A 71,069-nucleotide genomic window follows, 5' to 3' on the forward strand; every position below is an offset into this window, starting at 1 on the left:
CCACTGCTATCTCCTGCAGGCCTTTGGCTGGGCATGCTAGCTTGCGGTATCCTGGGCACAGCTGCCTTCATGGTCTACACAGCCCGCATGGACTGGAAGCTGGTTGCTGATGAGGTGAATAGGTCATCCCCTCCCCCAGCTGAAACATCCAGAAAGAGCAAATTGTAGTGTGGTCTGTGGCACAAGTGGGAGATGGAGAGGAACCCTAGCATTGGTTGTCTGCCTGTGGCTGTAATTCAGCCTAGGGTAGTGCCAGGCCAAGAAGCTCTAGAGTATTTCTTTGGAGTGGAGGAAAACACTCTAACGCCTTCCTTAGTCAACACCCACTGCTAAACCCAGAGTGAAGCAAAGAGCTCAAACTAGTTTGAACCTGGGACTCTGCATGAACTAATAAGGCAGCTCAGTCTGTCAGGGCATAGGACATTCATGCCTAGAGCTCAGGAAAGCCACAGGTTCAATCCCTAGCATCATCTTATGCCAGAGCTGAGTCTGCTCTGGTCCTCTTCTTTAAAAAACAAAACAGGGGTGGGGTGGGTTGGAGTGGGAAGTGGTGGCACACCTGGTTGAGTACACACATTACCATGCATTAAGACCTGGGTTTGAGCCCCTGCTCTCCATCTTCAGGGGAACAACTCATGAGCGGTGGAGCAGGTCTGCAGGTGTATCTCTATCTCTTTCCCAATTTCTCTCTGTCCTCTCACTGTAAAATAGAAAAAAAAAAAAAGGAAAGAAAAATATCACCACTGGAATCAGTGGATTAGTAGTGTACACACAGCCCCAACAATAACCCTGGTGACAATTAAAAAAACAAATAACAAAACAAAATTTTTTTTGTCTCCATCAGGGAATGAACCCATGGCCTCATGGATGTGCAATGCCATTGTCAAAAGGCTTCCTCTGGCTGTTTTTCTCATTATTTTGGAGAGAGGAAGAGAGGGGGAGAGAGACCTTTGTACCACTCTGCCATCCATGAAGCTCCTTCTTGGCATCTGCTTCTCTGATACAGAAAAGGCCTCAGCAGCTCAGCCTGAAGCAGGGCACAAAAGGGGGTGTTCTCTCCAAGATCCCCAAGCTCTACAGGGAGACTATGTATATATATGATAGAGACTGAGACCATAGAACAGAAGTTTCCTTCAGTTGGTGGGGGCTAGACTTGAACATGGGTGGAGTGCATGCCAAAGCAGTACACTATCCAAATGAGCTATTTCACTGGCCCACCAGCAGGCTATTGCCTTGGTGTGTGGACCAGGTCATCTAGGCCCCTAAGAAGATGGACACACACAGGTGGGTGTGTGAGTGCTCTGCTCAGGCCCATGGCAGATGGGAAGGCAGAGCCAGGCTTTTTCTTTCTCCATCAGGCTCAGAGACGCACAGGGATGTCTCAGCAGAGCTCCGAGGGCCCAGACAGCTTCAGCACAGCCTCTAGAGCTGCCCCAGAGAAAGCTGTTGTGTCCTCAGGTAATGGCATCCCAGTGGTTCTGGGCACCTCTGCTAAGCACATCATCCCAAGTACCTCAGGACCAGGACAGAGCAGGCCCACCCTTTCACTGTGGGAATGATGATCTAAGGGATCAGAAAGACAGATTTATATCTGTGTCTTATTAGGTCCTGCACCAAGTACTTCATTGTCTAGTCATTTTTAAAAAAGATTTCTTTATGAATTATCAAGAGAGAACCACAACATCACTGGCACATGCGATGCCAAGAATCAAACTCAGTCCCTCATGCTTGAAAGTCTAATGCTTTATCCACTGTGCCATCTCCTGGGATATATACTTCACAGCCCTGTGAGGCAGGAAGCCTCATTATCAGGTGAGAGAAGCCTAGAGTAGATTCTGTCACTCCAGAGTGTGTTCCCACCACTGAGCTCTGTCCCAGACAAGTACCAAGTCTTGGCCAGGCCAGTAGCTGCTGGTATGAAGAGGTTGGCACCTTCCCATCCCCATTTCCACCCCAGTTCTGCTTTCTAGCCAACCTCTGTGCTAAAACCATGGCCCCAGCTCAAGGCCCAGCTCCGTCCTGCTCTGGGGTGGGGTGGGTACCAAGTTGCACGCGCGCACGTGTGTGTGTGTGTGTGTGTGTGTGTGTGTGTGTGTGTGTGTGGTGTATACAGAGCCTGGAGCTCTACCTTAGCTTAGAAACTTCATCCATGCTGGGCTGTGTAAGCCAAGTGACAAACTGGCATCTTAAATTGTCAGTCAGGTGTGAATGATGAAGCATTCATTGTGATCTATGGAGTGGTATGTGAGTTAGTGATGTGTCATTAGTCATCACAAGGATAGGCTCATCTGATAATAGTGGTAATTTTATCGGTACAGCCAGTTTAATCTATGATGCTTTCCAGATGACTCCTGCCTCTGACCCAACGGTTAATGATGCAGCTGTTTTTTTATAGTATGAACAATTTATTGCTACCAGGGTTTATCACTAGGGCTCGATGCCTACATGATGAGTCCCAACACTCTCCCAGTGGTTATTTTCCTCACCCTTTTAAAAATTTTTTATTAGTGATTTAATAATCATTGACAAGACTGTAGGATAAGAGGGGTACAATTCCATACAATTCCCACCACCAGAGTTTCACATTCCATCTCCTCCATTGGAAGCTTTTCTATTCTTTATCGCTCTAGTATTGACCAAAGATCATTATGGGGTGCAGAAGGTGGGAGGTCTGGCTTCTGTCATTGTTTCTCCGCTGGACATGGGTGTTGACAGGTTAAGCCATACTCCCAGCCTGTCTCTATCTTTCCCTAGTGGGGTAAGTTGAAAGGGAAGGAAGCAATCAATAAAGGGAGAAAGAAAGAGATACCTTGAGCACTGCTTCAGTGCTCATGAAACTTCTTCTGCAGGTGAGGATCAGGGGCTTGAAGCTGTGTGCATAGTATGATAACGTGTTAGCTCTAGCCAGTGTGCCACCACCCAGTCCACCTATCCAAGCAATTTCGCTTTATTTTTTAACCAGAGCACTTCTTATCTCTGGCTTATGGTAGTACTGGGGATTGAACTTGGGACTTTGAGCCTCAGGCATGAGTCTTTTTGCATAACCACCATACTGCCTCCCCAGCTTCTAGTCTAAGGCAGAGAGGTGAGTCAAACAGATGTTCTGTGTATCAATTGTAGCTTATTCTAGGCTTCCTGATTCCCAGGTCAAAGCTCTTCTCCCACTTGAGCTGCTGAATCTGCTTCCATTTTCTTCTGCAGTGGCTACAGGCAGCTCCCCTGGAATTACTCTGACAATGTACTCAAGGCCTGAGAGCCACCTTGACCTCCTTGGGACTCCAGAAGCAGCCCATGCACTTGAAGCTCCTGCTAGCAGCAGACTGTCAGCAAAACAGCTGGCCATCCGTCGGGGGGCTGCCCTGGGGGCAGCCTCAGCCACACTGACAGCAGGGGTGCTCATCAGGGTCCTGACCAGTAGGTACTAGCAGAGTGGTTGTGCCCATCTCTGTCTGTCTGTCTGTCTGTCTGTCTCTCTCTCTCACACACACACACACACACACACACACACACACACACACACACACACTGTGCAGGTGGACACTTCAGAACACTCCTGAAAAAAAGACCTTCAAGTTGGTCCATCCTGTGGCAACAGGAACCTGAGTCGCTCAGATAATTGTGTCCTGGCAAAAGTGGCATTTTCCTACCTGGCCTGGGATACTCTGTAGGAGATCTTAGTCAACTAGAAGAGCCAGGGTTATGTCATAACCAACATTATTCAATGCCAAAGTTCAAATTATTTCCAAATCAAAATTAAATGACAAAAAATAAAAGCTGTTAAAAAATCATGTTTCTGTTTTATCTGGATCTGTTCATTTCTGTGAAGTTGGGCAAAGGGGACCCAGTGGTCACAGTCCCCTGGCTATCCCTGCAGACACGCAGAGTGGCTGTCCAGATTCTCCTCACCATTTCCACCTATCACAGACTCTGATAACTTTTATCGATCGCTTTTTCTTTCTTTCTTTCTTGAGAGAAAAATTGAGGGGAGAGACACCTGCAACACTACTTCACTGTTCATGAAGCTTCCCCCTTACAGATGGAGACTGGGGACTGGGGCCTTGGACCTGGTGCAACAATCACCTTTTCTTATAGCAATGACACAATATGAACAAGGGCAATGAAACCCAGATCATTTTGCCACACAGTCTAAAGTTGGAAGTGGTTGCTGATGGGAGTCTGGAATGCCTTTCTTGGACACCTGGGACTGGGGCACATTTGAGGGAGCTCCATGCTGAGTCAGACTGCACAACACCATAACCATCAGAATGGGATGCTAGCCTCTAGCTTCCATAGACACAAACACATCCACAAAATGAACATACTGATCAAGAACAATGGGGAGAAAGGTGCAGAATGAAGCCTTGGAAAGGTCCAAATTCTGTGAATTCAGTTCCCTGTCTTCAATGTGCAGTCTCACTGCAGGTGTCCTGGTGACAGGAAGGCAATGTCTTGGTCATGAGGAACCCTATGTCTTGGTCTGCATGGAATTAGGGTCCCAGAAGTCAGGGCACAGACACATGTTTTGGGTCAGCAGAGGCTACAGACAGGAAGGTCTGTATTAACATGCTACATACGATTCAAGTCAAGACAAAGCTCCACATGTAACAGAAAGAAAAACCAAAAAATAATTTCTGCTAAGAACTGAAAGTGAGAAGACATGACTTAAAGTTAACAAACAATACCAACCCTCTGTACCACTTTAAGCCAAAGCAGAGCCAATAATTTGGATCCACCTTCATATCAGATTTCAGGCTCAAGGGAACAAAGAAAAAGAAAAAAAAAAAAAAAACAACCTAGTATAGCCACAGGCCCTTTGGAATATAACTAAAATATGCCTACTAGCTATCTATAAAATGGAGGACCCCCCTAACTCTTCATCTGCACTATTTCAGCCTTTAGGTCCATGATTGGTCAACAATTTGTTTGGCTTTGTATGTTAACTCTATTTTCAACCACCAGGTTCCAGATGCTAGCATGATGCTGACCAGACTTCCCTGGACAGACAACCCCACCAATGTGTCCTGGAGCTCTGCTTCCCCAGAGCCCTTCCCCACTAGGGAAAGAGACAGGCTGGGAGTATGGATCGACCAGTCAATGCCCATGTTCAGCGGGGAAGCAATTACAGAAGCCAGACCTTCAACCTTCTGCACCCACAGTGACCTTGGGTCCGTACTCCCAGAGGGTTAAAGAATAGGAAAGCTGGGAGTCGGGCTGTAGCGCAGCAGGTTAAGCGCACGTGGCGCAAAGCACAAGGACCGGCATAAGGATCCCGGTTTGAGCCCCCGGCTCCCCACCTGCAGGGGAGTCGCTTCACAGGCGGTGAAGCAGGTCTGCAGGTGTCTATCTTTCTCTCCTCCTCTCTGTCTTCTCCTCCTCTCTCCATTTCTCTGTCCTATCCAACAATGACAACAACAATAATAACTACAACAATAAAACAACAAGGGCAACAAAAGGGAATAAATAAATAAAAATAAAATATTAAAAAAAAAAAGAATAGGAAAGCTATCAGGGGAGGGAATGGGATACAGAGTTTTGGTGGTGGGAATCATGCTGAGTTGTACCCCTCTTATACTATGGTTTAGTCAATGTTTCCTTTTTACAAATAAAAAATAATAATAGTAATAATGGGGCTGGGTGGTAGTGAACCTGGTTGAGTGCACATGTTACAATGTGCAAGGACCTGGGTTCAAGCCCCCAGTCTACACCTGCAGGGGAAAAGCTTTGCAAGTGGTGAAGCAGTGTTGTAGGTGTCTCTCTGTCTCTTTCCCTATCTTCCCCTTCTCTCTAAATTTCTGGCTGTCTCTATCCAATAAATAAAGATAATAAAAATACTTTTAAATAACAGTAACAACAAAAACAAAGAATAGTTTCCAACAGGGTGCTTCTGAGACTAATAATCTCATTAGGATGTATGCCAAATTTTATCAAATATATTTATTTTGAAGCAGATATACTGGTAGGCAAGCAGACAATTTATCTTAGCCAGAAGTTACAATATACATTATACTAAATAAGGATTCTATATTAAAACTTCTAAAATATTTCACACTGTTCAGAAGGAATCATAGCTTAATCAGCCATTTTCTAGTATAATGATCAGTTCTTTTAAAAATATATTTACTTTATTTTTGTTTTAGTTTTTTTGATGAGAGAGAGAAAAAGAAAAAGTGACCACAGCACCGAACTTCCTTCAATGTGCTGGGGGCTGTGTTCAAATCTGGGTCATATATACAGCAAAGCAGCACACTCTCCAGGTGAGCTATTTCACTGGCTCCTGATTAATTATTGACATCTTGTACTGTGAAAAGGACATGACAGACTTTGGACAACATCAATGAAACAAATTAATTGAGCGCAGCAGACTACACATCCTATAAGGTGATTATATCCTCTGACCCAGTGGGCTTGGCAGGAAATTTTCCCATGGGACTGAAGTATCTTGGCCACACACCTCAGGAGGTCCTCTTCCCATATCCTCTATCCCCTTCACTGTGCCAGCTGCTGTAGCCCATGCAGTTCTCCAAATTTCTCCAGCAGATCCATTGTCAGCCCCTCATATGAGGCTCTCCACCTCCAATGCCCTCCATAGTCAAAGTTTCTTGTCCATGACAGGAAAAGTTCTCTCCCTGTTTGGTTCTGTAGGCTTAATTTAACTACAAGGGGAGCTACCTGAGGTTTTAAGCAAGTGCAGTTTCCTTGCCTTGTGCTACAAAAGTAATAAACCTAAAGATTTGCCCTTGTCAGTCCACCAACTCACATCTTTATGCCCCTGAAACAGCATCAGTATTATTATAAGTACAGATATTATAGCACTTGATAAAAGCAAGTTAAGTTTCATACGATTGAAGATTCTGTAATTCCTATGCTGTAAAAATGATAGGTGATAGATGAAATTGGCAAATGTCTTCTAGGAAGCCCTTGGATTTATAGGATACTCTGAGCAACACTAGTCACAAAGATCACTGTGGAGAGTCACAGAGACTGTCACCAACTAAACACAAGTCAAGATGGGCATGGGTAAGGAAGGAGAAAGACTGATGGCCATGAGATGCATCAACTTCTGGAGGTCAGATCCTCAAGTTCCAATGGGTGAGGACAGGATGAACCTACACACTGCCCCAGTCGCTCAAACATCAAGGAGGGCTTGTGAGACTAAACTTCACTTTGTACTACCAAACAGCCTGGGCAGTGCTGAGCCTTTAAAGCCTCAGACAGTGATGGTGCAAACAACAGGGATGGGATGTCCCCTGATCTATGAACTGAATTAATCCTCAAGTGGTTCTAAGACTCCTTTATAGCCCCAAGGGTTGAGGTTTAGCCTTGGGAAGTTTCCTCACCCAGCCTAAAGCTCTAAGATCTGTGGAAGACAGCTGGTCTGAGTATCCTCACTACAGAGGAATGTTAAGAGTGGGTGGTGGTGGCGAATTTTAGTAAAAGTGATTGGTAATGACTTTTCTGTTTGATCATGATGCATTTTTCAGGTTTCCTTGTTATTTGGGTAGCATTTTAAAATTGTTGGTTCATTCACCATTTAATAGAGGCAGAATTCAAGCAAGTAGAAGATTGAACAGGATGATTCTTCAGTTGTAAGCAGCCTGGAGAAAGAACAGAATCCATGTTACTCTGCTGGATTAGTAATGCAGAAACTATAAACTCAGTGACCTACCACAGTGAAGGCCACTGTTTGAACTTTAAAAATGACCCTCAGTCAAATGCTAGGAAAGGGAATCAATAAAATCAAGCCCAAACATCTAACAAAATAACTATGAGCTGTGGAAAAAACAAAGTCTCTGGAGACTATTTGCAACTACAATAAATAAGGAATCTTCAAGTAAACATAGGAAGATAGGCTTAGAGTCATCTAAAATAAACAGGTGACTGAAAATAATAATAGTAATATAAACAACAACAAACATGGAGAACAGAGAAGCAGAAAAGAGGAAAAGACAACCAAATTTTTATCTAGTTAATCCTGAATCCCAAGGCATCTGCCCAGAGTGATGAGTACTGAGAGATCTGAAATTATCTGGGGAAGCACAGCCACCTTCTCAGGAACTGAGAAGAGGTCTCATCCCAGAGTCAGATTCAAGTTTGTTGGGCATTATGCCAGCTCCCCTGCATTGCTTGATACTATGGCCTATTTACATAATCATTGTTTTGCCTGAAAGATCCCCACCCATGCCTTCAGGGTACAAAAATCCCGCCAGCCTTCTACCTTCCCAGAGTGCCTTGTTACCACCCCCTTTCCTAGCCAATCCCGTTCCCGACTTGCCACTTCTGTTTTTACCCTTTAAAGCCCACTGCTGTTCCTGGTTTCACTCTCTTTCTCTTCTGCATCCTGACCTGGAGAAGACCTGGAGAAGGGCTGGCGTGCATAGTGGGAGGCAGCCATTTTGCTAGCTCTGTGTGGCCTAGACCCGCTGTACTCACACCTGACTCTGAGGTGTCCGCATCAATAAAGAACTGTATTACCACGCCACCATGAGTTCCTCGTCTCTCTCCAGCGAAGCTAGCCTGGCACAAGTTAAGTCATAATCTCTTCCTATTGCTCTCACTAGACAGTCTCATAAACTGCTGCTTTCTGAGACCCTCCTAGAGAGAGGCTTGACTGTCAAAACCTTCTGTGAATTCTGGCAACCCAGGCCTGTCCCAACCTGTCTTGGCAGCATGTTGGCAGAGGTGGCAACAGTGAGCATGTACCTCCAAATATTCCAGAAGGTGAGGAAACCCTATCTTAAGCCAGGCTCAGGATCCACATCTTTGGAAGGAGCAAGACAGAGAGAGAGGACATGGATCTCAGGAGTGAAGGCAGAGAGTCCCAGACTGCACATAGGGCTCTGACTCACTGAGCCCGCTACCCTGAATGCCAAAGTCAGACTTTTAAAGGCCTCAATGAAACAAAGAAACATTGACCAAGAGCTTGTTTGAAGATTATTTATGAGTCATGGAATAGTGAATTTGCAGTCTAAGTGGTGGCCACAGGTTTGATTGGTCAGTTAGCATTCCCAACAGGAAAACTGAGCAGGTAGGGCAGATGAAGCAGGTGGACACACAGACTTTTTTTCTAGAAAGATTTACCATCACCTTCATATACTCCTGAGGCTTCAGCAACCCATCCTCAAGCTATAAAATCTGTAGGTGAGGGAGTCGGGCTGTAGCGCAGCGGGTTTAAGCGCAGGTGGCGCTAAGCACAAGGACCCGCATAAGGATCCTGGTTCAAGCCCTGGCTCCCCACCTGCAGGGGTGTCGCTTCACAAGCGGTGAAACAGGTCTGCAGGTGTCTATCTTTCTCTCCCTCTCTCTGTCTTCCCCCTCCCCTCTCCATTTCTCTGTCCTATCCAACAACAATGACAACAATAATAACTACAACAATAAAACAACAAGGGCAACAAAAGAACAAAAGGGAATAAATAAATAAAAATAAATATATACAAAATATTTTTTAAAAAATCTGTAGGTGAGTTTTAACACTTAACACTTAGTGTGGAATTTAACGCTCGAAGTTTTAGTTTTCATACCAGGCCTAGAGTGTGAGACAAGTAAGCTGAACATTCTTCTTTCAACAAACTCTTAAGCTCCAGCTGTAGAAAAACAAATAATTGAACAGATACACACCCCAACCAGCCCTACTTTACACAGGAAAAGAAAACAAGGAGCTCCTACCTGACTCTGGACAGACAGAGCAGGGTCTTGAGGGCTGATGTTCATCACTGTTTACTGGAAGACATAGTCTGAACTGCCCGAAAGAGCACCACAGCCTTTCTCCTTAGCACACCTTGGAAACTTCTGAGGAAACCCAAATGATTTCAAATGCAACTGACATCTCTGGCTCCACCAAAGCTGAGGCAATGTCAGCTGGGTCAACCCCCTTCAAATTTTAAAAGATCAATCAACAAGAAAGAGAAAGAGAGAGAACACTAAAGCATCACTCTGGCACATGAGATACCAGGATCGAACTTGGAACCTCATGCTTGAAAATCCAATGCTTTATCCACTGCACCACCTACTGGACTGTCCCTTTCAAACTGTAAATACAAAGCAGACACTTCTATGAAATGCTTACTTTTCACCTCTCTGCCAAGCCCATTCTTCACTGTCCCATATTTTCCAATGTTGGTTGGCTGAGGGCTCCAACACAATTGTTATCGCCCATTTTCCCCTCCCATCCTTCCTCTTCATCCTCACACCTTCATCTTCACTCCAGAGGTGCACTGACAGCAGGGAAGACGGAGGTCATGGGATTAGCAAACCCAGGTCTCCAGTAATTGAGTACCAAGGACAAACTCTCTTTATGGCCAAATGTTCACATCTCCCTCACCAAAGCTACTGCAACATGACCATGATCAGCCACCACTGACCATGATCAGCCACCACTGATTCTCCTCCACAGCCGCCTCAGGCTGATTTCATGTACATTCAAGAGCATGACTACAACTAAAACACCAGTTGTATAAGGATCAATGGATTAGGTGGTTCCAAACTCTGCAAGTTCTATAGTTTTAAACTGTTCAGTTGATGGTTGGCAAATAAACTGGAATAATCTAGGCTTTGTGGGTCATAGAGTCACTCTTGCAGCTGTTCAATTTGGCAACTGCAGCACACAAGCAGGAAGAGACTAGAAGTGAGGGAGTAGGGTGTGAGTGGACCCCAAGAAACATCTATAAGCACCTGTGCAAGCTCGTAGGTGACAGCCTGTAACTTCAGCCCAGACTCTGACAGTGAGCATAAAGGAAGCACTGATTACAGAGTCAGAGATGCTCCCAGAAGATAAGCCAGGTTCATAGGAGGGGCACCAGGCTCCGTGAGGTGGGAATACCTACCTTGATCAGCACAGCTGCCATGACACCCAGGAAGGCGAGCACCAGGAGGCCAATTTTGCCCTTGTTGAAGCGTTTCAGGATGAAAAACTTAGCCCATTCCACCTTTGACTGAGTGTTAGGAGGGTATCTGAGCTTGTTAGCACTTTCTCTCTTGAGACTCTTGACTAAACAGGGCCGCCGGTGAGAAAATGTGTCGAAGCTGTGTTTCCCATGGTACGCTCCCATCCCACTGGAGCCTGGAAAGAATGAAAACAGACAAAATGGGCTCCACTGCAAGAGACACTTCTCTGTCTAAATGCTTCTGTTCTACGTAGTCTGGGGTGTCACTGGGAAACTTCTTGGCCACTTTGAGTAGGAGTGTATAGGAGATCCAAGCTCTGAGGTGCCAGGTTCAATCCAGCTCTGGTTTATGGTGGTACTGGGGATTAAAGCCTTAAGAATGAAACTCTTTTGCATAAACATTATCCTGTTTCCTTCCTTTCTTCTTTCCTATCACTCCCAGAGAACTATCTCTTCTCTCTCACCTTATCTTAGTAAGTGCATTCTCTAAGTCACAAAAAAAATGAACACTGGGTACTGGCTGAGTAAGTATGCAGCATTTGTATGCTAGAACAGTATGTAGTTATTAAAAATCATACTGTCACATGGGTAATAAGCATTGCAGGAAGACATTCATACATACCTGGGTGCATACATATGCAGGCAAAAGAATTCCAAGGACATATACCAGAAACTGTCATTAAACAGTGGGGTTATGGGAGACCGGCGGTAGCGCATCCGGTTAAGCGCAGGTGGCGCAAAGCAAGGACCCGCATGAGGATCCTGGTTTGAACCCCCGGCTCCCCACCTGCAGGGGAGTCACTTCACAAGTGGTGAAGCATGTCTGCAGGTGTCTATCTTTCTCTCCCCGCCGTCTTCCCCGCCTCTCTCCATTTCTCTCTGTCCTATCCAACAACAACGACATCAATAATAACTACAGCAATAAAAAAACAAGGGCAACAAAAGGGAATAAATAAATATTTAAAAAAATAGTGGGGTTATGGGTAATCTATATTTTTATTCTTTGAATTCTTCTTTTTCATGTCGTCTTTAAAAAGCTTGTATTGCCCAAATAATGTGATGATAACAATAACTACCCATTGTCTTCTTGGACCCTAAGACAGTAGGAACCTCACATTTCCACTATAGAGCCTATATTTTCCCCAGTTCTGGAACCTTATGGTGGGGCGCACTTTCCTGCATGCTTCTCTCAATTCATATCAAATAATATTGCATCCGCTTCTTCTTTTAGCGTTTGCCATTACATCCGCTGATCACAACCTAATCAACGTAACAAGTACCACCGCAGCATGCTTCACTTCAGACTGTGTCCAGAGACTTCACGTGTGGAATGACAACCCTTCAGCTTCATTACTCGGGTGAGACCTTTCCTTTCATAGTATTCTCTAATTCCATTCCAGGTGGTTTACTTCCTAACAAAGTCCCAAAACCTAGATATAGATAGACCATGTCCCCTGAAATAGAGCATATGTTCACACATCTCCATAAACTAGGGCAAACTATATAGCTGAAAGCAACAGTACATAGTAGTCTGCAGTGAGTACCCCCCAACACTTCATCTGCACTATTCCAGTCTTTAGGTCCATAACTGTTCAACAATTTGTTTGGCTTTGTATGTTAACTCTCTTTTCAGCCACCAGGTTCCAGATGCCAGCAGGATGCCGACCAGACTTCCCTGGACTGACGACCCTACCAGTGTGTCCTGGAGCTCTGCTTCCCCAGAGACCCACCCTACTAGGGAAAGAGAGAGACAGGCTGGGAGTATGGATCGACCAGTCAACATCCATGTTCAGCGGGGAAGCAATTACAGAAGCCAGACCGTCAACCTTCTGCACCCACAATGACCTTGGGTCCATGCTCCCAGAGGGATTAAGAATGGGGAAGCTGGGAGTCAGGCTGTAGCGCAGCAGGTTAAGCGCATGTGGCACAAAGCACAAGGACCGGCATAAGAATCCCGGTTCAAACCCCGGCTCCCCACCTGCAGGGGAGTTGCTTCACAGGCGGTGAAGCAGGTCTGCAGGTGTCTATCTTTCTCTTCTCCTCTCTGTCTTCCCCTCCTCTCTCCATTTCTCTCTGTCCTATACAACAACGACTACAACAATAAAACAACAAGGGCAACAAAAGGGAATAAATAAATAAAATAAATATTAAAAAAAAAAAAGAATGGGGAAGCTATCAGGGGAGGGGATGGATATAGAGATCTGGTGGTAGGAATTGTGTGGATTTGTATCCCTCCTATCCTATGGTTTTGTTAATGTCTCCTTTTTCAAATAAATAAGTAAATAAAAAAATTAAAAAATAAAAGCTGTATTGCTTCTCATCAAGGGAAAGGAAAGAAGATTTCTCTGTCTGCCTGTCTCTCTCTCTCTGTACCACATTACTGCTCAGGTCAGGCTTATGGTGGTGCAGAGGACTGAACCTGGGACCTCAGAGCCTCAGGCATGAAAGTCTTATTGCATAACTGCTCATGCCACCCTTGTGGCAGAAAAGAAAGTCAGCTAACAACTATCAGCTGAGCCACTGAGAAGCAGTCTGAAACTAAAACACACAGAGAGAAGCATACCGGAACTGCTTCTAGACCTCAGTGTTAGAGGTTTATTTGGAGACTCCAATCCCTAGGGGCAAAGGAAACTAACACGAGAATAAATAAGTAGAATAACTTAAAATTAAAGGGCTTTTGTACATTGAAAGAACCTTCCACAGTATAAAAAGGCAGTCCGGGGCTGGGTGCTGGCACATCTAGTGAGGTGCACATGTTACCATGTGTGAAGACCTGGGTTCAAGCCCCTGGTCAACACCTGTGTGTGTGTGGGGGCTTCACAAGTGGTTAAGCAGTGCTGCAGGTGTTTCTCTTTCTTCTTCTTCTTTTTTTAAACTACTTTATTTATTTATTTATTTATTTATTTATTTATTTATTTATTTATGAGAGAGGGGGAGAGACAGACCAGAGCACTGCTCAGCTCTGGCTTATGATGGTGCTGGGGACTGAACCTGGGACCACAGAGTCTCAGGCATGACAGTTATAACCATTACGCTATCTCCTCAGCCATCCCTCTTTCTCTTCCCTCCCCCTTTTGCTATTTTTCCTATCAAATTTTTAAAAATTATGGAATAAACATTCAGGTTGGGGGAGATAGTATAATGGTTATGCTATCACCTGAGGCTTCAAAGTCACAGGTTCAATGCCCCACACCACCATAAGCCAGAGCTGAGCAGTGCTCTGGTATTTCTCTGTGTGTGTGTGTGGCTGTCTCTGCCTCTCTCTCAAAGATAAAATAAAATACTAAAACAAAAACAAACAAAAAAACCCATTGAGTAGAATACTATTCTGCAATTAAAAAGGATGTCACATCAACCAGGACTCAATGGATAGAACCGGAGGTGATTATGCTTAGTAAAATGTGAGGTGCGAGACAACTATGGGATGGTGTCACTCGTATGTGATTAACAGAGGGTAGGGTGGGCACAAGAGCATTGTCAGTTCACATATATGCAAGTAAAACTCCATTCTTGAAATCTTACAATTTTATAATCCAATGCTAAATGATCACTAATAAAAAAATACTTAAAAAAATAAAGAATCGAGGAAGTGAAACAATAGTAACTCTAGCCCAAATCCCACACACCATCCATGCTCCTACTTATACCCTCTCTACCCAGCATCTAGTCCATCAGTCTGTTCTGCTGCTTGTTGGCCTTCTCACTACTGAGTACCACCCTGTGCTGGGTAGACCACACTGGAACAGCAGCTATCTGCCTCCAGAATTCTGAACCTGTCATTCACTTTAAAAAAAAAAAGAGGGATAAGGCCAGGTAGTGGTACACTTGGCACAGAGCACATGCCACCATGTGCAAGAACCAAAGCTAGTCTCCACCTGCAGGGGAAAAATTTCACAAGCAGTGAAACAGTACTACAGAAGTCTCTCTCTCCCTATTTCCCCCTTCTCTCTAAATTTCTCTATCAAAAACAAATAAATTAAAATAAAAAGAGGGGTTTCCTAATGAATCTGAGACCTAGTTGTTGGCCAATATATATAGATGTCTTAAGTCTGGGAGAAGTAAATTAACCAGTAGGCCAACAAAAGCAGCCATGGGGACAGGAGAAGGAGACAAATGTGGCACAGGCCCAGGCAGGAGTGGAAGGTGGCTTCAAGGATCACTCCAAGAGAGGACAAGTAAGCAAAGGCCACTAGCCTCAGCAGCTATTCCAACAGCCAAAGATTGCTATCTGCTGTTATGCAGGAAAGACTACTCACCCACTCCTCCAAAGGGCAGGGAAGTTAGTGTGAAGTGCATGATGACATCATTGGCCGTCACGCCACCACTGGACGTTTCATTGATCATCCGCTTGATGAGCTGAGGGATGGAGCAAGATCTCAGGTCAGTGGTGCCAGAGTGAAGGGCTGAGCACTTCACTCTGACAAGAGTGAAGACAAGAGTCTTGACTGTTGGTGCGAACTGTACCCCTCTTATCCTATGGTCTTGTCAGTGTTTCCATTTTATAAACAAATTTTTTTTAAAAGAGTCCTGGCTGCATGTGTGGGCAAGGCTATTGGTTTTCTTTTACTTTATGGGGTAGAGACTTCAAGGGAGATTCACTTAATCACCACCTTGAGTTGGATTACCCTAAAAAGGAACAAAGGAAGGTGCGTGTATGTGTGTGTGTGTGTGTGTGTGTGTGTGTGTGTGTGTGTCTGTGTGTGTGTAGATCAAAGCTCTGAGGTGCCAGGTTCAATCCAGCTCTGGTTTATGGTGGTACTGGGGATTAAAGCCTCAGAAATAAACTCTTTTGCATAAACATTATGCTGTCTCCCCAACCCTGTACCATATTCTTTCTTTACTTTTATTCATTTATTTTTTGCCTCCAGGGTTATTACCATGGCTCAGTGCCTGCACTATGAATCCACTGCTCCTGGCGGCCATTTTTTTCCATTGTCATTTTTGTTGTTGCTGTTACTGGTATTGTTGTTGCTGTTGTTGCTGTTATTGGATAGGACAGAGAGGAGGAATTGAGAGAGGAGGGGAAAATAGGGGGAAAAGAAAGACACTTACAGACTTGCTTCACCGCTTGTGAAGTGACCCCCCTGCAGGTGGAGGGTATCATATTCTTTCAAAAAAATTTAACATTAACTCTACTCTAGATGATAGCAAATACTCAGTAGGTATCATTGAGTCTTTGTGTATGTGTGTGCTTTGTTTTGTGTTTTGTTTTTACCAGAGCACTGCTCAGCTCTGGTTTATGGTGGTTTAGGGGATTGAACCTGGGATTCGGAGCCTCAGGCCTGGTAGTCTCTTTGCATAACCATTATGCTATCTACCCTGGCCCTTCATTGAGCCTTTAGTGTAAATAATATTAAAGATTTCAGAGAACTGCAGCCTGGGAGGTGGTACTGTTGATAAAGTGATGGACTTTCAAGCATGAGGTCCTGTGTTTAATCCCTGCACAACATGTGCAGAATGATGCTCTGGTTCTCTCTATCCTATTTCTCATTAAAAAACAAGCAAGCGGGGGCTGGGTGGTAGCACACTGGGTTAAGTGCACATAATGCGAAGCACAAGGATCCTAGTTCAAGCCCCTGGTTCCCCAACTGCAGAGAGGTCACTTCACGAATGGTGAAGCAGGTCTGCAGGTCTATCTTTCTCTCCCTCCTCTCAATTTCTTTCTGTCCTATCCAGCAACAGCAACAACAACAACAATGGAATAAAGATGGCCTTCAAGAGCAGTGGATTTGTAGTGTAGGCACCAAGGCCCAGTGATAACTCTGGAGGCAAAATCAAACAAACAAACAAAACCCAAGAAAGTAAACAGACAAAAACTGAGTGTCCTTTCCATTTTAGAAGACATAAAGAACTGACCCAAGACCTGAGTAGGCACAGGGACACTTTGTCAGCTGTCCTCTCACCCAGTGGGAGTTCTTTCCAGACTAGACTGCAGCTGCCACAAGGGATCCCCAAAATAGGAAGCAGTAGCTGGGCAGTTACTACAGAAGACTTGAGGCTTCCCTGGCCCTGACACTCTTTCCACGTCACTGAAACAGAGGCCAGTTTGACAGTAGCCCTTTTTTCATTGGGCTCACATACCTGGCCTCACCTGCCCCACAACTTCATGAGCACATGACAACCTGACCTTTCCTATCAGAACCTTTCCAGAAAATGGTTCTGCTTATGTTTCCCCTTAGACCATAAGGGGTGCTATCACAGAGATGTAGAGGGGAAGAGATCGAGTGAAAGAGACCACAGGACAAAAGCTTCCTTCAATGCAGCAGGGGTTGGGTTGTGCACAGGGCAGTTTCACTGTCCACTGGCACCCAGCCTACTTGTCTACCTTAAGACCACTGTCTTTGTGACCATAAATCAGGGCCCTGTGTGAAGCTGCAACTGCTCACCCTGTGGGGCATGGTGGAGGGTGGGCTCAGTGGAGGTAGTTCTACCATTCTAGCAAAAACAAATGTCGCTGGAGAACTGAAGTGCTATTTCCTGGGCAGTGCTAGAGCTCCCTGCCACAAACAGCCTTCACATGAGTGATTGCCACAGCTATCAGTAGGAGGGGTGGCTCTTGCACAAGAAAGCCCTGTGAGCTACCTCAGAAAGGCCTCCTAACAATGGGGCTGGTGAGTTTTCCAATTAGACAATGATATTTGTGAACTAAAAACCTGTGACACCCACCCTGAAGACTCAGCTGTCCTCAGGGAGTATGACAAAGGTTGCAGTGCTAACCCTTGGATCTCATTAGCCAAAATGCCAACAGGAGTACACATGGCTTCACAGAGCTGACTCTGACAATCGTCAGTAAGGGTAAAGAATTCTTGGGATGTGGTTTATGGTGGCAGCTTATGATAAGGAGGTGCTTTCTGCCCAGCTTACCTGACTGTTATGAGAAAACACATAGAGGGCGAGGGGCTTTTCACGTTTATTGATGAATTGTATGGCTTCATCTGCATTCTTTACAGGCACTATGGGAAGAATGGGCCCAAAAATTTCTTCTTGCATCACCTTGGTTTCAGGGTCCACGTCACTAAGTATTGTTGGGGCTGTGGAAGAGAGGAAGAGAGAGGCAAAATGAAAATGCTAATGCAGGAGGTAGAACAACAAAAGCACTCATATCATACTTGTTTTACTAAGTCACTTGTTCATGACTTTCCCACTTCCATCCAATTATTAGCTACTGAAACACATCCTGAATATTTTTTTTTAATATTTATGTATTTATTCCCTTTTTGTTGCTCTTGTTGTTTTATTGTTGTAGTTATTTTTGTTGTAGTTATTGATGCTGTTGTTGTTGGATAGGACAGAGAAATGGAGAGAGGAGGGGAAGACAGAGATGGGGAGAGAAAGACACCTGCAAACCTGCTTCACCGCTTGTGAAGCAATTCCCCTGCAGGTGGGGAGCCAGGGGCTCAAACTGGGACCCTTAAGCTGGTCCTTGCGCTTTGCACCATGTGCATTTAACCTGCTGCACTACTGCCCGACTCCTCCTGAATATTTTTTAAAATTTATAAAAAGGAAATATTGACAAGACCGTAGGATAAGAGAGGTACAACTCCCACCACCAGAACTTCGTATCCCATCCCCTCCCCTGATAGCTTTCCTATTCTTTATCCCTTCGGAAGTATGGACCCAGGGTCATTATGGGATGCAGAAGGTGGAAGGTCTGGCTTCTCTAATTGCTTCTACCCTGAACATGGGCATTTGGCAGGTTGATCCATACTCCCAGCCTGTCTCTCCCTTTCCCTTGTGGGGCAGGGATCTGGGGAGATGGGGCTCCAGGACATATTGGTGAGGTATATCCTGAGTATGTAAATGAACTGCTGTGCCAATTAAATGTCTCCAAGCATGTGGATCAGAGACCCTTGTGGAATAGCAAGATATATACCTGGGTGTGGCCTATTCATACTAAACTCAATTCAAGAGAAATTCTATTTTCACTTAACTGGGTGTACCACTACCCGGCCCCCTCCATTCATAGACATGTTCACATGTAGCAGGTTATGTTTACATCTTGAGATTGATTAATGAGAGAGAGAGAGAGAGAGAGAACCACAGTATCATTCTGGCACATAATGTTCTTGAGTACTGAACTCAGGATCTCATGCTTTCAAGTCTTTCACTTTTCCATTGTACCACCTGTACTGGGCCACAATATCACTGCAAATTCTTGCATATTTTTTCACTGACTTTTACTGTAACTCCATGAAGACAAAGAAAAAAAACCTGCCACTGGATAATTGTGGAACAATTAGTTGTGTTACTAATTGTGGAACAGTGGCTACTTCCTTATGCTGTTTTTACTGTGTGTGTGGAAGTGGGGTGGGGTTGGGGAGGGGGAGGGGCTTGGACTTAACATGATTTGATTGCTGTTCTGGAGTTAATTTTAAAAAACAAAGAAATTCTATCTTTTTCTCCTCCTCTCTGTCTTCCCTTCCTCTCTCCATTTCTCTCTGTCTTATCCAACAACGATGACAACAATAATAACTACAACAATAAAACAACTAGGGCAACAAAAAAGAATCAATAAATAAATATTTAAAAAAAGAGAGAGTATTTTTATTTCAGATAGACAGAGAAGGAAAGAGTGGGAAATAGGGCCAGGCAGTGGCATACTTGGTTAAGTACACACATTACAGTGCACAAGTACCCAGGTTCAAGCCCCTAGCACTCACATGTAGGGGAAAGCTTTGTGAGTGGTAAAGCATGGCTGCAGCTGTCTCTCTGTATCTTTACCTCTCTATATCCCCTTTCCTCTCCTCTTAATTTCTCTCTGTCTCTATCCAATACTAAATAAATAAACAAATGATTAAAAAGAAAAAGAATCCCCCCCAAAAAAAAGAGTGGGAAAAACACTACAGCACTGCTCCACCTGGTGTTCCCAAGTAGTGCCAGGGCTTGAACATGGGGCATCATGCATGGAAAGGCACACGCCCTATGGCACGAGCAATCTTCCAACCTCTGTTTCTACAGTCTTAAACTGGGAATAAATGTAAAGCTCTATTCTGTTTCTCTGAGTTGCAAAGTAGAACAAATAAATAAATAAATAAATTAGACTGTTGGGGAAATAATATAATGGTGACTTTCATCCTTGAACATACAAAGTCCCTCTTTTAATCCCCAGGACCACCATAAGTCAAAGCTGAGCAGTGCTCTGGTGACAAACAAAAATAAACAATCAAAGCAAGCAAACAAACAAAAAAACTAAAGTTCATAAACAAAACAGCTATTGTAACACAACTAGTATCTTTAACATACATATATATACATATATATAAAAATATATATCTTTAAAAGCAGTATACAGGGGCCAGGTGGTGGTGTACCTGGTTGAGCGCACGTTACAATGAGCAAGGACCCACGTTTAAGCCCCCAGTCCCCACCTGCAGGGGGAAAGCTTTGTGAGTGGTGAAGCAGTGTTGCAGGTGTGTCTCTCTGTCTCTCCCTCTCTACCACCCCCTTCCCTCTCAATTATGGGCTGTTTCTATCCATTAAATAAAAACAAAAGAGATAATAAATAAATAAATAAATAAATAAATAAATAATAGAAGCAGTATACTGGGAGGTCGGGTGGTAGCGCAGTGGGTTAAGCGCACATGGCACAAAGCATATAGACCAGCATAAGGATCCCGGCTCGAGCCCGTGAACTGCAGGGGTCACTTTAGAAGCAGTGAAGCAGGTCTGCAGGTGTCTATCTTTCTCTCCCCCCTGTCTTCCCCTTCTCTCTCAATTTTGATTTATCTCTGTCCTACACAACAACAACAAGGGCAACAATATTATTACTAACAATAATAACAACAGTTAAGGGCAACAAAAATGGGGAAAAGTGGCCTCCAGGAACAATGGGTTCATAGTGCAGGCACCAAGCCCCAGTGATCACCCTGCAGGCAAATAACAACAACAACAACAACAACAACAATAATAAAAGCAGTATACTGGAAAAGCATTTCAATTGAAACCCTATAGTGGGGGTTGGGTGGGCAGTGGTAGCACAGCAGGTTGAGTGCACATGGTGTGAAGCAAAAGGACCGCTGTAAGGATCCTGGTTTGAATCCCCAGCTCCCCACCTGAGGGGGGGAGGATCGCTTCACAAGCGATGAAGCAGGTTATCTTTCTCTCCTCCCCCTGTCTTCCCCTCCTCTCTTAATTTCTCTCTATTCTATCCAACAACAACAACAATAACAATAACAGAGGTTACAAAATGGAAAAAATGGCCTCCAGGAGCAGTGGATTCATAGTGCAGGCATCGAGCCCCAGCAATAACTTGGGAGGCCAAAAAAATAAATAAACCCTATAGTGGGTGGGGTGGCACATCCAGTTGAGTTTACACATTACCATGTGCAGGGAGGGACCCAGGTTCAAGCCCTGCTCTCCACTTGCAAATGGTGAAGTAACTCTGCAGGTATCTATCTCCTATTTTCACCCCCTCCCCTCTTAATTTCTCTTTGTTCTATTCTTCTTCTAGCATTTGCCCTTCTTCTGTAGCCAGTCAACAGCATCAGGTTGAGCCTGATGTAAAGTTTCGAGACCTCCTTTGAATCTGGAGAGGTGGCAGTCGTTGACTATGTGGGTCATAGTCTGTCTGTAGCCGCAGGGGCAGTTCGGGTCGTCTCTGGCTCCCCAGCGATGGAACATAGCGGCGCACCGGCCATGGCCTGTTCGATAGCGATTGAGGAGGGCCCAATCATAACGTGCTAGGTCAAAGCCGGGTTGACGCTTGCTTGCAGGGGTCTGTGATGAGGTGTTTGTTCTTTACCTCAGCTGACTGCCAACTCTGTTTCCAAGAGTCTGGAACAGAGAAGTTCAGTGTAGGCGTAGGAGACCAGATTGGGTGACGAGACGTCAAGCGTTGGACAGGGTGGGCGAAGATATCCGCGTATATTGGCAGGTCTGGTCGAGCGTAGACGTGGGAAATGAACTCAGATGATGCCGCATCCCGACGAATATCTGGCGGGGCGATGTTGCTAAGAACTGGCAGCCATGGAACCGGGTGGAACGGATGGTTCCAGAAATTATCCTCATGGAGTAATATAATTTGGAATCGACCAAGTGGACATGGGGGCTACGGAACCATACTGGGGCACAGTATTCTGCAGTGGAATAGCATAATGCCAGAGATGATGATCGTAGTGTGGAAGCGCTCGCGCCCCATGAGGAGCTGGCCAGCCTTGCAATGATGTTATTCCTCGCGCCCACCTTTGCTGCAGTTTTTATGAGATGTTCGTGAAATGACAGAGTGCGATCGAGAGTAATGCCAAGATAGACTGGCTGGGCTTCATGCCGGATTCTCGTATCGCCAAGCTGCACATTAAGCTCACGTGAGGCCGAGGCATGGTGTAGATGGAAAACAGATGATACCGTTTTTTGCAGTGCTAGGGATTAGTCGCCATTTTTTACAGTAATCAGATATCAGAGACATGTCTTTCGTGAGTGTTTCCTCGAGGATGTCGAACTTCGATGCCTGAGTTGCACAGCAGATGTCATCAGCGTAGATGAACTTCCTTGAAGAAGTTTCTGGGAGGTCATTGATGTAAATATTGAATAGCGTAGGAGCCAGAACAGAGCCCTGGGGGAGGCCACTTGAGACAAGTCTCCATCTGCTAGACTTGTCACCCAGATGCACCCGGAATCTTCTGTTTTGGAGAAGAAACGATATAGTGTTGGCCACCCATGGAGGCAGGCATCTTGAGATCTTGACTAGGAGACCACGGTGCCAAACCGTGTCATAGGCTGCTGTGAGATCAACAAAGACAGCACTCGTCTTTAAATTCTTCTGGAATCCATTCTCAATGTAAGTTGAGAGGGCCAGGGCTTGTTCGCAGGTAGATCTTCCTGGGCGGAAACCAGCTTGGGTGGGTGATAGGAATTTCTCTGTAAGATGAGAAATACGTGACAGAAGCAGCCTCTCGAGGAGTTTGTAACACACGGAGAGGAGAGAAATTGGTCTATAGCTGGCGGCCAGTGTTGGGTCTTTCTTTGGTTTCAAAACTGCTATAATCTTCGCGCGAAGCCAAACTTTGGGCATAGACTCAGATTCCAAGATGTGGGACAAGAATGAAGCGAGCTACTTCTTTGCTACGGGACCCAGGTTAAGAATGAGTTCTGGGGTGATGTTATCATAGCCAGCAGCTGTTCCCGGTTTAACCCTCTTCAAAGCATCTTCCAGTTCAGACAGCGTAAAGGGAGAGAGTTTTGGAGATGGACAAGATAACTGGAAGTGGGATGACCACTCATGGGAAATTTCTCTTTTCCAGACTGGGTCAATCTTAGCACGTCCAACTTGAGTTAGGTGACTGGCCACTGAGTTTGGAGATACGGGAGGATGGGAGACGGGAGGGGGTTGGCTACCGGCACCCAGTCTGTGAAGAAGCTTCCAGGCCTTCCTACTTGAGTGGGTGAAGTTCAGACTTTCCGTGAGTTGCTGCCAGCGGGCTTGGTGTGCTGCATCCAGGGAGGCAATGAGATGGTCAGCCACATCTGGATCGCCCGACTCATCATACTGCTTTAGTAGTTGCTCGCATTCAGCATCAAGACAAGGCGTATAGTTAGCACGTCTCCCACGAGGAATGGCTTGGGAAGCTGCTTTGAAGATGGCTTGGCGGAAGTGCCTGTAGGAATCTTCAGAGGGGATAGAGTTAATTGGAATTGCAGGAATAGATTTGTTGGTAAGATCACTGAACAGACGCCAGTTTGCTTTCCGAAAGTTCCATCTTAGTTTCTCTGAGCACAGAATCAGTGGGAGCTGGAGACCAATGTGGATGATAGCTGGGCAGTGATGACTGTGCGGGAAGATCTTGAGAACTTGTCTCGTAAATAAATAAATAGTAGAAAGGGGAGGAGGAAAAAATGGCTGCCAGGAGCAGTGAATTCATTGTGTAGGCATCAAGCCCCAGTGATAATCCTGTCTGTCTATTTGTTAATTGCTGGCAATTAAATAAATAAAAAAACTGTAGCTATTATTATATAATAACAAATAGTTACTGAAAACTATCAACTATCATTGCCCACAATGAAAAGGCGACTCTCCATTACCCACGTAGCGTGTGGCCTCATCGGTCTCCCCACCAAAGGCGATCTTCTGCCCTTCAAGCAAACTCAGTATCCTCTTAAAGTGACGAGGATTGATGATCCTCTCATAGTCAGGAGACTCCTTTACATTCTCACCATAAAATTCCTATGTAAAGCAAGAGTATCTGTCACAAGAGATCCAGGCTTCTATTTCTTGAATTTGTATAAAACCACAAAGGCCTTCAAAGCAATCTGATTTTATACCTTCATGAACTCCAACACCCTACTACCAGTCCTAGATGACAGGGAAGTCATAGAAGGAAAGAAGGAAGGAAGGGAGGAAGGAAGGAGGAAGGGAAGAAAGAAAGGGAAAGAAAGACTGAAATGTACTCTAGGTGAGTTACCCAAGGCAAGAGAACTTCAAGTCATACATCAGTATGGACTCTGTAAAGGAAAGATAAATATGTTCAACTGCCATGTTACTTTTAAACCTTGTGAGAACTCTGAATTTGCTCTCAAATCAAAATGAATCTGGTGGGCTGGGGAGATTGAATAATTGTTAAGAAAGGACTTCCATGCCTGAGATTCCATGCTCTAAGGCTCAATCCTCAGCATAACCCAGAGCTGAGCAACGCTCTGGTAAATAAAAATAAAATAATGCACTGGGCTGGTGAAATAGCTCACTTGAACAGTGTGCTGCTCTGCCATGTGTGCAACCCAATTTCAAACCTGGCTCCCCAGTGTCCTGAAGGAAGTTTTGGCACTGTGGTCTTTTTCATTCTCTCTCTCTCTGCCAGTCTCTACAAAAATAAACAAACAAAAAATATCAAGATGAGTGTTTTCCATTTACTTTCAATACTACCCTCAATTGTAGTGGATAAGACCCAATTAAGTAACCTGTAGAAAGCCAAGTTCCAGGCTGGGGAGACAGCATAATGGTGATGAAAAAAAGATTCCAATGCCTAGGGTGGGAGTAGATAGCACAGTGATTATGCAAAGAGACTCTTATACCTGAGGCTCCAAAATCCAAGTTCAATCCCCCACACCAGCAGAAACCAGAGCTGAGCAGTGCTCTGGTTTAAAAAAAAATCACACACACACACACAAAAAGATTCTCATGCCTAAGGCTTTAAGAGTCCCAGGTTCAATCTCTGGCACCACCATAAACCAGAGAAGAAAGAGGAGGAGGAGCAAAAGGAGGGGTGTGGACAGAGAGGAGGAGAAGAGGAGAAAAATAAGTAAGCAAAAAAAAAAAAATGAAAGAAAGGAAGGAAGGAAGAAGGAAAGAAGGAAGGAAAGAGAGAGAAGAGAAGAGAAGAGAAGAGAAGAGAAGAGAAGAGAAGAGAAGAGAAGAGAAGAGAAAGAAAGACTGGCTGGCTGATTTCTGGATTTCTGGGCCACAGCTCCAGAGTTCCCCATGGCTGTCAATGTGTTTCAGCATGACCTAGGGGCCCAGACTAACCAAATCATTGTATTTGAAGGGTGAGAACTGGAAACTTCTGACAAGGCTCTTCAGGGAAGTGTGGTGGAAAACTACTGTTTTAAGAGCATAAACACTTCAAAGGAAGACAGAAGGGTAGTTAGTCCCCTGAAACTAAGCTCATCAATAAACTCAACTGAGTATTCCCAGGTGAACAACTGCCACGAACAGTGAATTGATTCAGTCACACTGGTGTATCCTATTCCCTTTTCCCAACCAAACCCCCATGTTTTCAAAGTTTGGCTCAGGACACTAGCATGTAGCCTTCCTGTAGTCCTTCACTAGAAAAGTCTACACTGTACGTATGAGAACCTCATCAAATGTCTACCATAGGGCTGGCAAAATAGCTCACTTGGATAGTGCACTGCTTTGCCATATGTATGATCCAGGTTTGAGCACTGCCCCCAACACATGGAAAGAAGCTTCAGTACTGTGGTATCTCTTTCCCTCTATCAAAAAAAAAAAAAAGAAGAAGAAAAGAAAAAAAGGATACTAGGCATTGAATAAAATTATTCCTCCAAGTTACTGATCTTTTTAAGCTCTCCAAATAGCCAAGAAATGATCATCTTAATCAGCAATGGCCACTATAATACAAGGCCTCTAAATTAAGAGTGTCAACATCCTCTCAAAATGGAATGCATGTGCTAATTTTTGAAAAAGCCCAAACTAGCAAACTATTTCACTGAAAAACTAACTAGACAATTGATGTGGGTGGAACACCAACCTAGTCTCGTGCCAGTGGACACTCTGCTAAAGGCATGTAGAGCATCTTAAATTATTAGTAAGTCCAGCCTTGTATGCACCAGGGATTTCCTGAGAAGGAGGGAATTAGGGTTATGGCCTCAAGCAGTCAATAACTCCATCTCTAAGGGACTTGGAGGTGCTGGACACCAACCTTCACTGCTTCCTTGATCTTCTGCACAATCTGATCCTGAAGGGAAGGCTCACAGAGAACATAGTCAGGAGCAATGCAGGTCTGACCACAGTTCATGTACTTGCCCCAAGCTATGCGCCTGGAAGAAAAATCATCAGAGCAGTCATATAATTGAGTTTGCTGTTCACCTGTTGCACGTTTTTGTGTTGTTTGAGTGTTGTGAAGCTAGAATGCAGGTGAATATAGGCTATGGGTAGAGTACAGCACTTGTATATGTGAGCCTCAAGGTTTCGTCCCTGGCTCTACATATGCCAAAACAGTGCTGTTTACTCTCATTGTCATGTTCTCGTTCTCTCTCTCTTTCTCCCTCTCTTTCTTTCTCTCTCTCTCTCTCTTACACACACACACACACACACACACACACACAAAGTTACTGCTTGCTACAGGAAAAGAGATAAACAGTCTCCCAACGCCCTCTTCTTCCTCCAGTTCTATCAGGAGAGCACTCTAGCTAAAAGGTGTTTCATGCAGACCTCGACTCCCCAAGGCAGCAGCTCTAGGGCCTGGCTGGCAGGATACTGAGATCAAAATCAGAATGAGAGGCTGCCACTAAGTGCATCCTCCTTCCTGTGGGCCCTTCCCCCCCTACGTGGCCCTTGAAGTGGTACGGTGGATAAAGCACAGGACTCTCAAGCATGAGGTCTCAAGTTCCCTGAACCAGAGTGATATTCTGGCCTTGGTCTTTCTCTTTAATAATTGAAACTTATTAAAAAAAAAAAAAAAGAAATAGAGAAAAAGAGAAGGGAAGGAGGGCAGGAAGGAATGAAGAAATAAAGGAAAAGGAAAGAAAGAAAACCACCCATATATGGGTCCAAATCCATAATGATCTACATACTCATCAACCAACTTGCAAAGTCGACTGGTCCCTGACCTCACTCTCTAGAACTCCTCCTTTCTCCCACCCCTGAAGGGAAGGAAAAGTGCAAACTCATACTTAGTGTTAGGATTTTGGCTCCTTCCAGGTTCGAGCTCCCAGCTCCCCACCTGCAAGGGAGTTGCTTCACAGGTGGTGCAGGTGTATTTCTCTCCCCCTCTGTCTTCCCCTCCTCTTTCCATTTCTCTCTGTCCTATCTAACAATGACGACAACAATAATAACTACAACAACAATAAAAACAACAAGGGCAACAAAAGGGAAAATAAAATAATTTTTTTTAAAAATATTAAAAAAAAAAAAAGATTTTGGCTTTTGCTGGTAACTAAACCTGTTGGAGTGGAGAGAACCTAAAAATGTGCTTCCTGGCTCTCAGGTGCCAGAAGCTATTTTCAGCTAAAGGGTGGGTAATACTTGTTTTGTCAACAAAAGGAATTCAGAGTAGAGATCAGCAGAATACTTTTCCTGCTGGGGATTTAGGAACTTCATTAAGCAACCACAATAGTCTGTATTATCTCCTTCCTGGACCAGTTGGCAAAAAAACAGTGAGATCTCAGACCCAATCTATAACCTCCAGAACAGAGTTTTCTCACAGCATCTAAGGACAACCATGTGACTGCAAGACTTAGCATTTATGTTTTCAGAGTGGCACCAAGAGATGGCTTGTGAAAGAGTTCTCTTACCCTGAAAGACTAATTATTAAAGCTTCATGAGTCAGAAGGAATTGGGCTTGAGTACAAGAGGACACACCAACATGTTAGGAGAAACCTCCACTGTGCTAGGATCTCCCAACCCCCACAACCAGAAAGTCAGTGTCACCTGCAAGCGACATCCAGGTCACAGTCTCTGTCAACATAACATGGGCTTTTTCCCCCCAGCTCAAGTGTCACTGGCGTCAGGTACTTGGCTGCAGCCTGCATGATGATTTTCCCAACGTTGGTGCTACCCGTGTAGAGAATATGGTCAAAGCGCTGCTTCAGAAGCTCGGTGGTCTCCTGCACGCCACCATTAATTACAGCATACAGCTCCTGGGGAGGAGAACACAAATGTTAGCCTTCTCCTGGTGGTTCACTTGAGCCATTTCTTCAATATAGACATGGGATATTCAGCAGCTGGAGAAACAGCTTAGCTGGCAGAGTGCAGAACTTTCATATCCAAGGTTTCTAGTTCAGTCCCTAGCACTGCACATACCAGTGGGTTCTCTCCCCTGAAACTCACTCTCTAGTTAATATAAGATAAATAAAACAAATATTTTAGAAGAATCATTCTATAGGGCAGGGGAGATAGCATAGAGGTTATGAAAAAGACTTTCATGCCTAACGCTTTGAGGTCCCAGGATCAATCTCCTGTTCCACCATAAGACAGAGCAGGAGGGGAAAGAGGAAGAGGGGGAGTATAATATTTATTAAAAAAACAAAGATGGGCCCCTGTGAGGATGAAAGAGGGAGCTGACCAAGGAGAAATAAAAAAGAAAAAATAAGGTTGCGCAATGGTGCACCTGGTTAAGCACACAGGTTGCCATGTGCAGGACCCGAATTTGAGACCCCACTCCCCACCTGCTGTGGGGGGAAAGCTTCACAAACAGCAAAGCAAGTACTGTAGGTATCTGTCTCTCTCCCTCTCTTATCTCCTACCCTCTCTCAAATTCTCTCTGTCCTATCAAATAAAGAGAGAGAGAGACAAAGGGAGAGAGAAATGAAAAGAACTTGTTAGCAGCTGAGAACCAACGATCCACTATGAAAATGGTCCTGAAACAACATTTCCACCTGAGCTCAGCAGTGGAGAAACAGAAGAGAGAAAATAGTTGCTGGGCTTACGGATGTGTGGAAGGTGAAGGTTTTGGTAAGACAGACCCAAGATTCACATCTGCATTGGGACACCCAACACAGTGAGAGGTTTCACTGATAGAAAGAACTAAATAAGCATTCCCTGGGTGAGTGTGAGTAGGGAGGGACATTTGAGAGCACTGGCTTCTGAAGTCAGCCCTGGAAAAAGCAGGCAGGAACTCACACTCACTAGCTGATGGGGCCTTCAGTACACATATTGCTAAGTCCCCATTCCTGTCTCAGAGCAGAAATCACATGGCATAGATACAACTGGGCCCATCAGGGCCAAGCTACCATTAGCAGTCACTCTGGAAGAGACCTGAGATGGAACAGCTTGAAAAGCAGAGGCAGAGAATTGATGGCAAATAAAGAAGACAGTTTGAGATGCTCGAAAGAATCTCAGATGGTAGCATAAGCAAAAACTGGCATGCAGTCTCGAGATTTCATGTCACCTCCTGCTAGTGTGTTCTCATTCGCTCCTTTACTCAGCTATCTGATGAAGTCACATTTTAGCCTGCATTTTGACTTAAAAGAGAGGAAGAGAGAAAAAGAACCACCACAATATTGTCCTGCTGCTCATGAAGCTCCCCCTGTGCATGGTGCTCTCACGTGGTGTTGGGGCCCATGTTTATTGGACCAAATAACTGTCTCCCAGCACCCTTTGCATTAGGTTTTCATCTACAGAGCTTATGGGACTGGTCCTCAAGAAGTTGAGGGAGGCAGGAGCATTATCCTCTACATACGGACTGATTCAAAGAGTAAAGAATCTATCCTTGGAGCCTGGGAGGAGGGCACTAAACTTGAAAGCATGATGTCCTGAGTTTGAGCCCCAACAGAGAGATACTCTGTGTGCCAGAGAGATACTCTGCTTCTCTCACTCCGTCTATATTGTCTGTTAATAACATCTTTAAAAATAAAATAAAATGAATTTAGCCCTGATGAGAGGTGAAGAAAGACCTCAAACCTCTATCTGCCAATTCCAATGCTCCACAAGCCCTATCTCACTGTCCTCTCTCCTCTTCCTCCTGGGATATAACCTGTTATTAGAGTTATTGCTTTGTGGGCTGCCACTAGAGGCAACAATCAGAAGACAACAACACAGATAATGATATAATTCTAAGGGGCAGAGTTGGCCTCTAGATGATTTTATGTTGGATACAGTTCCACATGATTTTTTAAAGCTGTCTTTCAGTGAAAGCCAAATAAAGACTCCTTTATTATTTTTTTTACCCGTTTTCTTTTTTTAAATTTATTTATTAGTGATTTATAAAACTATAAAATAACAAGGGTAAAATTACACACAATTCGCACACCAGAGTTCTGTGGCCCCAATCCCTCCACTGGAAATTGCAGTGGTTCTCCCAATGGCACAGATGAGTTGACTACTTTATAAATTTGCCCATTTTTTCTATCGTCCTGCCTTCTCTCTCTCTCTCTTTTTTCCTTATTTCTTTTCCCTTTTTTTTGCCCTTGTTGTTTTTCACTGTTGTTGTAATTATTGTTGTTACTGATGTATTGTTGTAGGATAGGACAGAGAGAAATGGAGAGAGGTGGGGAAGACAGAGAGGGGGAGAGAGATAGACACCTGCAGACCTACTTCACCACCTGTGAAGCGACTCCCCTGCAGGTGGGGGGCCGGGGGCTTGAACTGGAATCCTTACGCCGTCCTTGTGCTTTGTGCCATGTGTGCTTAACTCGCTGCGCTACTGCCCGACTCCCCTTCTCTTCCTTTTTAAGTCATACCTACACCTATTAAAACTTCTTTATGTCTTTCCTTTTTCCCCTCTTCTCTCTTTGGGTCCTGACAGAATTAAAGACTCCTTAATGTGGCAATTCTCTGTATAACTAAGTCACCCTGATTCATGGTGGCATCATAAATTTCCTTTCTGGGTGAGCACAAGAACCTCTGATTCAGACAGAGATGAGCTTTATCTTTTAATACAATACCTTTTTCCTCCCTCCCTCCCTCTCTTCCTTCCATCCTTCCTTCCTTTTCCAGGGCTTCACCACTCCAGGCTGAGTTTTCCAGATAGAGACAGAGGATAGAGACAGATAGAGACCATAGTGCCAAAACTTCCTTCAATGCAGCAGGGGCCAGCCTTGAACCTGGGTCTCATGCTTGGCAAACCAGAGCACTACCCAAATGAGCTATTCTGCTAATCCATCTTTGCCTTTTAATATTCTTTTTTTTTTAGTTGAATATTCTTTTTTTAAATTTCTTTATTGGGGGGTTAATGTTTTACATTCTATAGTAAATACAATAGTTTGTACATGCATAACATTTCTCATTTTTCCACATAACAATATAACCCACATTAGGTTCTCTGGCCTTTTAATATTCTTAAACAACAGCATTTTAACTCTACATAGGGCCCAAACTCTGGAGATCATTTTCTTGCTATAGAGTTTTTAGATCACAATCATACCCATTTAAAAGAGCAGAAATGTTATTTTATAACCGTGTCCTACTAGGACAAAAGACCCTATCAGCGCTCAGCATAGCACAGTCCAACTTAAAAAATTTACTGGATAAATGTATCAAAAGTCATGTTAGCTCAAAGAAGGAGTAATCCAAGATCCCAGAGTTGGAGAGGCAGCTTGATAGTATAGCCCCAACCTTATACGCACAAGACCCTGAGTTTGAGACCAAGTGGAACTTCATGGCTGATAGAACAGTATTTTGGTGTGTCTCTGGCACATATTTTTTAAAAAGTTTAGGCTGGGGAGAGAGCATAGTGGTTATTCAAAAGACTTTCATACTTGAGGCTTTGACATCCTGGGGTTCAATCCCCAGCACTACCATAAGCCAGAGCTGAGCAGTGCTCTGGTCTCATTAAAATAAAAAAAATTAAAAAAAAAACACAATGAAAGAAGATATGTAAATTACAGAGGTGCTCATGAAACCACAAGCTTAGAAATATTTGATCACAGTAACTGAGTTTATCTTGGAACATAACGACTGGATTAAGCCAACTGCTAGAAATTTAAGGAGACCACAAACAGCTGCCCAATGGCTAAAGACAGGAACTAGATAGAGGATCAGGTGTGTGTGTGTGTGTGTCCCTTGCAATATACAGGCATGTTGAAGGTGGATCCCAGTGCTCTTACCTGATCTAAATACTGAGGGAGGAGCTCAGCCAGGATCCTAGCTGTGTTTTCACTTAGTTCGGAAGGCTTAATAATCACAGCATTTCCTAAACAAAGCAGATAAGCAGGAAAGTGTTGCACAATGGTTGAGTAACTTCAACAGCTACCAAAGCTGTGTTCATGGGTGTGTGGGAGTGGGGCGAGGTGGGGAGAGGCTGGAAAACCATGGTGGAATGGGGTGGGGGCCGACACAGAGTACTCTGTGTCTACAGCTCTTAATTCTGCTCTTCCTCAGAATAAGCCCAAAAACACATCTCCCTTTTCCTTCTTCTGATCTCTGTCAGCCTTCCTATTCCATCAGCCACCTCTCTCTTTGGAGTCTCCTGACTGCTTGGCAACTCCTGGGCAGGCTAGCTATGAAAACATGAAGCTGCTGGTCTGTTGGCAGATGCTATACAGCCAGAGTTAGATCTACTCCCACAGCCTTCATTTAAATGCAGGAACTGGTCAGACAGAATCCAAATGGTTTTTTTTACAAGCAGAGCTAGCAACTGAACCAGCATTAGAATATGGAGGCCTGACTCCTGGGCCTGATGACTCAGTGCCTCCATATCTTTGCAGGTTCACTCCCTGAGAGTTCCACAAAGTAGGCTCCATACTCTAGAGCCCATTCAAGAAAATAATACTCTGCTGTTGTAAGTGGAAGACACAGCACAGTGGATATGCAAAAGACTCTCATGCCTGAGGTTCCAAGGTCCCTGGTTCAATCCTAAGCACTACCATAAGCCAGAGCTGAGCGGTGCTCTGATAAAAAATAAACAACTCTGCTGGTGTAAACCAAGAGGAAATATACATACTCAGTTACTACCATTAGTTTACAAATAATACAAGGTCCTACTGAGAAGGTAGAAAGATACCAGACCTGCAGCAATGGCTCCAATCAGTGGCTGGATGGTAAGGACCAGCGGGTAGTTCCAAGCTCCAATAATCAGCACAACACCCAGTGGCTCTGGGTAGACATAGGCCTCATCCATCATCGTGAGCAGGTTCTTCTTAGCTGGTTCAGAAGTCACCCACTCAGGAAGCTTCTCCAGCACAGTGTCGATTTCCCCAAGAACAGTGATGGCTTCATGGCTATAGGCGTTGAGTTCACTCTGATTTAAAGAATCACAGTTCAGTGGTGCACATAGTACAAAGTGCAAGGACTGGCACTAGGATCCAAGTTCAAGCCCCTAGTTCCCCACCTGCAGGGGGAGGGGTCTCTTCACCAGCAGTGAAGCAGGTCTGCAGGTATCTATCTTTCTCTCTCACTCCCTATCTCCCTTTCCTCTCTCAGTTTCTCTCTGTTCTATCCAAAAAGTTGAAAAATGGCACAGGAGCAGTAGATTCATAGTGCAGGCATTGAGCCCCAGCAATAACCCTGGAGGCAAAAAAAAAAAAAATCACAATTAATAGATTTGCTATCTTCTATTCAGCTCTGGTTTAGTGGTACTGGGGAATGAACTTGGAGCTTCAGAGCTTTGGACATATATATTTTTTGTGTATGTATGTGTAAGCATATGTTAGCTCACCATCCCTGATCTAGGTAATTTAAAATAAGGTTTAAATGTCACCTTTTCCTGGAAGATATCCCAGGTCAATAAACAATCTGTCTTGATCATAATTTAGAAACCATAGCACTTATTCTTTTGACTTGCATCTTAATCTTTTACTGTTAGTACACTAGCACATTCACATTTTATGTATATTTTGCCAAATTACTCATGGATCTTTCCCTTCCCAATCAAATTTAAAACCTTCAAGGATAAGGAACTTAGTGTAACTTATTTTTATTCACTATATTTCTTTAGTAACCATATTGATGCTTGTATGGTAAAAGACTCAGACTTTTGAAACTTTTTTTTTTTTTTTTGGCCGCCTGGGTTATTAGTGAGGCTTGGTGACTGCATGACAAATCCACCATGCCCATCGGCTTTTTTTCTTCTTCATTTGGTAGAGAAAAATTGAGAGGAGGGGGAAATAGAGAGAGGGAAAAGACAGAGACCTGTAGGTAAACACCACTCCCTTACCCCTCCGTCCATCCCCTGGTGGGGAATGGGAACTTGAACCTGGGTCCTTAAGCATAGATTCTTTAGTATGTGATTAACCAGGCAAGCAACAGCCCTCCCTGACTTTTTGAAATCTTAAGGACCCCATTTGGACATCTGATATTACCACTCTTTCTCCAAAAAAGGAGTATAAAGGCCATTTTATAGTTCCTCTTCCTCCTGCTGTTGCTCTTTCTATTCCCTAAATAATCTTTGATTGGTGAGTATGAGAAGTCACAAACCCAAAGTAAAACCTTATTACCCCTGGAGTAAAGATAAAACAAAAAAAGAAAGTAAAAATAAAATGATCATATCCTTATCAAACATACCATATACACTATGTCAAACATATTTATACCCTAAAACGCTAGCAGCATACCAAGAATCCTATGTTAGAAACTTGGATTCTAGGTGGGAAGTATATGCCAAGAAACTTTCATGCCAGAGCCTCCAAAGTTCCAGGCTCAATCCTCTGCACCACCTGAGCTGAGCAGTGCTTTGGTTAATAAAAGGAGGAGGAGGAAGTGGAGGAAAATCAGAACCACTAGGATTTTCAGGACAACCCCTCTCCCGCCCCCAGTTCTGTTGAAACCTAACCTGCTTTTTGTTTTCACCTTTTTCTGTTTAAATTTTTATTTATAAAAAGGAAACACTGACAAAACCATAGGAGTTTTGAAAAACAAGAGGGGTACAACTCCACACAATTCCCACCACCAGAACTCTGTATCCCATCCCTTTCCCTGATAGCTTTCCCATTCTTTAACCCTCTGGGAGTACGGACCCAGGGTCATTATGGGCTAAATCTTTAACAAGATTCCCTGGTGACTCCCAGGTGCATAGGGAGCACTAGTATAAAAACAGTTACAGAGGGGAAATCTGAGTGCGACAAACATCACCAGGTAGACCTCTCTGTCTGCTGGGGTTATCACAAGCCAGGTTAAGACAAGAAGCTGCCCGGAGACCAATGTTGGCAATACAGTAAGCTGCCAAATTATTGGAACTCAGAATAGAGTTTCCACCGCAGATTCAGAAAGTGAGGCAGTGGATCAACCTTTGGGTAATAGTTCAATCCCGCATGTGCGAGAGTGATGTTTTGGTGCTCGCTCATTCTCTAAGTATGCCTTTACAAAGAAAAATAAATAAATAAATGAAAAGAGGAAGAAAAGAAAAAGCCGACTGATGCAGTCGGAAAATAGGCAAAAGCTAAGCAATTGTCATCAGAAGAACCAGTGACCCACAAAGCGCCAGCACTTGCAAGTGTGGGCAGAGAGCCGCGGAGGGAGGGGGCCCGGGAAGGTGGCGGGACATCTCACTGGCGCCTGCCCCACGGCAGACGCCACACCCGCGGCATCGCTGCCAAAACCCCATTCCTAAGCGGTTGCATAAGCAAAGGCACTGGGCACTGAGGAGCGCGGTCCCGCTCCGGCCCCCCAGGGGCCGCACACCTTGCACAGGTCGGCGCCGATGGCGGCCAGGAGGTCCTTCTCGTGCTCCTGCATCATCCTCTTCAGGGCCTCGAGCTGCTGCAGCCGGAACCGCAGCGGGCGTGACCGGCCAGACTGGAACGCGGTTCGAAGCCGCTGCACTACTTGCTCCATGGCCCAGTCTTCGGTAAAAGCGGCAGTCAGGGCGGCGGGCGCGGTTCTGTCCTCTCCTGACCTTGTGAGCTGCAGCTGCGGGACCGGAACCACCCCCTCTGGCGCTGCCGATGGGCGCAGACTGCGAGCCGGCAGCTGCGGAGAGCTACAAAGCTCTAGCTGCCAGACTGGGCGGACTACACCGAGCCGCGTGCTCATTGGCTGAGTCGCGACACGTGACCGGACACCGCCCCCGCCCACGGCTGGGGTCTGCCCCCAGGCCTGAACCCGCAGACCCGCGGGAATCAGAGATGGCGGTGGCCCTGGGGGAGCGCTCCGCTCAGGGGCTTCCTTCCACCTGCATCCTGTTCCTCTCCTACACTGCCGAACGGGAGGAGGCGGGAGGTTGGATGGGGCTTCCATCGGTCCGTGCCGCCTCCTGCCGCAGGGCCGCTGTATCCCGCTCCGCACTCCGGGCTGTGGGGGCCTGGCGGTGCCTGGGGGTCGAGGGGGCGGCTGCGGGCGGCTTCCCAGGACAGCGGAGGAGTGAGCGCAAAAGCCTTGTTTTGACATGAAAAGCTTATTTCTGTGAAAAAGTTTATGTTCCCTAATTGGTACTCACCTTGGGCCAATTGCACCTGCTGAGGCTTTGGCTCTCGGCCATAAGATCTAGAAACCTAGGTAAAAAGCACTTGTCACTATGTGCAAAGACCCGGGTTCGAGACCCCGCCCCCCACCTACAGGGGGTAAACTTCACAATCTGTAAAGTGGTGCTGCAGATGTATCTCCTTTTGCGGGGGGCCAGCACCAGCAGGTAATTAGGGTAACCTGAAAAAGGAGGAGAGCACGGAATGAGGAGGCAAGTGAGTTGATGCTGAATCAAGCTTAAGCAGACATCTTTGTCATACTTAAGCAGAACTTTATTTTTATAGTCTCATAAGGCTTAGCTCATTAAAACAAAAATCACCAAGGCTTTGATTATTAATTTAAAATCACCAAGGCTTTGACCACTAATACATAAATCACCAAGGCTTTGATTATTAAAACAAAAATCACCAAGTAAGAACAGCACAGGTAGGGAACACCTCCTGCTTTGTGGAACATTCACATTACAGGGCCACTTTTCTCCCTAGAGATCACATCACAGTTTCCTTGTCTTTTGTTATTCCTGTACCTGTGTGCTAGGCAGATGTCCTATTGATTAACATTAATATTCTACCTGTATGTTTATGCCATTCTCTTGCCCCTATGCATCAGAAGCCAATGGTTCATAGAAAATTCAAGCTTGTTATGTTTCTAGGGGCCTTAAATAAATCGAGCAGCCCATTTTTCATAAAATCTGTTGCACCGTTCCTTACTGAGACCCAGCCTCTCCATAAAGTTAAGCTCTCTAGCTGGAGTCTATCTTCTGTGTGTGCTCACTATGTGACCTAAGTTCTTGTGTACTATTCCTGCATAAGGAAGTGGGAGCATAGTGGTGGGTGGTAGATCAAAAGACCCATTGTATCTAGATGGGTACCATAACTTTCCATTTATTAATTATGCTATGTAAGGTGCCCCCCCCCCCCACTGTGGGAAGCACCAATCTTTCCCTATATTTTAAGGGGATTACTAAAGGAAGTGGTGTAGATAAAGGGGAAAGCAATTTTTCCTATTGGAGCCTCCTGAAAAATTCTGCATTACTGATATTGCTTGTTCCATTATGATCAATCTTACAGAGTACAGTGCAGGTTTTGTCATTACTTTTGTGATTGGTCAGGCTCTGAGCCTGGCCATAGGTAAACATTATTAAGACCACACAGAGATTAATCCCAAGCCCTATACATGGCAAAAGGCAAGATGGTTTCAGTTTGGCCTGGAGAGTCCAGCCATGCTAAACCCCCTATGAAGCTGGTATCGTGTCAAGCAGCTCGCATGGCAGTGTCTGTGCCATCCTTTGCTCTGCCTCTCTGCCTTCCCCTCCCCCTCCCCTCTCAGCTGTCTGTCCAAAATGAAGACATAATATTGAAAAGAAAGACTCAGGTTCCTTAACAGGGGGGCCTGCGGGGGGCAGGTCTCCACTCGAGAGTGACGTCACTGCAGCCACCAGCCCCTTGGCTACTGCCCTGCTGGCACCCGCTCATTGCATTTTTATTTCTCTGTAGTGAGAGGATAAAGGCTATTGGTTCTAGCCAGTGTATGGTTCTTGAGTTAAGGCTGAGGATTCTGCTCAAGCAGATCCAGGCACCGGGTGCGTCAGAATGGCGCTGTGGCTTCTCCCTCGCTCTCATGTAAAACTCTTGTCTCATATGAAGTAAATAAAAAGAATTGCTTTCAAGATTATTCCCCCAAGGGCTGGAAGCCAAGACTATGCTAAGCAGATGAACTCCAACAACACCCTTTCCCCCCTTTCTCTCATTCTTATCTTTTTAATTAATTAATTAATTTATTTATTATACCAGAACACTGCTCAGCTTTGGCTTCTGGTGGTGCAGATGATTTCACCTGAGATCTTGAAGCCTCAGGCACAACTCTTTGGATAACCATTATGCTATTCCCCTCCCCCTTTTCTTTCTGTCATATATATATATATATATATATATATATATATATATATATATATATATATATATATAAATTGAGAGGCATGGGGGAGAAAGAAACACCTACTTCACTACTGTTAAAGCCGCCCTGCAGGAGAGGATCAGATGCTTGAACTCTGAGCTCTGTGCATAGCAATGTGAGGTCTACTGGGTGCACCACTATCTTCCCCCTTCTTTCTAAAGCTTTCTCTCTCTCTCTCTTTTTTATTCCCTTTTGTTGTCCATGTTGTTTTATTGTTGTAGTTAATATTGTTGTTATTGTTGTTGGACAGGACAGAGAGAAATGGAGAGAGGAGGGGAAGACAGAGGGGGGGAGAGAAAGATAGACACCTGCAGACCTGCTTCACTGCTTGTGAAGTAACTCCCCTGCAGGTGGGGAGCCAGGGGCTGGAACTGGGATTAAAGCTTTCTCTCTTGATTAGTTGTCACACCCTAGCTACTATTCTCATACTAGTTTGTTGGGGTCTGCTTGGCCCCGATCTAGGCCCAGCAGACATTCTTTAAGCCTGGCTTGAGTTTTGCTGATGGTCACTAACTTCCTCAGAGTGACACAGCATTTCCTGTAGGCCGTGCCTAAATTCACCTCTGCCCTCCAGCTGATGATGCGTTAAGAGTATAGGCCCCACTGATGGTGATGCCACCTCACACCACCTCTAATGTCATCTCACCCTACCTTTCCATCCCTGCCTCTACCCCCTGCCTATAAAAAATGGTCTTTTTCTCAATAAAGCAAGTCACTGCCTTGACAGAACTCCCGACTTGGTGTGGTGTCTTTTCTCAAGTTGTCGACACTCTCCCTCCCGCTCAGCCCCAGAAGGGGGGTTCCGGCTGGTCCAGATCTCCCCTCCTCGCGACTACCTGTCGGGGAGAACCCCGACAGACTGGTGCCCCGTGTGAGGCAGCTCAATGGAAGAACGCTGACAGGCCAATCAGTCTGCTGGTGAGTGTACCCCCATAAATTATGGGGCAGTCCTCTTCTCTTTCTTTCCCTTCTCACTTTGGCAACGCGTGAAAGAATTGAATTTGTCACGACAACTGACGGACTGTGGCCGGGCTACTCTCCGGTGAGTCTTGAAGGTCTGACTTAGGATATTCCAGTAACGGTGGCCGGCCTGGTCGTTGCCCCTGCCTTGACTGAATGATTGCCTCTGTGTGATTGTGTGCGAGCATGTTGTGAGCCTCACGGCCTTCGCGGCTACGGGGCGTGAGTGGGCTCTCTACCTGTGTGTCCGTGGGGTCGTTTCAGCTCAGTGGAGATTCTTGGCCATGCCAAGACCAGGTCGGGGATTATACGACTACTCCTAAGCTAAGACCCCTTAATGTCCCACGAGGGGCCCGGCCAGGCAAGCACAGTTGATTGTCTGTCATCCATCAGATGCCAGTTCTTTTTCACCCTTTTTAAAATTTCTAATCCTATCATGGGTTCCACCTCATCCAGGGAGCAGCCAGATCCCTCCCTTGAATCCTTGCGTATTTTACTTAAGAGTCAAGGCTTGACTCTTTCTGATAATCAAGCCCTTCAGGCCTCGGGGTGCTTACTTAAGTTCACCCCTTGGCTTCCTGTTGCCAACCTCTTCGACTGGGACACCTGGGACAGAGTAGAACAATTGATCACTCGGGCCCAGGTCGACCAAGGAGAGATTCCGCCTCTCGGGGTACTCCCTGCCATCTCAGCTCTAAAAAGCTGCTTTCCACCCAGGCCTCCCAAGGAAACCAAAGAAAGACGGCCACAAAAGGAGACAGAGATTAAGATTGACCCAAAGATAGATGCACCTGATAAATTGCCCCCACCTTCCTCAGAGCCCCTGTACCCCTCTTTAGACCCCTTTGGTTGTGCTCCCTGGCCCAACATTAAGCCATGTTCCTCCAAGTCCCCGACTCCTGAGTCGCTCACTAACCCTTTCCGCACTCCTGGTCCCTTGCCTTAAGGGCCTCCTCCCTATACGGGAGGGGCATTCGGTTTACCCTGTCAATCTTAATCCCGGGGATAACAGACCAGCCACCTGGTATCCCTGGGATCCCAGAGAATTAAAAGAACTAAAAAAGGCTGTGGCCATAGATGGACCCAGCTCACCCTGGGCAGATGCTATTCTTGAGGGCCTAGCCCACCAGGCCTGTGCCACCCAGGATTAGAAAGAATTGGCTAAAGCCGTCCTGCCTGGGCCCACATTTCTTAAATTTCTGGCATATTTTAACAAAGAATGCCAAGCCCAGGGAGAAAGAAACCAAAATGCCCAACCCCCCATCCCTATCACTGTTGACATGCTCTCTGGCACCTCTGACCAATTTGCCATGGGTGCCCAACAGGCAGTTATTCCCCCCCCTTATCAAGATTAAATTAGAGCCATTGGCCTCACAGCCTGGCGAAAGTTTAATGAGGGACCCACTGAATCCCCCATAGCAGACATTAATCAAAAGGCCAGTGAGGACCTCCTCTCCATTATCTATAGGGTCCAGAAGAGCTTGCAAAGAAAATTTCTGGCAGGTGAACTTAGGGACCGCTTTGTCAGATCATTGGTTTGAGACGGCATAAACATTGACCCTAAGCTTGCCTGTGCTGGGCTACACCAGCAGAGTCTTGATCTTTAGATTATTGCCACCAGAGATGTTGGCTCTTCCTCCCACCAGACTAGGGCCTTGGCGGCCGCCCTTAAAAAATCCCATAAAGAAGACATAGCTGTCCTAGTTAATACCCTCCAACAAACTTTAACTAGCAAAGGGCGCACTTGCTTTGGTTGCAGCAGAGAGAGCCACTTTAAGTGAGGGTACCATGACCAGACAAGAAACATTTGAGTCCCTGTGATCTTTCTCTCCTTCTCCATATCCTTACGCTCCAGAGAAACTCGTAGAGTGGACACAGAAAAGGAACCTCAGCAGGTCAGAACCCTGGCCAGGCTCTGAAAAACTGAGTGTCCTTCCCCTGTTTAATCTTAATGAGTCTGACCTAACTTTTTCTCTCCCACTTTTTGCTAAACTTTCACCTAATTTCTGAGTCAAACAGACATTAAAGTGGACCTAGACATTGTCTTAAAACTGCTATTTCCTACCTAAAGGAAAAAAGAAAAAGCTTTATTCCTCTACTCTCAAAAAGCGTTAAACCAATTCTGAGTGAGATCTTATTTGGCTAACAAGCTATTCTTTAAAGAAAAAAATCAAACAAGACATTCTCTCTAACTTAAAAGTTATTAATCAGAGAACCAACACACACTTTTGATAGTAATTTAATGATTTGTTTCTTTAAAAATCTAAAATGTATCTTAGCCCAGAAAAGAACTTCCAAAGATTTTTCTTCGCGTGCAGTGGTAAACTAAGCCGCCTGTTCTGTCCGTGCAGCCAATCACGTCATCGAGCTCCTGCTCCACAGATTGGCAAAGATTTCAGTCAATCATTCCTCTAGCCACACCTGCCCCTCCTGGAGTTGTGGTGGGGGGAGTGGCTGTGAGCCAAAAATCCAAAAACTGCTTTTCAAAGGGAAAATTTTTCTTTTCACCAAGAATGTCTGTTTTTAGTCTGTGTGCTAACCTTGTTTTCACTAATGTGTGTTAACCCTCCAAAATAAATAGTTTGTTTTAAGTTTTAAATAAAATTTAGTTAAGTTAAATGTGATTTTAAAGATCCCGACTTGTAGAGTTGACACACCTTTACCAGACTAAAATATAAGACAGTTTCGTCCTTCTGTTAGCTAATATCAGCATCAGTTCATTAGTTAGAGATTTTCCGAGATCTCTAGGTGTGGTAAGATGCCTCTGCAGTCTCTCTCACTCTTGTAAAAATTCTAAATCTTACTACCCCCCAATACCAACTGCCACTGTTTGTAGCAAATTCCACGTTTAGACTGGCTTTATAATAACCCAGTCTGGGTGGAGCAGTGGCCTTGCCAGGAAAGAAGGGTTAAATATGATATTCCTGGCCTGATAAAAAAATTTTATTCGACAAATGTGATTCAATAAAATTATTTAGTGTAAAATTGTCATCAAAAAAATGTAACAGTAAAAAATTTATTTTTAAACATGTAAGCTATGAGGTTTGTCTTAGCCTTTTAAGTTACCTATCCAAATCAAAGTAAAAGATCAATTAAATTGTGTACCCACCCTTGTTCATAGCTGCCCTAAGGGTGTGCTAAGCTTTGTGATAAACAAAGATCCTAAAAAACTAAGTTTAAAATTGTTTAAGTGATTAAAAAAAAGTAAACATTTTATTATGTCAACACATTAGGTATTGACTTTCTATAACATATTGGTATATTGTAATAAAGAACCTTCTTAAATCATATAAAAAAAACTCAAGCCAATTCTAACCATTAAACTTCTAACTTGGTACACGTTATTTTCTCTCTTAAGTAAATAGGTACAACCTGCACATGAAGAACTGACTGCTCATATGGTAAGATTTAAAACTAAACATTTTTCTTTTTTATTTATGGGTGTGTGATGACTCCTAAAGTCACTCATATCCTAAAATTTTTCTCTCATTTTTTACAAGCGTCTTAAAATTTTGGCGCTTGACCTGCCACAGTGAAAGCACTTTACTGGCTCCTACATTGTTTAATTAAGATCCTGCTGTTTTTTTTTGCCGGGCTGGCTTCACGGGCGGGTAACAGACAACCTGGGACTCATGGCTGGGTTGTACACAGTATCTCTTTATTCATGCAGGACGCAGCGCAATCTATACCAAACTAAGCTAAAACTAAAACTACAATCTTGTCCTTATAAATATACTAGCCCAGTAGGGTGGGAACAGGATGCAACACAGAGAGGGTGGAGAGAAAAGTGACTGGTGAAAATCAGGGTATGACAAGGAGAGGGGGCAGAGCAGGCGAGAATTCCATCACTGAGCCACCAATGCCCTGGAGGGAGGGTGGTGCTTGTTAACAGCGGTTATGTAAATAGAATGAAGTGGTTATGTAAATAGAATAGTGTTAAACTAATGAAACAGAAGGGGTTTTTAGAAGCATACCAACAATTTCCCCTTTCTTTTTAACTAATGGCCATAGTATCAGGATTATGGGGTGAACAGAAACCTATATCATACAGGCGTTTTCAAAAGAACTGGCATAAGACATGGAAAACAAAATAGGTGAGCAGCAATAACCAGTGTGATGCCAAGGGGAATGTTTCTTGCCTCAAAGGGCAAGGCCTAGCAGGCGAAAGGGTATTTCTTGCCTCTGGGAGCGCTTCATGCCTCTGGGGGCATCTCTTGCCTCAAAGGGCGTTTCCTACCTCTGTGGGCATAACCTAATGGGGGGGAGTTTTCTACCTCTGGGGAAAGAGCCTGCAGGTGAGGGGACATGGTCTATAAAGTCTCAAGGCAATTGGCTGAAGTTAGTCTTTGAGAAACACAGCAGCGTGTACCAGTAAGTCCGATGGGATCTGTCAGTCCAAAGTAGCTGACCACAGAAGAAAATGCCAAGGGATGAAACGCTGCATGTCTGTCTCGATGGGGAATGTCGGCCACCAGAATTCTGCTTTTCTGTAGAGAGTGATCTTTGGAGTCTGTGAATCTATTTCTTCAGGTCGTGCCAGGTCACATCATTGGTTTCCGGGGGTGTGTTGTAGTCATTCCATCTTGTGGGCGATGTCAGAGAACAGGGGTCCAAATGGATTTCCAGGAATTCCATTTGAGTAGATGCTTTTTCATGTGAAGACTTGACAGCTGAAATTCACTTACTTGTCAAACAAAACTTGTAGCAGATTAGAAATTTACTATAATTGATAACTCCATTATAATTGGAAGTCCTTTCTAGTATGATTTTAAGGTTTTTTTAAACAGTTTAAACTCAATAAAATGTGGAAAGGTAAACAGAAGAATCACAGTAGAAGCCTCAGGCATGAGAATAATTAACATAATAATTGCATTATCTGCCCCGCCCATAACTCATACTGTTTCAGGATTAAACGTTTAAGATTTATGCCAAGACGTAAAAAAGAAATCAAAGGAGGGAAAAAACAATTTTTTGGATTGTTTCTGGATGTCTCTAGAAATCATGGCTGCGTCCAGCATTTTTTTTTAAAGTCAATGTCAAACAAAAATTCAGTCATTCAAATCACTCTCTTATGAAACAGATCTCACCATGTAGTATCATGAGTCCCCAGAGGGCATCTTAGTCCAAAAAGCTCCTCGAAATTCCATTTGGGGTGCTTCTGACTGTTCCTGCAGGATTGCTTCAGGCACCCATTTTTAAAAGTGTCTTCCCATCAAAGAAAGAATCCAATCAGGAGAGTAGAACTAACCACATGTCTCCATTCTTGGGGACTGCCAGGGTACTCGAGAATGCTCCTCAAATTAGAGTAGTCCTTCTCCATGGGAAACACGTGAGAAGAAGTCCAGAAAGTCCCAGTGGGAATCCCCATGCATATCCCAAGGTCTACGATCATAGTCATAAAGAACCAAATTGTGACCCGGAGCAAAATGCAGTCCTTTTCCTCAGGAAACATGGGAGAGGGAATCCAGAAAGTCCAAGGAGAAATCTCTGTGCATCTCCCAAGCTCTATGATTAGGGTCACAAGAAACCAAAGTTCCCGGTCAGGGAAACAAAGTGTGGCCCAGAGCAAAATGTTCCAGAGACAGAGTAACTGTCTCATGATGAAACAGTAGAGACTTTGGCAAACCTCTTCGTAAGCAGAAGAGAAGACCATAGTGCATAGGTAGGCAAAGTCTTCACTTATCTGGAAGCTGCTCAGGTCCAGTCTCACCAGAGTCACCATATGTTGTTTTCGACGGGCTGGCTTCACGGGTGGGTAACAGACAACCTGGGACTCATGGCTGGGTTGTACGCAGTATCTCTTTATTCATGCAGGACGCAGCGCAATCTATACCAAGCTAAGCTAAAACTAAAACTACAATCTTGTCCTTATAAATATACTAGCCCAGTAGGGTGGGAACAGGATGCTACGCAGAGAGGGTGGAGAGAAAAGTGACTGGTGAAAATCAGGGTATGACAAGGAGAGGGGGCAGAGCAGGCGAGAATTCCATCACTGAGCCACCAATGCCGTGGAGGGAGGGTGGTGCTTGTTAACAGCGGTTATGTAAATAGAATGAAGTGGTTATGTAAATAGAATAGTGTTAAGCAGGGGGGATTAAACTAATAAAACAGAAGGGGTTTTTAGAAGCATACCAACATCCTGCTATTCAGACTTTTAAGATTGATCCCCACTGATAGAGGCCAATACTCTCTGACAGATTGATGCAACTCACCTGCCCATGTTTGGTAAACAAAAATATGTTTGTTTTTTTTTTCTTCTCAATTGGTACTTTTTCTAAATTTATGTGGGCTACAGCTCAAACAAGAAAAACTATAACCCTTAAGCTCAATTAAAAAAAAAAGAAGGGAAATGCACTCCCCAATATTCAGCTGGCTAAAGTGTCAATGAAATAACTATACTAAACTTTTAAAAATATTTACAGACATTCTAATTGTCCATTTACTATATCTCATTGACAAAGCCACCCACTTTTCCAGTCATAGAGAAAAAAAATTTTCTTTTTCTTTTAAACACTGGATATCCATGTTTTGTTTTCCTTTTATTATGGTGGATGCCATTATTGCTCTTGCAAAATCCACAGAGTCCCTGTTGACAAGTCCTTACCATAAAGGACACCATGCCAGTATATACCCAGCTAACCCAATCTACCTTCTCCCCCTGACCAGCTGCACTCTATTTCCACCCATGGAGGTCCAGGTACTCCCCCTTGGTAATCCAGGGATCTGCCTTCACACGTCTTCCCAACCCAACATTTTGCATAGATGTGGGAGAGATCCACCCCTCTTTATGCCATGACAAGATTACCTTAAATCCAGGTGATGGAGGATGCCCTCCAGCAGGAATGGTCTTTACCTGTGGCAATAGACTTGCCCACAGTTTCTTACCAACCAACTGGGCAGGCCGTTGTGCTCTGGCCTTTCTCTTGCCAGACGTTGATATCATCCCTGGGGATGAGCCTCTTCCCATCCCCTCATTTGACCTCATTGGAGGGCGACATAAAAGAGCCATTGTCATGATACCACTGTTAGTTGGTCTTGGTGTGACAGCCAGGGTGGCCACTGGGACCGCAGGTATTGGGATGGCATCCCATTTTTATAAAAAGCTCTCACTCCAGCTGGTAAACGACATGCAACTTATCTCCAGTAACATTCTAGACCTCCAGAGACAGCTTGACTCCCTTGCTGAAGTGGTCCTGCAAAATCGTAGGGGATTAGATGTGCTTACAGCAGAAAAGGGAGGCCTTTGTTTGTTCTTACAGGAAAAAGTACTGTTTCTATGCCAACCTGTCTGGGATCGTCCAAGACAAGATAAAGAAGCTTCAAGATGATCTAGAGAAAAGGAGGAGAGAGTTCCAAGACAACCATGGCCTGCTACTCTATTTCCTCCCCTTTCTAGGCCCCCTCCTTCTCCTTCTCCTTCTCCTTCTCCTTCTCCTTCTCCTTCTCCTTCTCCTTCTCCTTCTCCTTCTCCTTCTCCTTCTCCTTCTCCTCCTCTTAACCATGGGGCCTTGCTTGCTCAATAAAAGCGCACAGTTCATCCAGCAAAGGCCCGAAGAAATACGGCTTCACCAGGTTGAGGTCCACTATAACCAACTTAGGACTCTGGAGCCTGAAGGCTACGAACCCTCCCCAGCACTCCAGTAGACCAATGACGGGTAAGATTTCAGAGACTGGGACAACCTAAGACAGGTTGGTTCATGGAGCCAATATCCAGAAGCCAGCAGAGGCATGGTATCCAATGACAGGTAAGATCACTGGTGTGGTGACAACCTAAGACAGGAGCTATGTGACCTGGCATTACAAAAACAGAAGGGGGATATGTTAGGGTCTGCTTGGCCCCGATCTAGGCCCAGCAGACATTCTGTAAGCCTGGCTCGAGTTTCACTGATGGTCACTAACTTCTTCAGAGTGACACAGCATTTCCTGTAGGCCGTGCCTAAATTCACCTCTGCCCTCCAGCTGATGATGCGTTAAGAGCATAGGCCCCACTGATGGTGACGCCACCTCATACCACCTCTAATGTCATCTCACCCTACCTTTCCATCCCTGCCTCTACCCCCTGCCTATAAAAAATGGTCTTTTTCTCAATAAAGCAAGTCACTGCCTTGACAGAACTCCCGACTTGGTGTGGTGTCTTTTCTCAAGTTGTCGACACTCTCCCTCCCGCTCAGCCCCAGAAGGGGGGGTCCGGCTGGTCCAGATCTCCCCTCCTCGCGACTACCTGTCGGGGAGAACCCCGACACTAGTTTTGTAAAAATCTTCCTTAAGTATATTTTATGTTACTATTTTTATTTTATTTATTTAGGATAGAGAATGAGAAATTGAAGGGGGCAGGAGAGAGAGGAAGAGAGGGAGAGGGACTGTCAATACTACTTTGTCACTAGTGAAGCCTCCTCCTTTGCATGTGGGACCAGGGGCTTGAACGTGGGTCCTTGTGCATTGTAACATATGTGCTCAACCAGGTGTGCCACCATCCAGCTCCTGCCTCACACTATACTGTTCCCCTTTGTAACAATCTCCAAAGAAGGAACCCACTTTAGTCAGATTTCTGTCCCAGTTGCAGAGTCTCTGTCACTGTTTCGTGATTCCCAGCTCTTTGGCACAACTTCATTCAGTGAGGGGCCAAACTTGAACCTGGGTTATGCTTATGACAATGCAGCACACTATCCAATCAAGCTATTTTGTTGGCAACCTCTTTTCAGTCATTCTGTCATATATTCCATTGGACAGTAGTCAGAGACAACTTTAAATTTCATATCTAGGGACCAAGAGATAGCTTATGCATACCTCCTAGGTTTCAAAACCCAGTGTCGGGGAAGCTCCTGTGTTGTCTGTTCCCTCCCACCCCCTCTCAAAAAGAATGGAAGTTAGCCCCAAGAGGTAAAACTGCATGCATGAGACCTCAGAGCTGCAATAAACTGTTAAATAAGTTAATTTCTCACCCTGTTCTTTCCTTTAAACCACAACTGGAATACACACTCTACATGCTAATCATCGGTCTTTGCATTTTTTTTTTTTGGCCTCCAGGGTTATCACTGGGGCTCAGCGCCTGCACTATGAATCCACTGCCCCTGGAGGCCATCTTTTCTCTGTTGTTGTTGCTGCTGCTGCTTTTGTTGGACAGGACAAGAAGAAATGGAGAGAGGAGGGGAAGACAGAGGGGGCGAGAAAGGGAGACACCTACTGATCTGCTTCACTGCTTGTGAAGCTTCCCTGCTGCAGGTGGGGGCTGGGGGCTTGAACCAGGATCCTTGTGCCTCATATTATATGTGCTTAACCCGGTGCGCTGCCAGCTGGGGCCCTGTCTTTGCATTTTTAATAGTCTCCTTAAACTTTTTTGTGTGTAGAAGTCTGTGTTATCCTCTACCAAATAAACACATCACACACCCCTGCTACTTCTGTTTCTCCTTTGCCCTTGGGAGTGGTAGTGATGGAAAAGTGGGAGAAATTTTCCAACACAAGCCATGACCTAAAAAAGATTAAGAAAAAAAAAGTTAGATGGAGGAGACAGCATAATGGTTATTTATGCAAAGAGACTCTCATGCCTAAGACTCCAAAGTCCAAGGTCCAATCATCTGCACCAACTATAAGCCAGGGCTGAGCAGTGCTCTGGCATTCATCTGTCTCTCGTATAAACAAGCTAACAAAAAAATAAATAAGAAAAAAGTAAATAACTGAAAATGTTACCATACTAATTTATAGTAAGAGGTAACCAGTGATTTTTAATCTTAAAATTTATAGCTAAGTATTAATTGTAAAAAAACCAAAACATTTAGATTAGTGCTGAGGAGACAGCATAATGGTTCTGCAAGACTCGTACCTGATGAGAGAGAGCCAGAGCATCACTCTGGCACATGTAATACTGAGAATTGACCTTGGAACCTCATGCTAGTCAGTCAGTTGCTCCGGTCACTGCACTGCCTCCTGGATTATTGTATATTAAGCCTTTTAGCTGACTTTGTAACAGTTGAGAGCTGGCTGCACTGGCTATAATCTAATGTTGTTATCTCACTATCTAGCCTGTGTGGCAATGTTGAAACTAGCCCAAAGTTCACTACAGAGCATATTCAACTATCTGTATTTTTTTTTGTTAACTCTGAGCTTTTTAGCATTATGTAAGGGGGCAAAGTAAATGGTGATCTGAATAATGTTATAGTTTGCCTCAAGCATGATTATCTTTTGCATAACCATTGCACTGTTTCCCCCATCTGGAGATTTTTTAAAAAATATTTTATTTACTTATGTATTGTATAGGGACAGAGGGAAAGTGAGGGAAAAAGGGAAAGAGAGGAGAGACCAAGAGAGACACCTACAGCATTGTTTCACCACATGTGAAGCTTCCCTGCTACAGGTGGGGGCTGGGGGCTTGAACCAAATTATTACTTGAATAGGAGAACAATAATTTTATCTAGGGGAAAAATGAGGGCCTAAAGGACTGACTGAATTCTACTTTATTTTTTATTTTATTTCCCTTCTATTTTATAGAACACAGAGAAATTGAGAGTAGAGGGGGGAGAGAGAGATAGACACCTGCAGCACTGCTTTACCACTGGTGAAACTTCCCCCCCTGCAGGTGGGGACAAGGGGCTTGAACCTGGGTCCTTGCACATGATAATATGTACGCTCAACCAAGTGCACCACCACCCTGCCTACCTTTCTTTTTTTTTAATTTATTTTTTTATTTAAGAAAGGATAAATTAACAAAACCATAGGATAGGAAGGGTACAACTCCACACAATTCCCACCACCCAATCTCCATATCCCATCCCTTCCTCGGATCCTTTCCCATTCTCTATCCCTCTGGGAGCATGGACCCAGGGTCGTTGTGGGTTGCAGAAGGTGGAAGGTCTGGCTTCTGTAATTGCTTCCACGCTGAACATAGATGTTGACTGGTTGGTCCACACTCCCAGTCTGCCTCTCTCTTTTCCTTGTAGGGTGGGTCTCTGGGGAAGCGAAGCTCCAGGACACATTGGTGGGGTCTTCAGTCCAGCGAAGCCTGGCCGGCATCCTGATGGTATCTGGAACCTTGTGGCTGAAAAGAGAGTTAACATACAAAGCCAAACAAACCTACCTTTCTATATTAAGTGTTGACAAAACATCTTTCTTCTCTAACCCATGACCTTTACTGAGTAAGTTGTTTTGAAACTGTCCTAATTTTTTCCTATGATATTTTAATTTTACAGCTGTCATAGATCTTTCTGGTGTACACACACAGACACACACACACAGACACACTTGGTCAGTTTCTTTTTTTAAAAAATTATTTATTTATTTATTTATTAATGAGAAAGATAGGAGGAGAGAGAAAGATAGAACCAGATACCACTCTGGTACATGTGCTGCTGGGGATTGAACTTGGGTCCTCAGGCTTGAGAATCCAATGCTTTATCCATTGCACCACTTCCCAGACCACATTTGGTCAATTTCTTAATTTGGCTTTTTGGAAGTGGTGTCATTTGGTGATTTAATAAATAACTTTTCAATGTCTTCTCTCTTTTTGATAGAATCACAGGATGGGAACTTTTGGACTCTTGAATTAATCTGGAGTTGGACTTTGACATTCTCTACTGGGGACACAGAATGGTGTCTTTATTACTCTCTCTACTAAGCACACTCTAGATTGTAGAGAATTACCACTCTTCCCACTCTGGTCTTAATGAGTTGCTGAGTTTTACAATTCAAATTTATTGTTTAACAAATAAACTCTGTTAAACTCTTTAGTTCCTTTAATATGTCAGATGTCCATCTTTGTTCACAGAAGTGTCTTTTGCTATTATATATACTAGAGCTCAGATTTGTTAAAAATTATTTATCTATTATTTAAGAGAAAGGAGGAAGGAGGGTGAGGAGCAGAGCATTGCTCAGAACATTAGAGTCCAGTGCTTCATCTACTACACCACTTCCGAGAGTCACAGTATAGAAATTGGTTTAAGAGTAACTTACACACAGAAGTTTGGTGGTAGATATGGTGTGGAACTATACACTGTAATTTTACAAACTTGTAATCCACTATTAATCATAAATAAAAAGCAGAAAAAAAATAACTCACATACAAGGAATCCCAAACATTATTTATTTTTAAGATAGAGACAGAGAAGCAGGGAGTGAAAGAGACCACAGCACCAAAGCTTCCTTCAGTATGATAGGGGCTGGACTCAAACCTGAGTCACTCACATGGCAGAGGGCACAACTGTCCAAGTGAGCTATTTCACTGGCTCTGTAGTAGATTTCTTATATCAATTGCCAAAAATATTGCCTGCTTATTATCTGATGATATGTCTGGTAAAGAATGTCAGAGTATGGGGAGTTGTTTAAATTCAGGGCTCCAGCAGGCCGGGCTAGCTTCGCGGCAGTAGACAGAGACTCGAGGACACACAGCTGGGCCGGGAAGCTGTATTTCTTTATTCACGAACCACGATTCATAAACTAACCCAAACTAATCACCACACAGATCTGTCCTGCATCTTTCTTCTCTGGCGGCTGCCAGCAGAACTCTGGCACTACGTAGCGTAGGGGACGGGGAGAAAGTGAGGCACGAAACTAGCAAGGACCAAACCAATTCTTCCAGAGGTGGAGGGAAGGAAACCAAACCAATAGGAAACATACAACAATTCCCCTTTTCTTTTTAACTAAATGACCATAGTATCAGGGGTGTGGGGTGAACTTTTTATATCGTATAGGCATTTTCAAAAAAGAAACTGGCACAAACATGGAGGAACATGTAAGACAAGAACCAGTGTGCTGCCAAGGGAAGGCCTGAGGGGGACCTTTTTTTGCCTCTGGGGGGGTGTTACTTGCCTCGACGGGCATTTTTTTTTTCCTATGAGCATTACCTAGCATGGGGGTGGGGATATGGCCTAGAGTCCCAAGGCAGCTAGCTCTAGTCAGTCTTTGAGAAACCCAGTAGCATAAAGGGAAGCTGCTAGTTTTGTGCAAAGTGTCCAAGAGTTGTACCAGTGAGTCCGATAGAAATGCCAGTCCAAAGCAGATGTCCACGGAAGAATGCCAGGGGGTGGAACGTTGTATGAGGAAGGCCAGCTGCTGGAATTCTGCTTTTTTGTAGAGAGCTTGACAGCTGCAATTTACTTACTATGAAACAAAACTTGTAGCAGGTTAGAAGTTTACCACAATTGATAACTCTATTACAATTGGAAGTCCCTTCCAGCACGATTCCAAGGCTGTTTAAAGTTCAAACAATAGAATGTGGAAAGGCAAACATAAGAATCATGGGGAAAAAAGCCTCAGGCATGAGAATTATTAGCATAACCAAAGCGCAATCTAATGTTTCTAATTGAGAAGGAATTTGAGAGTTTTACATATCAACAAGTCTATTTAACCTTTTGTTACACCCATTCAAGATGGAGACACACCCTAGGTGTGCACAGGTTTTATTTTTTTTTTACTAACTTAGTTAAAATATATTGATTTTTAACTAATTTTTAACTCAGACATTGAATGTAAGTTAATTTTACCTTTATGAGAACTATGTTGAAAACCTTTTTCATTTAACTCTGGTAAGAATATAGCCTTAAAGTTACATTTTTAACCTTAAAGTTAATGTTTACCAAACTTTAAATACACGTAAACATGGTCTTTAATACACAGGAAGAGAAACCTTTGTTACGAAGACATGTCATTTTAAACAGGAATTTAGATCTATACTGTCTTAGTTGTTGGGGGGGTCACCATCCGGAGGTAGCCTCCCGTGCAGCTCCACTTCTAGGAATTGTAGGTTGCGATCTCTGGACGAATCTCTACGTATTCTAGCTCATCTGCCTTCAGACCCAAGTTTGGGATCTCTGCCAGGGGGCCCAGTTTCGGCAGGGAGCCCGCGGTCTCCAGGTGGTCCGGGATCTGTCTTCATAGCAGGAGGGCAGGCAGGCCAGCCGTGCAGAAGGCACGGGCCGAGGTGCTCTGGGGTGGCGGCCATGATGGGCCTTGCCCGCCATGTCTGCTGCCCTGCTCCTGGTGGCCAATCAGCGTGGAGGGAGCCCACGCCCAATGTCCCGCACCACGCGATGGAAAGCCGGCTCATGCAGGCTGGCGTTGGGCTCCTGCGGGCTGGCGTTGGGTGGAAACCACAGAGTGGTCCAGAGATAAATGTTCCAGAAACAGAAACAGTCTTGTGAAGAAAGGGCAGAGGCCTTTGGAGATCTCTTCACAAGCAGAAGAGAAGGCCATAGTGCATGGGTAGCCAAATTGTCTTCACTTATCTGAGAGATGCGCAGGTCAGATCCACATGGGTGCCATTTGTTGTTAGTGTTCGGGGCTCCAGCAGGCCTGGCTAGTTTCACGCTAGTGTCACGCGGTAGACAGAGACAACCAGAGACACACGGCTGGGCAGAGAGGCTTTATTCACAAGCGGGCAAAGATGTGCTCTCCTGTCCTTCTGCTCTGGCGGCAGAGAGAGACCCTTAAACTAATCACCAAACAGATCTGTCCTGCATCCCCTCATGTGGCCGCGCCAAGAACTCTGGAACTACATAGCATAGGGGGCAGGGAGAAAGAGGGGCGCAAAACTAGCAAGGGCCAAACCAATTCTCTCAGAGGTGGGGGGGAAGAAGACCAAACCAATATGAAACATACCAACAGGGAGTCAGGCGGTAGTGCAATGGGTTAAGCACAGGTGGTGTAAAGCAAAGGACCAAGTAAGGATCCCAGTCGAGCCCCCGGCTCCCCACCTGCAGGGGAGTCGCTTCACAGGCGGCAAAGCAGGTCTGTAGGTGTCTGTCTTTCTCTCCCCTCTGCCCTCTGTCTTCCCCTCCTCTTTCCATTTCTCTCTTTCCTATCCAACAATGATGACAACAATAACAACAACAATAATAACTACTACAATAAAAAACAAGGGCAACAAAAGGGAATACACACATATTAAAAAATAAAAGAATGTCAGAGTATGTCATGGCTATCTTTGTTGCAGAAAGATAATTGACTTTGTGATTTCAGGAATGCATTTGTAGTTCTGGGAGCCTCAGGCTGGAGACTATGACAGGTGCTTTGAATACAGGTACTTTGAAGAAATACCGAGTAATACTATGCAGCTGAAAAGGTTATTCCCCCCAGAGTTTAGTGGCCAGCAGTGTGTGGGAAGCCCCAGACATGCAGTGAGTCACCAGTAGCCTGGTTCCCAGGAAAATCACCACTTCATCTCAGTGGGTGTTGACAGTGTTATTGGTGGGTGACAGGCAGTCAGGTGGTATAGACACCCTCCCCTCAGTGGGGTGTGGAGACACAGCTGGCACACCCACACAGCACTGTTACAGTAAGGTGTCTCACACACAGCAATAGAGATGGGGTTTCCACCTAGGCTTCTGAACCCCTCAGGCCCCCCAGATACATGTTTCAGAGAGTCCCCTTGTGTAGGTCTCAGTCCCCCAGGACATGAACTCCATGAGGGCTGGACCTTGTCAGCCTTTCCAGTCACAGGCTTCAGGCCCTTCACCACTCAAAAGAGAAAAAGTCAATAAACAAGTGCTGGCTCTGAGGTGGCTCATGGATAAAGCACTGGACTCTCAAGCATGAGGTCCTCAGTATGAGCCCCAACAACACATATGCCAGACACCCTGCTTCTTTGTCTTTCATTAATAAATAATAAAGTAAATCTTTTTAATATGCTAAATGAGTTAACAGTTTGGAAGGATGTATTTTATTACTTACTGATTGATTACTTTGACATATTGATGGTAAACATGCATCCAATTCTTGCTTCACAAGTTTTTCATTTAATGTGTTACCCTTTTTAAAAATATATATATTATTAGTGATTTAATAATGATTAACAAGATTATGGGATAAGAGGGATACAATTCGCTCCACCAGAGTTCCATTCCCCGCCCCACTCCATTAGAAGTGTCCCTATTCTTTATCTTTCTGGGAATATGGACCAAAGATCTTTATGGGGTGCAGAAGGTGGAGGTTCTGGCTTCTATAATTGCTTCTCTGCTGAACATGGGCATTGGCAGGTAGATTCATACCCCCAGCCTGTTTGTATCTTTCCCTCATGGGGCAGGGCTCTGGGGAGGTGGGGTCCCAGGACACATTGGTGAAGTCATCTGCCCAGGGAAGTCAGGTTGGTGTCATGGTAGCATCTGCAGCTTGGTGTCTGAAAAGCAGTAAGTTGTACAGCAGGACAAATTGTTTAATAATCAGGAACCTAAAGCTAAGAATAGTGCAGATGTAGTTTGGTGTCTCCATTTTCTTGGAAGAAGCTGGGAAGTCTGTTTTAGGTTTACTCCAAGGGGCCCTTGATTTTACAAATTTTTGCCTGAGCCCGACAGCCAACATTTGTTCAGAAAGTTAACTGAAGTTAACTCTGTAGATCCAGTAGTTTAGTAAGGGTTTTAATGATGATGGAACAGAATGCAGGCTAATGTTCACTGTAAAATTCAGTTCACTCTATGTATTAAAGAGAAGTACTTAGTGGTAGAACCATACCCTTTGGGCAGAATGTTCCAATCCTGAGTATATGGGTCTCTATGTTAAATTGTAACGAGTTTTTTTTTTTCACTGTGTTGAGGTCTGAGCATAAATGGAGGGGAGGTTGCCTTAGAGGCAGTGTTACTGATCAGAACCCAGAAAGGATGTGTTTTGAACACAAACTGTGACACCTAAGTTTTGACTACCTTCTAGGTTTCAAATCCATTTGTACTTTTTTCCCTAATTGATGTATTATTTCCTACCTTTAGTTTGATTTTTTAAAATGTATCAATATTTTAGTTTTTATAGAAACAGAAATTGATTGGGAGGGGGAGAGAGGGAGAGAGAGATACACCTGCAACATGGCTTCACAGCTTGTGAAGCTTCCCCCTTGCAGGTGGGCACCAGGGGCTTGATCCCAGGCTCTTGTGCATGGTAATGTGAACACTCAACCAGGTGCACTACTTCCCAACTGCTTCTTCAGTTTGATTTTTTACAGTTACATAGGATGTATTCACTTATATTGGGGCATAAACTGATAGATGATAACACCATTTATCTCTTTAGACTTTATGCCTTCCATCAGCAGTTTAGAACACTTCAGGGCATAAGTGCAAAAACACATTAAATCTAACAGAGTACTGTTTATGAAGTCACAGTTCTAGTTTCTGTTATCCGAGAAGATATTTATTTTTTAAAAAGTTATTTATCTTTCCAAAGTATTGTTCAGCTCTAGCTTCTGGTGATGTGGGAAGGTTGAAAGTGGGCCTTTAGAACCTTCTCAGTGAGTATTTAAACAAGTCTTATTTATTCAAAATAAGATTCTGACTGAAATAGAAGAATTTACACAGGTGACAATCTGGAAATCATAATATATATATTACACACACACATATTACATCACAGGAATAACACAGTCAGACTAGATCACCATTTTAACATGTCACAGGGTAATGAACTGTTTCCACAGAAATAAAAAAAATGTATGCAAGAAAAGGAATAAAGAGAGAAAATAAAATGGAAACAAAACTTCATGCTTTGTTTTATTTATTTATGTTGTCATGTTGTCATCACTGGGGTTTGCCATTCCAGATTGACTTTTACATATAGAGAAAAATGGAAATTACATTTTAAAAGAAAGGGAAAATCAAATTTAGAGCCTTAATGCTGGGTCCTTGAACCCGAGTCCTTGTGTACTTAACCAGGTGTACTTAACCAGGTGTGCCAATGCTTGCCCCCCATTGGCTTACTTTTGCTTTTGTTTTCCCTCCTAAATGGAATTATGTTATCAACGAGTCCCCAGATGAATGTTTGCCCCCTTCCACCATTGGATGATAGAACAAGAAGGCTCTTGCCATGGACCAGGAAACTAGTGCCCTCTACAGGATGTAGCCACACTGGCTCCAGAATTGTGAACAATTCATTTCTATTGTTTATAAGCTATCGTGTGTGTGTGTGTGTGTGTGTGTGTGTGTGTGTGTGTGTGTGTGTGTGTGTGTGTGTTTTCTTATCAGAGCCTTGCTCAGCTCTGGCTTATGGGGATATGGGGATTGAACTTGGGCCATCAGAACTTTAGACATATCCTGTCTCTTCTATGCTGTGTAATAGCAGCCCATAAAAACTAGGAGAGAAAATTTCTATTGATATGTGTTCATACTTACTTACTCATTCTTTCCTTGGTCATTCCTAATGTCTAGAAAAGCCCACCAAAGGTGTTCTTTATGTCTGTTACAGCATTTATTTCTAGCCTTTACTTATGATTCTCTCTTAGAATTGCCACCTCTGGGTAGTATATTCATTTTAATGATGTTAATTCTTCCAATCCATGAACATGGAATATCTTTTCACTTCTTTGTGTCTTTTTCTGTTTCCTTGAATAGTGACTCATAGTTTTCAGTATACAAGTCTTTCACTTCTTTGGTTAGGTTTATTCCTAGATATTTTATTGTTTTGTTGCTATAGTAAAAGGAATTGATTTCTGGATTTCTTCTTCTAACTTAGGGTTTGCATAAAGAAATGCCACTGACTTTTGTTAATTTTGTAGCCTGACATCTTGCTATATTGCCTGATAATTTCCAAAAGCTTCCTGCTATATTCTTTAGGTTTTTCTATGTCATCATGTCATCTGCAAATAGGGAGAGTTTGACTTCTTCTCTTCCAATCTGTATGCCTTGAATTCCTTACTCCTGCCTGATTTTCTATGGCAAGAACTTCCAACACTATGTTGAAAAATAATGGTGATACTGGGCAGCCCTGTCTAGTACCTGATCTGAGGGAAAATGCTTCCAGTTTTTCACCACTGAGTATGATGCTGGTTGTAGGTTTGCTATATATGGACTCCACTATCTTGAGGAATTTTCCATCTATTCCCATTTTTTGTAGCATTTTGATCATGAAGGGATGTTGTATTTTGTCAAAGGCTTTCTCTGTATCTATTAATATAGCCATGTGGTTTTTGGTCTTGCTTTTATTGATGTGGTGGATCATGTTTGTTAATTTACATATACTAAACCAACTTTGTATCCCTGGAATAAACCCCACTTGGTTATGATGAACAATATTTTTAATATACTGCTATATCCAGTTAGCTATAATTTTGTTCAATATTTTACCATCTATATTCATCAGAGATATTGGTCTATAGTTTTCTTTTTTGGTTGTGTCCCTGTCTGCTTTGGGTATCAGGGTGATGTTGGCTTCATAGAAACTGGGAGTATTCCAGTGTCTTCAATATTCTGGAAAAAGTAGAGGTATTAGTTCTTCTTTGAAGGTTTTGTAGAATTCATTTGTAGAACCATCTGATCCAGGACTTTTATTCTTGGGAAGGTTTTTGATAACTTTCAATTTCTTGGGCTGTGATTGGCCTGTTCATATTTTCTAGATCCTCTTTGTTTAATTTTGGAAGTTTGTAGGTATCTAGGGATTTGTCCATTTCTTCCAAGTCATAAACTTCTTTTCTTGTTTCTTTTTCATGTGGAACTGAGGAATGAACTCAGGGACTGGCATACACATGATGGACTCCAGAGCCTGAGCTCTTGGGCCTGATTTTTCATCTTGTTGAAAGGAAATTGAAAGGAATAAAAGAGACCCAGAGATATCATATCACAGCCCCATCACACACAGAACTTCTCCAGTGCTATCTGTGGTGCTCTGCATAGTGCCAGAACCCAGAAACTTGTGGAACCCTAAGACTGGACCCAGGACCCCTTGGAGATTTTTGTTTGCTTTTGGTGGCACCATTCCAGGATAACTTTTTCAGATACAGAGAGAGAGAGAGAGAGAGAGAGACTACTGCCCCCAAACTTCTTTCAGTATGGTGGTGGCCAGGCTTGAACCTCGGTAGCACACATGGCACGGCAGCTCACTATCCAAGTCAGCTATTTTGCCAACCTCCCTGTTGAGATTCTTACTTGCCCCTGTCACACCTCCAGCATGTGTCAATTCACTCTGCTTTTCCCTCCTGGTACTTGGTACAACAGCAGCTATGTCTGTCTCTACAGTTTAGGGGAGAGTGGCCTCAGTCAGTCCTTGGCTAATTCTACTCATTGTCACTGGTATCCAGTTTGCCAACTATTCCCTCTGTGACACAGTGACAGTGACATCCACAGCCCTAGATGTGACAGCAGGTGTGTACCTTGGACATTGGTGAGTGAAGTGTTATGCACTTTCTTACAAGTCCCTTTCCACTTTCCCTAAATGTGTGCTTGTCAGGGGCCCTGGGGAACTTGGTGGGCCCAGATAACTTCAGGCTAACATCAGAGGTAACAGGCCAGAAGCTTGGAACTTTCAGCCAAGCTGGAGGGGAGAGGGTTCAGTCCTCCATGGTCAAAGGTTTACTCACTTAAGACCCATGCAGTGGAGACTCCACAGAAATGCCTAGACAACAGGGCTTGTAGATTTTCTGGGTTGGTTGATAAACACTTGAGGTGTTGGAAGGGGAGCCCACAGAGAGGTGGCAGCTCTTACTCTACTAGCTCTAGACCTTTTTAACAGCCACTGGCTGCTCTTGACTGGATCCTTCCTGATGAGCCAGTAGTGGTACACTGTGGATTGTCTTAGGAAATTATCATATCAGAGAAGGCAGTCATGAGAACTCATTATACCATATTTTATTGTAAAGGGAGATTTACTGGGGCTGGTGGTGGTGCACCTGGTTGAACACATGCTACCATGTTCAAGCACTCAGGTTCAAGCCTCCGATTCCCACCTGCAAGGTGAAGCTTCATGAGTAGTGAAACAGTACTGCAGATATATCTCTCTTTTCTCCTCCATCTCTCCCTCCCCTCTTAATTATTCTCTGTCTCTATCCAATAAACAAAATATTAAAAAATATTTATAAGAAAATTTATTTCTTAATTTATGAGAGCCGCAAGAGAGGCAGGGAACCAGACTACCACTCTGGCATATGCATTGCTAGGGACTAAACTCAGGACCTCATGCTTCAGAGTTCAGTATTTTATCTACCACAACACCTGTCAGGTTACAAGAGAGACTACATTTTTTTTTCTCTTTTCCTCTCTCTCCCTTTCTCTTACTCTTTTCATTGCCACTAGGGTTATTGTTGGGTCTAGGTACCAGCACTACAAATCCATCACTCCTAGTCACCATTCTCTCCCCCCCTTTTTTCCTTCTATTTTATTTGATAAGACACAGAGAAACTGGGAGAAAGAGGGAGAGAGAAAAGACAGGGAGAAAGTGAGAGGAGACAAAAAACAGGGAGAAAAGACAGGGAGGAGGAGAAAGAGGGAGGGAGAGAGAGAGAAAGGGAGAAAGACAGACACTTATAGCTCTGCTTCACCACTCATGAAACATCCCTCCTGTCCTTGAGCATGGTAATATGTGCACTCAACTGGGTCTGCCACTGTCTGGCTCCAAATCTACAATTTTGTATCCAGTCAGTTACTGTGGGTGGCCTGGACTTCAGAAATAGGAGGCAGTCTTGTGGGACTATAAAGCCAGACTAATTTTGGATGGGCAGTGTTAGAACTGAATGACTTAGTTGATATCTAGCTGGCATTGGGGAATTTGGAGAATTAGTTGTTGGAGTAGGACAAAAACCACATATTTGGTGTTGGGTAAGAATAAATCACAGTAGTCTTGTTTTGAGAACAAAGGGTTGGTTTATAAGCTCCTTGCCTATCAGACTGGAAACACAAAGTCTCTTGTTTCTTTTTGAATTTTTGTGTATCCTTCTTCTCTTCTCTTCTCTTCTCTTCTCTTCTCTTCTCTTCTCTTCTCTTCTCTTCTCTTCTCTTCTCTTTTCTCTTTCCTTCCCTTCCCTTCCCTTCCCTTCTCTCTCTCTCTCCCTCCCTCTCTCTCTCTCCCTCCCTCCCTCCCCTTTTCCCTCACTCTCTAACAGAGCACTGCTCAGCTCTGGCTCCTGGTAGTGCTGGGAATTGAACCTAGCACCAAAAAGCCTCAGACATGAAGGGCTTTTTGCAGAACCATTATGCTACTTCCTCAGTCTATAACTTTTTATCTGTAGTATCGCTGGATTCCAAAACTATTTAAAAATTTTTTTCTTGACAATTTGGCAAAATTTTCTAAGAGTCATTTATTTATGGCAGAGGAGGAGAGAGAGAGAACTTTGGCACACATGAAGCTGAGAATTAAAATCAGGACCTCGTGCCTGAAAGTCCAACACCTTACCATTGTGTCACCTCCCAGACTGTGGCAATGGATTCTTAGATATGACAACAAAACCAAAAACAACAAAAAGGAAAAACTGGTAAGCTGGACTTTATAAAAATTAAAAATCCATGGGTGGGGGAGATAGCATAATTGCTATGCAAACAGACTCTCATGCATGAGGCTCCAAAGTCTCAGATTCAATCCCCTATACCACCATAAGCCAGAGCTGAGCAGTGCTCTGGTAAAAAAAAAAAAAAATTAAAAATCCTTTGTGCAACAGAGGATACTCCCTATATAATAAAGGAAAAATACTTGTAAACCATATATCCAGTCAAGTTCCAGTAGCTTAAGCACATTAGAAAAACTCCAATAAAAATTTTTTTGGAATGCCCCACTCCTACTGAGATGGTGCAGTGACTTACAAGACAACAGACCCTCCTCCCGTCACACAGTGATGCAGAAATAGTACACCCACAGCCAGATGTCAGTCCCTCAAAAAGCTAGAGAGAGTTCTCATATGATACAGCAATTCTCCTTAGGTATGACCTTATGAGGGTCAAAATCAAATGTTCAAACAAAAACTTGTCCTTTAACATTCAGAGCAGCATTCTGCCTAAGAACCAAGGATTGAGACAGCTATCAACAGATAAGCACAATGTGACAGAAATGGAACGTGACATCTGGTGGAATTAAATGTCAACCATAACAGGGAACCAACATTTGGTGTTGTGATGTCTCTCTCTCTCTCCTGTCTGTTTCTCTTTCTCTCTATTTGAATGGAAAAGCAGCCCAGAGTGGTAAAACTGTGCATACACAAAGCCTCAGTTCTCTAAGACTGGCAAGCAGGTGAACAAGCCAACAGTCTGATATGGCTCAAAGAACCTGAGCAAACACTTAACAGATGCTCACTTCCACAATGACATATATGAACGGAGATCTGTGAACAAAACTCAGCCCACTGTTAGTTTCATGGGACAATGTGTTGCAGGAAGAGAAGTCTTCACTGTAAGAAAGAAGAAAGAACACTCATTGTGTCGAAAACAGAATTTACAGATTTGAAAGCCATGAAGTGAGTCACCACTTGGGAGAAAAGCCTCCTAAAGATTCAATCCCCTTTCTTGATCTCTGATAGGACAGTATGGACTCTTGGGGCACTGATGAAAGCACTGATGAGGTCTTCTCCAGCTGAGGCCAAGAGAGTAATCACTGTCCACACGACAAGGCCACATGCCACACTGTTCCCTGTTGGGAGACTCATGGTGGCTCTCTGGCTTCAGCCCTGGTTGCTGAAGACTCTTATGAAGATCCCAGCTACAAGTGTGGCCAGAGCTGCAGCCAACGCCAGTCCGCGGTATAGAGCCAGCTGTCTTACTGTCAAGATGCACCCTGCAGTGGCCACTCCGGGCTGCCCATCTTCTTCTATCACCATCAGCTGGGTGGTTTGACTCTCAGGTGCAATGATATCAGGTAAGATCACTCCGTCAGTGACTTCTTTCTCCAGGATAGGGCCATCTGTTTGCAGAAACCAGAGGAGGCATTTACTGATGTGCTGAGTGTACAAGGGACAGGAAGGCTAGAGACATGGCTCAGTGGCACACTACCTGCCTTGGTCCTTAGAGCCATGTGAGAGCAACAAAGACAAAACAAGTGCCATGGATGGGGCTAGAGGAATAGCTCACTTGGATAGTGCACTGCTTTGCCGTGTGTGTTCCAGGTTTGAGTACAGCCCCTCCTACATTGGGGGAAGCTCAGTGTCATGATCACCTTCTCTCTCTCTCTCTCTCTCTCTCTCTCTCTCTCCCTCTCTAATTCCCTGTCACCATGTTACCAAAAAAAAAAGAAGAAGAAGAAAACCTGGCTAGAGGAGATAGCATAATGGTAACGCAAACAGATTTTCATGCCTGATGCCCCAAGGTCTCAAGATCAACCCTGCATCACCATAATCCAGAGCTGCACAGTGCCCTGAGGAACAACAAAACATTTCCATAGTGGGGACACCATAGTGGGTGGCAGGTGTGGTGTGGAATCTTAAAATATAACCCACTATTAATCACAAATAACAAATGAGAAAAAAAACCTCCAAAGACAGTGAGTGGGGCTTTGCTCATCATCTTTCATAAAAAGAAATAGAGTGGGGGCAGATAGCATAATAGTTCTGCAAGTGATTTTCATGCCTGAGGCTATGAAGCCCCAGGTTCAATAACTATAAGCCAGAGCTGTGCAGTGCTCTGATAAAATTTAAAAAAGTAAATAAGAACAGGGGCCAGAGAGTTGATCATCTTGGAAACAGCACATATTAATATGAATAAGAACCCAGGTTCAAGTCCCCAGTCTTTATCTGCTAGGGAGGAGCTTCACAAGTGTAGGAGCAGTGCTGCAGGTGTCTCTCCTTCTCTCTCTCTCTCTCTCATTCTCTCTCTGTTCTAGCAAAAAAATAAATAAAAAAGAAAGAAAGAAAAGAAAAGAAAAAAGAAAGAAAGGAAGGAAAGGAACTGGGAGTGGTGGTGTTGTGTGGGCATGAGCCCCAGCAATAACTGGTAGCAAAATGAAATAAAGAAGATAAGAGGCACTGGGCTACCAGGTCACACAAAAATGCACTGCAGACAATGCTCATCATTCATAAAGCTGGTGTATGAGAAAATACACCAAAAGTGTGTCACAGGAGAGCCCAGAGTCAGCCTCCTGGTTGTGAGGCCCAGCCAATGCTCAGAGACTAGAAGGGCAGTTCATACAGGGGCCATGCTGACTGGACCATCTCAGGCCTACAGACAAGTATGGGGCATGCTGAGGAATTTAACCCTTACCTGTTGGGGCAAGTTCCATCTGCTCACCCCCTCTGAGCCCAGCTCTCACCTGTGCCTGAAAGCAAGAATCACAGAAACAGAGAACGTCAGGTTAGGCTGCTAACTTGAGTGACTGCTGAAACTAGTGCTAGAAGGTTCTAGATGTCCCAAGCAGTCTTTCTGATCCTGACATGCTAAGGGCACTTGATAACTATGACCCTGATCTTCAGTATTCAGCTCCCACTAATGTGGATAAAAATTGCTTTCTGATCTACATGCAAATTAGCTCTATCAACATAATGTCTGGCGTACCTGACCCCTTCATTAAATCAAACTGGAGAGAGGGAAGATCAGTCACTGAGGATCTGGATGGTCAAAAGGAGTTTCAGTGGCCTGGGAGGTGGTACAGTGGCCTGGGGCGTGTTGGATACTCAGGCATGAAGGCCTGAGTTCAGTTCCCAACACCACATGTGCCAGAGTGATATTTTGGTTCTCTCTCTCTCTCTCATAAATAAATAAATATTTTTAAAAATAGTTTAAAATTGGAGGTTGAGTGGTAGCGCAGCAGTTTAAGTGCACATGGTACGAAGTGCAAAGATTGGCTTAAGGATCCCAGTTCGAGTCCCTGGCTCCCCACCTGCAGGGTGGTTGATTCACAAGTGGTGAAGTAGTTCTGCAGGTGTCTATCTCTCCCCCTCTGTCTTCTTTTCCTCTCTCAATTTCTTTCTATCCTATCCAACAACAACAACAACAATAACAACAACAACAAGGGCAACAAAAATGGAAAAAAATGTCCTCTAGGAGCACTGAATTTGTATTACCTTTCTTTCTTTCCTTCTTTCTTTCTTTCTTTCTTTCTTTCTTTCTTTCTTTCTTCCTTCCTTCCTTCCTTCCTTCCTTCCTTCCTTTCTTTAGAGAGGAAGAGAGACATAAAGACACCTGCAGCACTGCTTCACCACTCGCAAAGCTCTCCCTGCAGGTGGGGACTGGGGGCTTGAATCTGGGTCCTTGTGCATTGTAACATGTGTGCTCAACCAGGTGTGCCACCATCTGGCCCCCATTCTTTTTCAGTTTAACTCTGTTTAACAGCTACTAATGTAGTCTATATTTATAGGATGATGTGTTAAATATATGATCATCCCTGCTCCAAAATTCCCATATTAAATGGGCTTCATGATTCCAAGCAACTCAAGCTTCAAACTCAAGCATGCTTGTATTTTGATGCCTTAACAGATGCCTTAGCAAGCCATGGAATTGGGAGGGAGTATACAAATTAGCTCACCTGGACAGTATACTGTTTTGTCATCCAAGCTCAAGCCCAATTCCCACCACACTGGAGGAAGTTTCAGTGCTATGATCTCTTTCTCTGCCCACTCTCACTCTCTGCTTCTTTGTATCTTTCTCTTTATACCTATCTGAAAATTTCATTCTGGAACAGTGAAGCCTTGGTGATTAATAATAATAATATAAACAGAATAATAAAATACAAAGGTCATTCTGCCTGTTACCTGCTCTGTGACTTTATTCCAGTCTATCCTGCAGAGGTACACCAGGTAGAAGAGGGCTTGAAAGAATACACAGACGATCAGTCCAGACCAGAGACCTGGAAGTATGAATGAACACCACAGTTTACATCAGCTTCATTCTCCTCCCATCATCCTTAAAACTTTTCCGGAACCACAAGCTCCACAGAATCAACTTTAATTCACTTTCACAAAACTGTAGATATTATAAAGCAAGGATTAGATGTCAGTGATCTTTCAAGGTCATCAACTGATCAGTAAGCAATCAGATATATGACCCCAACTGTCTTCTCCTTTACATGCTGGTTTAGCACATTTATAAAAGTTTTATTTTAGGGTGGGAGTAGATAGAATAATGGTTATGCAAAGAGACTCTTATGCCTGATGCTCCAAAGTCCCAGGTTCAACCCCCTGCACCACCATAAACCAGAGCATAGCAGTGTTCTGGTAAAAAAAATATATATATTTATTTATTTATTATTATTATTATTATTTATGACAGAAGCAGAGAATCACTCTGGCCCATGCAATTCTGGGGATAGAACTCAGGACGTCATGCTTGAGAGTCCCGTGCTTTATCCATTGAACCTCCAGAGCCTCCAAGCTAGTGCTTCTTTATTGACTTTTTCTCTTTTGAGTTACAAATGGGGTGAAGGGCCTGAAGCCTGTGATTGGAAAGGCTGACAAGGTCCAGTCCTCATGGAGTTTGTGTCCTGGGAGACTGAGACCTGCACATATTAGTTAGAGAGGGCTGAACCCCTGGGACCCCTAGTCAGACTCCGACTGAACACCTGCAGGAGGAACAGGAGGGCAGGGAGCTGAGAGGGGGCCCAGGCAGGCAGAGGGAGGTGCTGGGGCAGTTCCAAGGAAGGCTCTATAGTCACTGCCCAGGTCTAAAACCACTTGATGCCCAGGGCATAGAGGGCAGGAGGAGGCTGGGAGGGCAGGGACAGAGTGCTGCAGACTTGGAGCAGTCCTCTCTGGTTCTGGGTTAAGGGGTCTCGCTAAAACATGTATCTGGGGGACCTGAGGGGTTCAGAAGCCCAGGTGGAAACCCTATCTCCACTGCTGTGTGTGGGACACCTTACTGTAACAGTGCTGTGTGGGTGTGCCAGCTATGCCTCCACACCCCCGAGGGGAGAGTGTCTATACCACCTGACTGCCTGTCACCCACCAATAACACTGTCAACACCCACTGAGATGAAGTGGTGATTTCCCTGAGGATCAGGCCACTGGTGACTTGCTGTGTGCCTGGGGCCACTAAACTGCACTGGCATAACCTCTCCATCTGAGATGAAGAGTGACTGACAGACTTTGATTGACTGACTCTTCTTAACACTCATGCTAGGAAAGATTCAGGAATGTCACTATCCAGTATATGAAAATTGCTATAAAACTATAAAGAGAAATGATTTAAATGTATACTACATATAATATCTACTATCAGAGAAGCATTAAATACTTAAGACAGGGCTGGTCAAATAGATCACTTGGATAATGTCCTTCTTTGCCATGCGGGTAACCCACATTTGAGCCCGGACCCCAATGCAATGGAGGAAGCTTTAGTGCTGTGGTCCCTCTTTCGCTCCTTCTCTCTCTACCTCTTTGTCTCTGTCTCTACCTGAAAAAAGTCATCCTGAGTGAAGCACCAGTGATAAAAATAAATAAACAAATGTGTCTATATACTTTCATCATATTTGGGAGCTACTCTGCCCTGATCTAGCATTTTAGTCCTATTCTCAACTCTGGCACAACCTTCCCAGACAATATTTTTAGCTCAACTACATGTCAGCTATCAGGCTCAGGCAAGAATTAGTAAAGTAGGCCACTTAGAATATATCTAAAATAGACTTCCTACCTTCTTCCTACATGAAGACCCTTAGTTCTGTTTGCTCTTTTCTTAGCTTAAGATTCCTGATTATTAAACAATTTGTCCTGCTTTATATCTTAATGCTTTTCAGCCACCAAGTTGCAGATGCTACCATGACATTATCCTGACTTCCCTGGGCAGAGGAGCTCACCTCCCCGGAGTTCTCCCCCATCAGGGAAAGGCAGAAACATACTGGGGGTATAGATCGACCTGCCAACGTCCATGTCCAGCGGAGAAGCAATTATGGAAGTCAGACCTTCCACCTTCTGCATCCCATAAAGAATTTTGGTCCATTATTCCCAAAGGGATAAAGAATAGGGAACCTTCCAGTGGAGGGGATGGGATATGGAACTCTGGTGGTGGTTGGAACTGTATGGAATTGTTCCCCTCTTATCCCACAATCTTGTCAATCATTATTAAATCACTAATAAAATAATAATAAAATAATAAACAGAGCAGCTGCATTTCTCTCCTCTCCCCAGTCAACTAGGAATATCAAAAGAGACCACCTGGGACTGCAACAAGACAGGATTAGAACTACTATGGGAACCCACCAAATCACCAGAACATGCAGAGACCACAGCTCTGCCCAGATCTCCAGCTCTACCCAGTTGAGAAACTTCTCTAAAGAACAAGGGATATCAAAGATCACCTGAGACTGCAACAAGATGAGACTGGAAATACTTTGGGAACACACAAAGTCACCAGTGAGTGAAAACACATGTAGCTCATGGACAGAGAGGAGCCTAAGGAGAGATTCCCATATCTACTCCTGAGCAGCTGGTAATAGTCTGGCAGTTTGCCAGTTGAGGTACCACCTCCAGTCCATTTTACCAACAAAAAGACTGCTGAAGGGAAGAGAGGACTTCCCTAAGGCTCACCAAATGCAACTGTGAGTCTCCATTGCTACTGCCCTCAGAGGCTGGAGCAGCAGGGGGGAGGACCTGTGCTGACATGTGGGGGGGGGGGAGAACTGACCAGGAAACTCAGGAGAAGAGCTACACCCAAGTGGTCTAGCAGTGGAGCTTTGTAGTGGGAGCCTTTCCACATTGTTCTCCTGATGAGAACATGGTGAATAATTGCCTCAGAAACTACAGACTATAAATGGGACTTTCTTAGAAACTCACAGGACCCAGCAGTGCTGCTCAGCTTGGCTCTGGCTACTAGCAGAGCAGCTGAATTGACCCTGGAGCTTTGGATCCTTGGGGTGTGGGAGTCTCTTTGCATAACCATTGTGCTACCTCTCCCCTACTTTGTTTTATCTCTTGGTCAGCAGTGAGTGATTAAGCTAAAAAAACCTACTTATAGGTAAAAAGCCGTCAGGCTCCCATAGCCTACAGGGAAGAAAAAGAACAAAAGAGGTTTTAACAGCCACTGAGCTTCAACTCATGGAATGAGATAAATAACATTGAAACAACTGTTAATTGCCACATCTGTGAACTCTTTATGTACCTTACTTAGACACAAGGCAGTCCAGACAAGAGTGATCAGTGGACTGAAAAATACTGAGAGAAGGACCTTATAACACACTATAATAATGGTTAAACCAAGGAGAAACATTAGAGAAATGAATGAGGACAAAAGTCCAGCTAAAAGCCCTGCTCCAAAGGTAGAAACACAGATGAATGAGATCAACATCCAAATGCTAGCTAAGGAATTAATCACAGGAGTGCGGAAAGAGTTTGAAAGAATTGTCATCAGAAATGCAGAAACAACAAATAAGACTCTAAAAGAAAGCACTAATTATCTCGAGGTAAGAACACAAATAGCTGAACTAAGCTAACAATACAAATAGCTGAACAAGCTAATACAGTATCAGAACAGGGTAACAAAATAGATGAACTCCAGAAAACAACAGAGAGGAGAGAGAATAGAATAAATGAGGCAGAAAACAGAATTAGCAATATCAAGGACAAATTAGAGAAAACTAAAAAAGAAGTAAGAGGTCTCAAAAAGAGATTAAGAGATACTGAAAACAACAACAGAGACATATGGGATGACTTCAAAAGAAATAATATACGCATTATTGGCTTACCAGAGGAAGAGAGGGAGGGAAAGAAAGCATTCTACAGGACATAATAGCTGAGAACTTCTCTAATCTAGACAACATAAAAGACATAAAGGTTTGAGAAACTCAGAGGTTCCCAAACAGAATTAACCCAGACTTAAAGACAACTGAGACACATCATATTCAGAATGAAAAGGAATAAAGATAAAGAAAGGATCCTGAAGGCTGCAAGAGAAAAAACAAAGAGTCATGTACAGAGGAAAACCCATAAGATTAACAGCAGACTTCTCCATACAAACACTACAGTCCAGAAGAGAATGGCAAGATATCTATCGAGTGCTCAATAAGAAAGGCTTTCAAACAAGACTACTGTATCCTGCGAAACTGTCATTCAGACTAAATGGAGGCATAAAAACCTTCTCAGACAAGCAATAACTGAAGGAATCAACCGTCACCCAACCTGCCCTGAAAGATGTTCTGAAAGGTCTCCTATAAACAGTCAGACCACCATAAATAGGCCATATATCAGAACACTCTAAAACTCTACAAGAATGGCGTTAAAATATCTTCAATCTATGATATCAATAAATGTCAATGGCCTGAATTCACCTATTAAAAGGCGAGTAGGAAGATGATCAGAAAACACAACCCAACCATATGTTGTCTGCAGGAACCCCACCTAACTCAACAAGACAAACACAGACTCAAAGTGAAAGGACAAAAAACTACCATGTAAGCCAGTGGACCACAGAAAGGGGGCAGGAACAGCTATGCTCATATCTAACACAATAAACCTTAAAATAAATAAGATTTAAAAAGATTGGAATGGACATTACTTAGTGCTCAGAGGATCAATAAATCAGGAGGACTTAGTGATTATCAACCTCTCTGCACCCAAGGAGAGGCCATCTAAATATATCAAACATCTACTGAAAGAGCTATAGCAATATATTAACAGCAACACAGTAATAGTAGGGGACTTCAACACCCCACACTCTCAACTTGACAGATCATCTAGGCAGAAGAATCAATAAAGAAACGAGGGAGCTAAATGAAGAGATAGATAAGCTAGAACTATTGGACATTCTCAGAGTACAAATGGTGATTTCACCATTTTCAGCCCATCTTGATGGAGCTTGAAGAAATCATGTTAAGTCAGAAAGAGAAGGATGAATATGGGATTATCTCATTCACAAGTTGAAAAAGAAGATGAGAAAACACTAAGCAGAACTTGGACTGGAGTTAAGTGTATTGCACCAAATTAAACAACTCTGGGTTAAGTGGGGGTGGGGTGGGTGGGGTGTTCAGGTCCTAGAATAGGATGGCAGAGGACCTAGTGGGGGTTGTATCGTTGTGTGGAAAAAATGAGAAATGGTATGCATGTACAAAACAACTGTATTTACTGTCAACTATAAAACATTAATCTCCCAATAAAGAAAAAATTTTAAAAAATAATAAAAATGAATGTGAAAAAGACATTACAAAGTTACTAAATCCACATCTTTAAGAAGCACATAAGAGGGAAATTACGACTTAAA

General features: G+C 44.0%; 3 protein-coding genes across 9 annotated transcripts in view; 1 reads left to right on the forward strand and 2 right to left on the reverse strand.

The window, feature by feature from the left end:
• SLC47A2 (solute carrier family 47 member 2) overlaps positions 1-3,486 on the forward strand; it is a 13,564-nt gene extending 10,078 nt beyond the window's left edge. For 4 of the 5 annotated variants that reach the window (XM_007526173.3, XM_016189605.2, XM_060203177.1 and 1 more), the window contains exons 15-17: positions 20-114; positions 1,359-1,458; positions 3,202-3,486. In XM_007526173.3, coding sequence (XP_007526235.1) covers positions 20-114; positions 1,359-1,458; positions 3,202-3,425 — 419 coding nt within the window. In that variant the 3' untranslated portion in view covers positions 3,426-3,486. The remainder of the gene's footprint in view (positions 1-19; positions 115-1,358; positions 1,459-3,201) is intronic. The other variant, XM_016189606.2, reaches the window with a different exon arrangement.
• Positions 3,487-5,866: 2,380 nt separating this feature from the next.
• On the reverse strand, positions 5,867-35,982 carry ALDH3A2 (aldehyde dehydrogenase 3 family member A2). 2 transcript variants are annotated; one of them, XR_001601580.2, is made up of 11 exons: positions 35,605-35,982; positions 32,995-33,226; positions 32,094-32,179; positions 27,979-28,187; positions 26,249-26,366; positions 23,898-24,039; positions 17,745-17,911; positions 15,137-15,236; positions 10,821-11,056; positions 9,664-9,786; positions 5,867-7,595 (listed from the first exon to the last, which is right to left on the reverse strand). XR_001601580.2 is itself a non-coding variant. In XM_016189604.2 (10 exons), the coding sequence occupies exons 1-10, from the start codon at positions 35,953-35,955 to the stop codon at positions 7,581-7,583; spliced, it is 1,656 nt and encodes a 551-aa protein (XP_016045090.2). In that variant the 5' UTR covers positions 35,956-35,978; the 3' UTR covers positions 5,867-7,580. The 2 variants fall into 2 exon arrangements, 1 of the variants encoding a protein (XP_016045090.2); XM_016189604.2 differs by lacking the exon at positions 9,664-9,786 and having other exon boundaries at positions 35,605-35,978.
• A 25,270-nt stretch (positions 35,983-61,252) lies between these two features.
• The window catches only part of LOC103116343 (multidrug and toxin extrusion protein 2-like), a 46,484-nt gene continuing 36,667 nt past the window's right edge, over positions 61,253-71,069 (reverse strand). Inside the window, exons 15-17 of one of the 2 annotated variants that reach the window (XM_007526213.3) lie at positions 65,639-65,733; positions 64,152-64,206; positions 61,253-62,859 (exon numbers count right to left, since the gene is read on the reverse strand). In XM_007526213.3, the coding sequence (XP_007526275.1) occupies positions 62,621-62,859; positions 64,152-64,206; positions 65,639-65,733 (389 nt within the window). In that variant the 3' untranslated portion in view covers positions 61,253-62,620. Of the gene's footprint in view, positions 62,860-64,151; positions 64,207-65,638; positions 65,734-71,069 lie in introns of those variants that run through there. The other variant, XR_009552991.1, reaches the window with a different exon arrangement.

This window comes from Erinaceus europaeus, chromosome 12, assembly GCF_950295315.1.
Source record: "Erinaceus europaeus chromosome 12, mEriEur2.1, whole genome shotgun sequence".
NCBI lineage: Eukaryota > Metazoa > Chordata > Mammalia > Eulipotyphla > Erinaceidae > Erinaceus > Erinaceus europaeus.

What these genes read in the sequence shown, in the direction of transcription:
- ALDH3A2 (XM_016189604.2), bottom strand. Translation starts at nt 35,955, where the DNA reads ATGAGCACGCGGCTCGGTGTAGTCCGCCCAGTCTGGCAGCTAGAGCTT. An exon ending in TCGGCGCCGACCTGTGCAAG is followed by an intron (nt 33,227 to 35,604) that starts GTGTGCGGCCCC and finishes TCTTTAAATCAG; the next exon opens with AGTGAACTCAACGCCTATAG. An exon ending in GACCTGGATGTCGCTTGCAG is followed by an intron (nt 26,367 to 27,978) that starts GTGACACTGACT and finishes TTTTTCTTCCAG; the next exon opens with GCGCATAGCTTGGGGCAAGT.